Below are 58,853 nucleotides of genomic sequence, written 5' to 3' on the forward strand. Positions count from 1 at the left end.
CATGTCAAAAATGTTATAAATTGATTTGCATTTTAATGAGGGAAATAAGTATTTGACCCCCTCTCAATCAGAAAGATTTCTGGCTCCCAGGTGTCTTTTATACAGGTAACGAGCTGACATTATGAGCACACTCTTAAAGGGAGTGCTCCTAATCTCAGTTTGTTACCTGTATAAAAGACACCTGGCCACAGAAGCAATCAATCAATCAGATTCCAAACTCTCCACCATGGCCAAGACCAAAGAGCTCTCCAAGGATGTCAGGGACAAGATTGTAGACCTACACAAGGCTGGAATGGGCTACAAGACCATCGCCAAGCAGCTTGGTGAGAAGGTGACAACATTTGTTGCGATTATTCGCAAATGGAAGAAACACAAAAGAACTGTCAATCTCCCTTGGCCTGGGGCTCCATGCAAGATCTCACCATGTGGGGTTGCAATGATCATGAGAACGGTGAGGAATCAGCCCAGAACTACACGGGAGGATCTTGTCAATGATCTCAAGGCAGCTGGGACCATAGTCACCAAGAAAACAATTGGTAACACACTACGCCGTGAAGGACTGAAATCCTGCAGCGCCCGCAAGGTCCCCCTGCTCAAGAAAGCACATATACAGGGCCGTCTGAAGTTTGCCAATGAACATCTGAATGATTCAGAGGAGAACTGGGTGAAAGTGTTGTGGTCAGATGAGACCAAAATCGAGCTCTTTGGCATCAACTCAACTCGCCGTGTTTGGAGGAGGAGGAATGCTGCCTATGACCCCAAGAACACCAGCCCCACCATCAAACATGGAGGTGGAAACATTATGCTTTGGGGGTGTTTTCTGCTAAGGGGACAGGACAACTTCACCGCATCAAAGGGACGATGGACGGGGCCATGTACCGTCAAATCTTGGGTGAGAACCTCCTTCCCTCAGCCAGGGCATTAAAAATCGGTCGTGGATGGGTATTCCAGCATGACAATGACCCAAAACACACGGCCAAGGCAACAAAGGAGGGGCACAAGAAGAAGCACATTAAGGTCCTGAAGTGGCCTAGCCAGTCTCCAGACCTTAATCCCATAGAATATCTGCGGAGGGAGCTGAAGGTTCGAGTTGCCAAACATCAGGCTCGAAACCTTAATGATTTGGAGAAGATCTGTAAAGAGGAGTGGGACAAAATCCCTCCTGAGATGTGTGCAAACCTGGTGGCCAACTACAAGAAACGTCTGACTTCTGTGATTGCCAACAAAGGTTTTGCCACCAAGTACTAAGTCATGTTTTGCAGAGGGGTCAAATACTTATTTCCCTCATTAAAATGCAAAACAATTTATAACATTTTTGACATGCGTTTTTCTGGATTTTTTTGTTGTTATTCTGTCTCTCACTGTTCAAATAAACCTACCATTAAAATTATAGACTGATCATGTCTTTGTCAATGGGCAAACGTACAAAATCAGCAGGGGATCAAATACTTTTTTCCCTCACTGTACATGGACACGAAGAGGACTTTGAACTAAGAGACGAGAGATGTCTGAAGTGCAAATGCAATACACTGGGTTGTGATGTACAGTGCATTCAGAAAGTATTCAAACCCCTTGACTTTTTCCACATTTTGTTACATTACAGCCTTATTCTAAAATGGATTAAATTGTTATTTTCCCTTATCAATCTACACACAATACCCCATAATGACAAAGCAAAAACAGTTTATAGAAACGGAAATAAACATTTACATAAGTATTCAGACACTCAGTACTTTGTTGAAGCACCTTTGGCAGCGATTACTGCCTCTGGTCTTCTTGGGTATGACGCTACAAGCTTGGCACACCTGTATTTGGGGAGTTTATCCCATTCTTCACTGCAGATCCGTTTGGATGGGGAGCGTCGCTGCACAGCTATTTTCAGGTCTCTCCAGAGATGTTTGATCAGGTTCAAGTCCGGTCTTTGGCTGGGCCACTCAAGGACATTCAGAGACATGTCCCGAAGTCACTCCAGTGTTGTCTTGACTGTTTGCTTAGGGTCGTTGTCCTGTTGGAAGGTGAAGCATCGCCCCAGTCTGAGGTCCTGAGCGCTCTGGAGCAGGTTTTCATCAAGGATCTCTCTGTACTTTGCTCCTTTCATCTTTCCCTCGATCCTGACTAGTCTCCCAGTCCCTGCCGCTGAAAAACATCCCCACAGCATGATGCTGCCACCACCATGCTTCACCGTAGGGATGGTGCCAGGTTTCCTCCAGACGTGACGCTTGTCATTCAGGCCAAAGGGTTCTATCTTGGTTTCATCAGACCAGATAATCTTGTTTCTCATGGTCTAAGAGTCCTTTAGGTGCCTTTTGGCAAACTCCAAGCGGGCTGTCATGTGCCTTTTACTGAGGAGTGGCTTCCGTCTGGCCACTCTACCATAAAGGCCTGATTGGTGGAGTGCTGCAGAGATGGTTGTCCTTCTGGAAGGTTCTCCCATCTCCACAGAGGAACTCTGGAGCTCTGTCAGAGTGGCCATCGGGTTCTTGGTCACCTTCATGACCAAGGCACTTCTCCCCCGATTGCTCAGTTTGGCCGGGCGGCCAGCTCTAGGAAGTGTCTTGGTGGTTCCAAACTTTTTCCATTTAAGAATGATGGAGGCCACTGTGTTCTTGGGGACCTTCAACGCTGCAGAAAGTTTTGGGTACCCTTCCCCAGATCTGTACCTCGACACAATCCTGTCTCGGAGCTCTACGGACAATTCATTCGACCTCAAGGCTTGGTTTTTGCTCTTGCATGCACTGTCAACTGTGTGACCTTATATAGACAGGTGTGTGCCTTTCCAAATCATGTCCAATCAATTGAATTTACCACAGGTGGACTCCAATCAAGTTGTAGAAACATCTCAAGGATGATCAATGGAAACAGGATGCATCTGAGCTCAATTTCGAGTCTCATAGCAAAGGGTCTGAATACTTACGTAAATAATGTATTTGTGTTTATTTTTTCTGTTTTTGCTAACATTTCTAAAAACCTGTTTTCGCTTAGTCATTATGGGGTATTGTGTGTAGATTGATAAGAATATATATATATATTTTAATCCATTTTAGAATAAGGCTGTAACCTAACAAAATGTGGAAAAAGGGAAGGGGTCTGAATACTTTCCGAATGCACTGTATGTAGTAAGTCTGCAGCACACCTGAATGGAGGCAACTTTTTGGTTCCACTCTTATCAGCTAAAAACAAGAAGAAGCGGCTCCAGTGGGCTTGCAATCACCAACACTGGACAATTGAGGAGTGGAATAACATTGCCTGATCCGACGAATCCTGGTTCCTGTTGCATCATGCTGATAGCAGAGTCAGGATTTGGCATAAGCAGCATGAGTCCATTGACCCATCCTGACTGGAGTCAACAGTACAGGCTTGTGGATGTGGTTTACTGGTGTGGGGAATGTTTTCCTGGCACACGTTATGTCCTTTGATACCAATTGAGCAACGATTGAACGCCATGCCCCGAAGAATTCAGGCTGTTCTGTTCTGAGTACACACAACTACTTCTACCAAGTTCAATGCCAGATACTTTTCTCCCAGAAGGTCTGAGTGGCACTTGGAGGTGCCACTGTGATAATGAAGATGGTTTGCCTAAGACTACCACAACAATTACATTGTCTATGCTAAATGTGTTTAAATTGTAAAAGAAAGGAAGAAATACATGTTTTTCAATGGGGCAAGGCAAACCAGAGATGACACACAAAATACTTTTAATTTGACCCATAAAACAATATAACCTATTATTAAAGTACAATATGTTTACAATATCATGAACAATAGTCTTTTACAGGCTGTTCCAAATTACATTTTATACAGTTGAAGTCAGAATTTTACATACACCTTAGCCAAATACATTTAAACTACGTTTTTCACAATTCCTAACATTTAATAACTAGTAAAAATTCCCTGTCTTAGGTCAGTTAGGATCACCACTTTATTTTAAGAATGTGAAATGTCAGAATAATAGCAGAGAGAATGATTTATTTCAGCTTTTATTTCTTTCATCACATTCCCAGTGGGTCAGAAGTTTACATACACTCAATTAGTATTTGGTAGCATTGCCTTTAAATTGTTTAACTTGGGTCAAATGTTTCGGGTAGCCTTCCACAAGATTCCCACAATAAGTTGGGTGAATTTTGGCCCATTCCTCCTGACAGAGCTGATGTAACTGAGTCAGGTTTGTAGGCCTCCTTGCTTGCACACGCTTTTTCAGTTCTGCCCACAAATGTTCTATAGGATTGAGGTCAGAGCTTTGTGATGGCCACTCCAATACCTTGACTTTGTTGTCCTTAAGCCATTTTGCCACAACTTTGGAAGTATACTTGGGGTCATTGTCCATTTGGAAGACCCATTTGCGACCAAGCTTTAACTTCCTGACTGATGTCTTGAGATGTTGCTTCAATATATCCACATAATTTTCCTTCCTCATGATGCCATCTATTTTGTGAAGTGCACCAGTCCCTCCTGCAGCAAAGCACCCCCACAGCATGATGCTGCCACCCCCGTGCTTCACGGTTGGGATGGTGTTATTCGGCTTCCAAGCATCCCCTTTTTCCTATAAAACCTAACGATGGTCATTATGGGCAAACAGTTCTATTTTTGTTTCATCAGACCAGAGGACATTTCTCCTAAAAGTACGATCATTGTCCCCATGAGCAGTTGCAAACCGTAGTCTGGCTTTGTTATGGCGGTTTTCGAGTAGTGGCTTCTTCCTTGCTGAGCGACCTTTCAGGTTATGTCGATATAGGACTCATTTTACTGTGGATATAGATACTTTTGTACCTGTTTGCTCCAGCATCTTCACAAGGTCCTTTGCTGTTGTTCTGGGATTGATTTGCACTTTTCGCACCAAAGTACGTTCATCTCTAGGAGACAGAACGCGTCTCCTTCCTGAGAGGTATGATGGCTGCGTGGTCCCATGGTGTTTATACTTGCGTACTATTGTTTGTACAGATGAACGTGGTACCTTCAGGCATTTGGAAATTGCTCCCAAGGATGAACCAGACTTGTGGAGGTCTACACATTTTTTTCTGAGGTCTTGGCTGATTTCTTTTGATTTTCCCATGATGTCAAGCAAAGAGGCACTGAGTTTGAAGATAGGCCTTGAAATACATCCACAGGTACACCTCCAATTGACTCAAATTATGTCAATTAGCCTATCAGAAGCTTCTAAAGCCATGACATCTTTTTCTGGAATTTTCCAAGCTGTTTAAAGGCACAGTCAACTTAGTGTATGTAAACGTCTGACCCACTGGAATTGTAATACAGTGAATTATAAGTGAAATAATCTGTCTGTAAACAATTGTTGGAAAAATTATTTGTGTCATGCACAAAGTAGATGTCCTAACCGACTTGCCAAAACTATAGTTTGTTAACAAGAAAGTTGTGGAGTGGTTGAAAAACAAGTTTTAATGACTCAAACCTAAGTGTCTGTAAACTTCCGACTTCAACTGTATATTCATACGGTTTAAGGGGGCACTTTTGTCATGACGACAAGGTGAAGGTGCTCTCTACTCAAATAGCACAACAGAATCATTCAGATTGACCAAAGCACAGCATATGACAACCATCTTGTGTAACTGAGGGATGTCTCCTTTCATATCTGGAAAAGGACAAACAATGTAGTAGAAGTAGAAACTGATGCTGCTGCAGCATTGCTCATCTTCACAGTGGGAATCCAGTCAACATGGAGGTCTTGATAGAGGTCAGCTGGTGAACCTACAGTACATAAACAAATGAAAAACACACCTGATGTTATAATATCACTTCAGGTCACCTATGCCATCAGGGCTCTTGATTGTTTGGTTGTGTTTAATTCATGCAGGTGTTTTAGTGTCATATAAAGATTAAAGATATTGTTGGGCTGGAACAACTAATTTTCATACAGCAGGTTGTTCTATCCCATTGAAGCCTTTGTCCTATGCTGTAATGCCAATACATTTTCCCTCTTATGAATACAGTTCTCAACAAATTATCATTGTGTTCATTTCAGGCATCGCTTATACGGATATTTAAGACCAACCAAAAGCTGTTTTGGTTGGCATGAATTTTGACATCGGAAACGCAGCCTATCCAGCCATGACGCACACAGCCCATATGCGCATTGAACAAGAGTAATGTGCTTTTGGTGCCTGTATACTTGGTATTTAGAAACATAATAAACTCATGTTTTTTCCCATTTCGTTTTATTTGATTAAAAACCAAGCATAGCACCCAGTGGCGGTCAGTGCCGTTTAAGATGAGGGAGGACAATTTTATTTTTCATGAGCATGGCCTTATTTCTATTACAGCATATTGGTTGACTCTCATTCATATTCCATTCACTCAGTTCAATGTAACCGCGATAGGTTTAGGCTACTACTCGAATTTTCCCTATACCCATCATGAGGTTGCTACAACCTAGTCTATGAATGAAAGTTTACAATGTAGGTGCACACAGGTCGAGAGACAAATTTCAGGTGACAGACAGTGACACGTTGACAGACAGTGACATTCAGTACCGCATCTAGCTGATATAGGGTGTAATCATTAGTCCAACAGTTACAAACGAGAGTTTCTATTGGAATAATGTAGGTATGTTTATCCCCATTTGTTCCGTTTGCTTCCGCTTAAGACACTTTTTCAACAGAATCGGTGGAATGAATACAACCCTGATCACGCGTAAACACTTTCATAGCAGCCACGTTGTAGTCCTTCTCGCATCCATGCGCTCTCCTCCTCTCACCTTTTCCCTTCTCTTGTGGACTTCAATGCACAACACATCAGCTGTATGTGACCAGGCGAAAAAACCTTTCCAAACCAAACCGCTACACACAGCCTACATCGTTGTCACCATATTAGCTAAAGTAACGTCATAGTCAGCATAGCTAATAGAACTAACGCGTTGGTAAACCCGCTACAATCATGCAGTAACGTTAGTGTACAGTCAGTAAGCAGTTACACCGGCGGGCCCCGGTGGCAATAAATGAGTAATACCAAAAGCTTACCTTGACTTGGAATAGTTCCAGTGTTGTGTTGGAAAGTCATAGCCAGCTAGCTAACATAACGTCGCTCTGTTTGAGCAAGGTGTTTCAGTAGGCTAAACTAGCTAGCTACATTTGCTAGCTATGTAAGTGAAACTGAAAGTGAAAAAATAGGAAATCTCTCTCTCTCTATTTCTCTCTTGCTTCTCCTTCATTTAGGAAGAAATTAATTTGTTCAAAACTGTTCAACTATTGTCTTTCTCTCTCTTTGAGTCAACTACTCACCACATGTTATACACTGCAGTGCTAGCTAGCTGTAGCTTATGCTTTCAGTAGCAGATTCATTCTCTGATCCTTTGATTGGGTGGACAACATGTCAGTTCATGCTGCAAGAGCTCTGATGGGCTGGAGGACGTAATCTGGAAGTTGTCATAGTTACTGTGCAAGTCTATGGAAAGAGGTGAGCACCATGAGCCTCCTAGGCTTTGTATTGAAGTCAATGTACCCAGAGGAGGACGGAAGCTAGCTATCCTCCGGATACACCATGGTGCTACCCTACAGAGTGCTGTTGAGGCTAATGTAGACCTTCTTTGCATAATAGTGTTAATCAGTTATTTGGTGACGTGATTATATTTAGTATAGTTTTATCTAAAAAGGATAACTTTCTAAATGTTTTCCAATTTACATTTTTATGAAATTCACTGAGGAGGATGGTCCTCCCCTTCCTCCTCTGAGGAGCCTCCACTGATAGCCTCCCCTCCTCTCAATGAAGGCTGTTTTTTATTTTGACCTGCTCATTGCAATCAAGTAGGCAAGTCAAAACTGTCGATAAGGGCTGGTGAGGCACCTTGGAAATGAATCTTAATCACCAAAGCTTTATTAAAATATCAAGTTTAGAGTAGCAAAACAGTGAGCTGACATTCCCTTTTTATCTAGGCAGGCCTACATTATTATGCGTTGGAGGTGCATAAAACCCCCTCCATGATGTAGGCTAGATGTGTCCATGCCCATCACGAAAGGAGAGATGAGAACCTCAGTGAACCGGTTTAGACGTTTTTTTCCTGTAAGAATTGCTTGTTTCCCGTTTCACATTTTTAAAAACCCAAATCCCTCCGTAGGCTACCCTTACCGTAGGCCTACTATAATGAAGGCTGGCTCAACAGCAATGCGTCATGTCTTTTTATCCAGACAATCTTTTTATATCATTACATTTTACATGCATTTCCATATTTTTTACTGATTGCTTCTTTTTTGTTGAATTTTATTCAAATCAAACTTATTAGAATGATTCACACTGTCCTGGTTTTATGGTGAGAACGTCCATGGTGCCATTGCAATGCAATTTCTGGAGAAGTGTGAATGTGATCTGTAAGATGGTTCCAATATGTACATGAAACATTATATTTGAGAGCAGTATAATGATGAGTGGACATTATCCCTTTCTCTTTATATTGAATATTTGCCCAGCTACTGTGACAAGTTTGGATGTGCGTAAAACTCTCCATAGTCTGTGTTGTTTTAATATTATACAGTGCCTTCGGAAAGTATTCAGACGCCTTGACTTTCTCCACATTTTGTTACGTTACAGCCTTATTCTAAAATGGATTAAAACAATTATAATCCTCAGCAACCTACACACAATACCCCATAATAACGAAGTGAAAACAGGTTTGTAGAAATTGTAGCAAATTTATAAAAAAAATAAAAATATATTAACATAAGTATTCAGACCCTTTGCTATGAGACTCAAAGTGGAGGTCAGATGCATCCTGTTTCCATTGATCATCCTTGAGATGTTTCTACAACTTGATTGGTGTCCACCTATGGTAAATTCAATTGATTGGACATTATTTGGAAAGGCACACACCTGTCTATATAAGGTCCCACAGTTGACAGTGCATGTCAAAGCAAAAACCAAGCCACGAGGTCGAAGGAATTGTCCGTAGAGCTCCGAGACAGGATTGTGTCGAGGCACAGATCTGGGGAAGGGTACCAAAAAATGTCTGCAGCATTGAAGGTCCCCAAGAACACAGTGGCCTCCATCATTCTTAAATGGAAGAAGTTTAGAACCACCAAGACTCTTCCTAGAGCTGGCCGACCGGCCAAACTGAGCAATCGGGGGAGAAGGGCCTTGTTCAGGGAGGTGACCAAGAACCCGATGGTCACTCTGACAGAGCTCCAGAGTTTGTCTGTGGAGATGTGGGAACCTTCCAGAAGAACAACCACCAATCAGGCCTTTATGGTAGAGTGGCCAGACGGAAGCCACTCCTCAGTAAAAGGCACATGACAGCCCGCTTGGAGTTCGCCAAAAGGCACCTAAAGGACTCTCAGACAATGGGAAACAAGATTCTCTGGTCTGATGAAACCAAGATAGAACTCTTTGGCCTGAATGCCAAACGTCATGTCTGGAGGAAACCTGGCACCATCCCTACGGTGAAGCATGGTGGTGGCAGCATCATGCTGTGGGGATGTTTTTCAGTGGCAGGGACTGGGACACTAGTCAGGATCGAGGGAAAGATGAAAGGAGCAAAGTACAGAGAGATCCTTGATGAAAACCTGCTCCAGAGCACTTAGGACCTCAGACTGGGGCGAAGGTTTACCTTCCAACAGTACAAACGACCCTAAGCACACAACCAAGACAGTGCGGGAGTGGCTTCGGGACATTTCTCTGAATGTCCTTGAGTGACCCAACCAGAACCCAGACTTGAACCTGATCGAACATCTCTGGAGAGACCTGGGAATAGCTGTGCAGCGACGCTCCACATCCAATCTTACAGAGCTTGAGAGGATCTGCAGAGAAGAATGGGAGAAACTCCCCAAATACAGGTGTGCCAAGCTTGTAGCGTCATTCCCAAGAAGACTCAAGGCTGTAATCGCTGCCAAAGGTGCTTCAACAAAGTGCTGTGTAAAGGGTCTGAATACTTATGAAAATGTGATATTTCCGATTTATATAAATTTGCCAACATTTCTAAAAACCTGTTTTTGCTTTGTCATTATTGGGTATTGTGTGTAGATTGATGATGAAAAAAAACAATTTAGAATAAGGCTGTAACAACAAAATGTGGAACAAGTTAAGGAGTCTGATTACTTTCCGAATGCACTGTATATAGCACTTTTCTGCTAACTGAGGTACTCAAAGCGCATTAAAAAGTAGGGGGAAACTCACCTCATCCACCATCAATGTGTAGCACCCACCTCAGTGATGCACGGCGACCATTTTTGTGCCAGAACGCTCACCACACATCAGCTATCAGGTGGAGAGGTGAGGAGTGATATATGCCAATTAGGAATGAGGGGGATGATTAGGTGGCCATGATGGAATGTGGCCAGGTTGGGAATTTAGCCATGACACCGGGGTGAACACCCCTACTCTTACAACAAGTGCCATGGGAATTTCAATGACCACAGAGAGTCAGGACACCTGTTTTAACGTCCCATTCGAAGGACAGCACCATACGCAGGGCAATGTCCCCAAATGTAATCAAGGTTTGAAATGATTATGTTTTTTTAATGTTCTGTCCACACAACCATCCGCTCAAGAAAAAATTAGCCCCCTGTTGAATCTAGTTGATGATCCCTGCTCTATAAGAAGAAAAAGTACATATGTAGGATCTTAATTTGATCACTCTTTTGTTTCTGAGAAACTTCCTGCATGCAGAAAACGCAAATTTGTAGTGTATTCAAGGTTTAAAAAAGGCTTCTAAAGTTTGTTATTTCTACTTTAAAAAGTCAGACTTGATTTGGCCTAACGAAAAATGTATCAACCCCTACAAAAAAAGTCCATTGATTATAATCCACATAATAATTCACATTTCCTGTTACTGCAGGATTATTTTCCTGCTGTGGCAAACTGGCTCAAATTAAGATCCTACATCTGTATGACAAAGATTTAGAGTGGGAAGTCTGCTGTCATGCAACTCCTACTAATAATCCCACCCCATCGAATTTCATCCAATATGGTTTTGGCACATCACCAAATCCCTGCATCTTTCTAACAAATTAAATACAATGGATTATCTGTTGTTTAAAAAATCAAATTAATTCATTATGATCTGAATACAGCCAATTGTCACGATCGTTGAACGGAGTAGACCAAGGCGCAGCGTGATGAGCGAACATACTTTATTATCAAAAGTGATAACCGGGACCGAGGAGAGGCACTGGAGACCACGAGCGCTGAGCCGGCACACTCCGTCCTGGCTGCATGCCCACCTTCGCACGACACGTGCGGGGTGCTCGCACAGGACGTACCGGACTATGCCGGACCACTCGTGGCACAGTACGCAGCTCCGCATACCCCGGAACCTGCCCAGTCTCATGCTGCCATGCCTGAGTACAGGGAGTTGGCTCTGCTCTCCATCCAGGCTCCGCCAACCTGCCTTCTGGCCCCCCAAACCCGGTGGCCTCCTCGCCTAATCTCCCATTTCGCCCTGTGGCAGCCTCCTGCTGCCCAGTCGCCCATGCCGTGTGCCCCCCCCTAAAAAATTCTTGGGGGTGCCTCTCGCCTGTCCGACCACGGCCCGGTTGACGCCGCTTCTCCTAATCTCCCATCTCGCCCTGTGGCAGCCTCCTGCTGCCCAGTCGCCCATGCCGTGTGCCCCCCCTAAAAATTTTCTGGGGTTGCCTCTCGTCCGTCCGACGACGACACTGTTGACGCCGTTGCTCCTCTCTCGCCAGGGCCTTAACCTTAGCCCATGGCCCTTTTCCCCCGAGCATGTCCTCCCAGGACCACAATTGGCCCACCTGGGCCATCGCCAACCTCTCCAGCTCCTTTCCCGCCGCCTGCTCCTGGACACGCTGCTTGGTCCTGATATGGTGGGATCTTCTGTCACGATCGTCGAAGGAGGAGGACCAAGGCGCAGCGTGATGAGCGAACATACTTTATTATCAAAAGTGATAACACGAACAAAACAATAAACGATAACGTGACGTCCTGGGTTAAACACAACCAACACGGAACAAACCAAAAGGAACAAGATCCCACAACTATTGTGGGAAAACAGCCTGTTTAAATGTGGTTCCCAATCAGAGACAACCAGCCACAGCTGACACTCGTTGCCTCTGATTGAGAACCACACTGGCCAACATAGAAATAGAACACATAGAATCTACACACCCTGGCTCAACATATAGAGTCCCCAGAGCCAGGGTGTGACACCAATAATCAATAGATACTGAATATGTTCTGTATAATATCTTCTTCTTTTTTTACTCTCCCCTTTTTTACCCCCAACCCCAGGCAATTTCATCCCCTGTCATCCATCTGTGCTTTCTGGGGACAGAATTATTTAAATGAAGCTAGAAATATAAATATGAATAAATGATTATGCAGAGCAGAGCAATATCATGGCTGGGTGTGTCATGAATACATTGGATGTACATGTCCAACATAGAGCAGCTAGAGTGTACACAATGGATGGATGATCCTTTTGAAAGCTTGTGAACAAGCTTCCAAAGAGCAGTCAAGCAGTTTGTTGACCGGCAGACTGATTAGGCTACTGTGGCTGTCTGAGGAACAATTCATTTCAGACTAGGGAGAATGTGTTGTTGTAATAGAACTGATTTGAGTAGCAACACCTCAATGATCAAAACAAAGGCTCCACGGCAGTCTCAGTGAAAATGTGTAAATTACTGAGGTATGATTATAGTGAGTGTCGTGATATAATCTGGCTGGGCTGAGCTATTCAAACAGTCACCAGACAGGTCGGAGATGACAGGGAAGTCAGTGAGTGACTGTTCAGAGCCTTTACCTGTGTCTCTACCACCCATAGTTGGCAGGTTTGATGCCGGCAGGGGAACACAGAGCAGACTTGTCTTTTTTTCATATTTTTTGAGGAATTTGGGAACGGTGTGTGTACGTGCGTGCCTCCCTGTATGTGCGTGCCTACCTGTGTCTGCGTGTGTGGCACGTGCCTGTGTGTGTTTTACAGTAGTGTTCTCTCCAGCTCTCCCCACTTAATTAGACTAGGCCAGGCTGTGGGTAGAGGAGAGCCCTGGAATACCCTGTGCAAGCCTGCCTGCTGGGCTCTCTCACTCCCTGGCTGCCTGCCTCACTTCCTGCCTTTCCCTTCCGGCCTCTCCATGCCTCTCTCTTCCTGCTTGGTTGCTTGCTTGCCTGTCTCTCCCTCCCTCCCTCCCTCCCTCCCTCCCTCCCTCCCTCCCTCCCTCCCTCCCTCCCTCCCTCCCTCCCTCCCTCCCTCCCTCCCTGACTGCCTTCCTGCCAACTGCCTCCCCTCTCCCTGCCTGCCTGCCTCGCTCTCCCTCCCTCCCTCCCTCCCTCCCTCCTCCCTCCCTCCCTATCTCGCTCTCTCTCTCTCTCTCCCTCCCTCCCTCCCTCCCATATTTTCAGATATGACTGTGTCATAACAAATGACGTGCAACAATCATGACGAGGGATACCTACCTTGTCCCTATTTATATATTTCACTCAGCGTTTGCTACTTGTCTTCCAGTGAGTTGACAGGCCATGGGGTAAACCTACAATAAGAGCTGTGTTTGAGGGAAACAAGATGTATTGGGCTGACAAATTCAAACAAACGTCAGATTGCGTTGACCCACTAGAGCCATAAAACTAAGAGGGGAATGATTGGTTGAGGTTGACAGATAAGTTAATTTAGCTAGCTGTGACGGAGATGGTTCAGAGGTGGTGATGAGTAACCTAGCCTGAAAGACATGGCTGAAGACTTGCGCTAGCTCCCCAAGCTAATGCCTAGCCCTAGGCTTTAGTTCACTGGGCTAACACAGTCTTGTAGCAGAGACAGGCAGTAGACATGGATTTGAACCCCCGGTCGGTCACATCTAGCCACTAAGGAGGAGGGTTATATGAATTGACTTTTGTCTTTTAATGTCCAGTTTGTTGTGTTAAGACCACTTTACATACAGTAACCTTGAGGTGTGAAATGTAACGTCTGTCTCTCTGGATGATTAGAGGTGTAACTTCTGACTCGACTCCTGGCGGCATCTGGTCCCCTGCAGGGGGTCTTGGCTCCGTCCTAAAGCCTCTCTCACTGTCTCACTATTTCTCTAATATTTTCTCTGCTCATCCACTCTAATAGCATGGAATACACTTCTGTGACCATCTCACTATCTCTCTATTGCCCATTTCTGCCAGAAGATGTTGTATGTTCCCTGTAAAAAAATATATGGCAATGTTTATATGACCCCCTTTCAAACAGACCCTTATTTATCTCACTATCTCAAATAATTTACATCTGCTGATCGGCTCAAACAGCACGGAATACACTACCAACATCCTGAATACAGACATGGGTCATTGCTCCTATAGCCTCTCTCACTATATCTCAACGATCTGCTGAGACATTCAAACAGCATGGGATACACCTCTGTGTACCAAACCAACATTCTGAATACAGACAATTGTCCTTTGCTAATCATGAATCAATTGATAGGTGAAATCAATACTTTTTCATCTATGTATTTGTAAGATTAAACTGGGACATTCTAAGGGCCGGTTTCCCATGGGTATGGGTAATTGAGATAAAGCTATGAGGTTTTGAGGTGTTGAGCTCAATTAGATCTGACTTGTGAAATTCAACATGATTTGCAGGCAATAGACAAACAATACTTTTGGATCACAACACCCCATGATATACATCCCCGAGATCATAGGGCTTCAATGCAAATTGGGAAGAGTCAATGCAAATTGCATCTATTCAATCAAATCAAATCAAATTTTGTTGGTCGCATACACAGATTTGCAGATGTTATCGAAGGTGCCACGAAATGCTTTTCTTTCTAGTTTCAACATTGCAGGAATACCTAGTAATAATTGTAAAAACTATACACACATAAACAAGAAAAACAAATAAAAATAAGAAAATATCAGAGACCAGAATAAATATACACTGCTCAAAAAAATAAAGGGAACACAAAAATAACACATCCTAGATCTGAATGAATGAAATAATCTTATAAAATACTTTTTTCTTTACATAGTTGAATGTGCTGACAACAAAATCACACAAAAATTATCAATGGAAATCAAATTTATCAACCCATGGAGGTCTGGATTTGGAGTCACACTCAAAATTAAAGTGGAAAACCACACTACAGGCTGATCCAACTTTGATGTAATGTCCTTAAAACAAGTCAAAATGAGGCTCAGTAGTGTGTGTGGCCTCCACGTGCCTGTATGACCTCCCTACAACGCCTGGGCATGCTCCTGATGAGGTGGCGGATGGTCTCCTGAGGGATCTCCTCCCAGACCTGGACTAAAGCATCCGCCAACTCCTGGACAGTCTGTGGTGCAACGTGGCGTTGGTGGATGGAGCGAGACATGATGTCCCAGATGTGCTCAATTGGATTCAGGTCTGGGGAACGGGCGGGCCAGTCCATAGCATCAATGCCTTCCTCTTGCAGGAACTGCTGACACACTCCAGCCACATGAGGTCTAGCATTGTCTTGCATTGCAGGAACTGCTGCTGGGTTGTTGCCCTCCTACGGCCTCCTCCACGTCTCCTGATGTACTGGCCTGTCTCCTGGTAGCGCCTCCATGCTCTGGACACTACGCTGACAGACACAGCAAACCTTCTAGCCACAGCTCGCATTGATGTGCCATCCTGGATGAGCTGCACAACCTGAGCCACTTGTGTGGGTTGTAGACTCCGTCTCATGCTACCACTAGAGTGAAAGCACCGCCAGCATTAAAAAGTGACCAAAACATCAGCCAGGAAGCATAGGAACTGAGAAGTGGTCTGTGGTCACCACCTGTAGAATCACTCCTTTATTGGGGGTGTCTTGCTAATTGCCTATAATTTCCACCTGTTGTCTATTCCATTTGCACAACAGCATGTGAAATGTATTGTCAATCAGTGTTGCTTCCTAAGTGGACAGTTTGATTTCACAGAAGTGTGATTGACTTGGAGTTACATTGTGCTGTTTAAGTGTTCCCTTAATTTTTTTGAGCAGTGTATATACATATAAAGTTGTGTTTTGTATGTAAACATCATTAAAGGGACCAGTGTTCAATGACTAGAATACAGTATATACGTACATATAAAGTGGGTAAAACAGTATGTAAACATTATTAATGTGACCAGTGTTCAATGACTCTATGTACACAGGGCAGCAGGCTTTAAGGTGCAGGGTAGAGTATGGGGTGGTAGCCGGCCAAAACAGTGACTAAGGCTAGTGGTGACTGCTTAACAGTCTCTTGGTCCTGGCTTTGATGCACCTATACTGTCTAGACCTTCTAGATGGTGGCGGGGTGAACAGGCCTTGGCTCGGGTGGCTGAGGTCCTTGATGATCTTCTTGGCCTTCCTGTGACACCGGGTGCTGTAGATGTCCTGGTGGGCATCACCCAGAGATGCGGTGGGCTGACCATACCACCCTCTGGAGAGCCCTGCAGTTGCAGACGGTGCAATTGCTGTACCAGGCGGTGATACAGCCCGACAGGATGCTCTCAATTGTGCAGCTGTAGAAGGTTGTGAGGTTCTTAAGGGCCAAGCCAAATTTATTCAGCCTCCTGAGGTTGAAGAGGTGCTGTTGCGCCTTCTTCACCACGCTGTCTGTGTGAAGGGACCATTTCAGGTTGTCAGTGATGTGCACGCCGAGGAACTTGAAGCTTTTGACCCGCTCCACTGCGTCCTCGTCGATGTGGATGGGGGCGTGCTCTCTCTGCTGTTTCCTAAATTCCCAGATCAGCTCTTTCGCTTGGTTGACGTTGAGGGAGAGGTTATTTTCCTGGCACCACTCCGCCAGGGCTCTAACCTCCTCCCTGTAGGCTGTGTTATTGTTGTTGGTAATCAGGCCTACCACTGTTGTGTCGTCAGAAAACTTGATGATTGAGTTGGAGATGTGCGTGGCCACGCAGTCATGGGTGAACAGGGAGTACAGGAGGGGGCTGAGCACGGACCCCTGTCCCCTGTGTTGAGGATCAGCGTGACGGAGGTGTTGTTGCCTACCTTCACCACTTGGGGTCGGTCCGTCAGGAATTCCAGGACCCAGTTATACAGGGAGAGGTTCAGACCCAGGGCTCTGAGCTTAGTGATGAGCTTGGAGGGCACAATGGTGTTGAAGGCTGAGCTGTAGTCGATGAACAACATTCTTACATAGGTATTTCTCTTGTCCAGGTGGGATAAGGCAGTGTGCAGTGCAATGGTGATTGCGTCCTCTGGTGGGACTGTGAGACATGCTGTGACTCTCTGTGGAAGTCAATCATTGGGGCGATATAGGGTGTCGGGTAAGGTGGAGGTGATATGGTCCTTAACTAGCCTCTCAAAGCACTTCATGATGACAAAAGGGAGCACTACGGGTCGATAGTATTGGGAAGAGTCAACAGATCATCGTGACTAACCTAACAGTTTTTTCTTATTAGCTATTTCCTTTGTGAAGTTGACCACTACAGTTAAATAGATGGATGAGAAATCAAGAATCGGAGCTCAAACTACTTTTTGAAAAAATATCTATAAAAAGATGATGATGGTTTGTTAATTACATTACTGCTTAGAATACTTTGAAAATGTAATTACTGTCATATTTCTCCAGACAAATTAGATTGAGCTTGGCCTGAGACAGACTCTACCCAGTAATTCGAGCCTGTGGTGCTGATGAAAGCAGACTAATTATCTAACAGTGGAAAGGGTCTGCTGACTCTATTGTGGTGCCTATTGATCTGTTGATCTAGCAGAGTTAAGTCCATCTAATGATTTAATTTGTGGCAGCAAAGTCCTAGAGCAACAGACCACACTACAGTATGTCCTGAGGAATAACAGACCAACTTGATTTAACGAGTGACCAACATACTAATACTGTCGCTTTTTGAGTGTATTGAAAGGCAAATCGAAAAATATGTTAAAAGAACTGCCATTGGAAATAATGAGGTTAATGGTTAGTTACAAAGGTAATCTTTATTGTTTGTTACATATTTGTGTTTGACTTGGATCTCTACACCACAGGCATTGCCTCATTGACTCTAGTCTAGGCCCTAGAGAAAAGACTACAATTAAGTTGTACTGTCTTGTGCATAACCAAAGTAATAATAATTTTATGTAGATTATTCTATTGGTTTTAGGTACCTTTTCTATAACAATCCATCATAGGATTGTTTATAAGGATAAAGAACCAATTTAATTTGAGTCATCGGGGAGAATAGAACCTTGGGGCAGTGAAAGTAATGCTAGAAATTCAGGAAAACCACGCGCGCACACATTGGCTGTGAGCTCAGTATAAAGAGCCGCAGTGTTGCCTCTTTTTCTCACATCAACTGCAGGCATCCGATTAGTAGTAATCAACAGTGCTACAGTGCTCTTAAGTGACGGAGGACCGTTTTTCTTCGGGGTTTCGCGTTTTACCCATTTTCTTTTAAGTCTTTTGTTTTTTACTGTTACAAATATGAAGGAAAGGAGAAATACGCAGCCGTTGGTGGTGAGATGTAAACTGGTTCTGGTTGGCGATGTTCAATGCGGAAAAACGGCGATTTTGCAAGTCCTCGCGAAGGATTGTTATCCAGAGGTATGCGAATATTTGTTCTCACGTTGCAATACTGACATTTTAAGATACAAATCATATATGTTCTGCAGAGCATCCATATTGAGTTAGTACATGCCTCTGTGGATTTGATTAGCCTAATAAATGTTTTTGGAAAGTTAGGAATATATGCTAACTGATGATGGGATTCATTTCTAATAGTGCACCATCCGCTTCAGCTAGAGGCTGCCTATAGCTGCTACATGATGCGCATTTCCAAGAATTCAGTTTTCACATTGGATTATATCAACTTTTCTACTGTAGGCTTCTGATCATCACATCACATTGAATTTTCTTTTATAAACCATATATAATAATGCAAAACATTTTTTCATTCATTTTAATTTTTCATTAGTTCACCTTTTCCACTTTTCTATATTCCATGCACATAGGGACATAAAGCATTTACTGCATAATTGCTAATTTGTACTATTTTCACATTAGAAAGCTTCCTTTCATGTAGGTCCTAATTATGAAATGATAAATTCCATCAGTAGTAGCAGGGATATTGACAGACGGGTTATGTTGCTTCTCTGCTTAGACCTATGTGCCCACGGTGTTTGAGAACTACACAGCGTGTCTGGAACTGGAGGAACAGCGTGTGGAGCTCAGTCTGTGGGACACATCAGGTAACAACATCCTTCATCCTATATCATCCCTCCTCTGTGCCAGTAACCGAAAGTTCGCTGGTTCTAATCCCCGAGCCGACTAGGTGAAACATCTTTCGATGTGCCCTTGAGCAAGGCACGTAACCATAATTGCTCATGTAAGTCGCTCTGGATAAGAGCGTCTGCTAAATGACTAAAATGTAAATGTATATCCTCTATCTCATCCGCTATATGACCTGCGTCACAGTGGTCTAAAGTATTCACGCTCAGACCGGCCTTAGCTCTTTCGTTTGACTGTGTTGAACATTGATGCATTACTGACATGACTTACTATATCATAGCAACGCCTGAAAGCACAGCACATCCAGTCTTATAATGTGGCTGCACAATATTGATGTATGTGTAGTGTGTACGACGTCATAGAATCCTGGTCGTGTAGCCTACTGACACTAGCCTACAGCATGGGTTTTCAAAACTTCTCCCCTGGGGACCCCCATCCTTTCCATGTAATTGAACTATTCCAGAGCCAGCAAACCTGATTTAACTTCTCAACTAATCATACATTGATTAGGTGAATCAAGTGAGCGAGTTCAGGGTTACAACTAAATATTTAAACGTCTGGGGTTCCCGAGGAGAGGTTTGAAAACCACTGGCCTACTGAATGTTGTGCTAGCTTACTGACACTATAGCCTGCCCCACTATATGTTGTGCTAACTGAGTAGTGTACCCTGTAGCCTACAGTATGTTATTATAACCCCCCCCCAAAAAAAAAGAAGAAAAAAAGAAAAGAAAAATAAGAAATGTAAAGTGGTTATCCCACTGGCTATAGGGTGAATGCACCAATTTGTGAGTCGCTCTGGATAAGAGCGTCTGCTAAATGACGTAAATGTAAATGTAAATGTAGAACCTCCCCAGGGCCCTCCACTGTAAAACCACTGACCTGAAAACAACCGACTAACTGATAACCTGGATCTGCCCTGCCAAGCTGCACCTGTTCATATCCCATCACATCTAGCCTAGATACAGTACCTAGATCTCATTCTATACACAGATCTCATTCTATATTCCCCCACACTAAATATACAGATACCACTGTAGGCTGCGCTAGATATACAGATACCACTGTAGGCTACGCTAAATATACAGATACCACTGTAGGCTACGCTAAATATACAGATACCACTGTAGGCTACGCTAGATATACAGATACCACTGTAGGCTACGCTAGATATACAAATGCCACTGTAGGCTACGCTAGATATACAGATACCACTGTAGGCTGCGCTAGATATACAGATACCACTGTAGGCTACGCTAGATATACAGATACCACTGTAGGCTACTCTAGATATGTGTTAGCTACAGTGGGTCAGGATGGGTTATTATTAGTAGAATCAGTATGATTTGGCCGTCAGCATACTGTAACACCTTCATGTTACCTTGATATTATTTACATACATCATGATGATCAACCTATAGCCTATATCTCATTCCATACTCAGATACCCTACTCTAGATATGTGTCTGTCGGCTACAGTATGTCAGTATGGCTGAGCCTGTGATTATTAATATGTATTGGTACCCTTTGGCTGCATTCATAGTGGATATTGTCAATCCTTTATATAAGAGACCCACTTGGAGCCTATATAAAGTAATGTTTACCACCGCCATCGTCGTCCACTGCATGACCCCCATGAGCAGAATGAAACGTAAAAATAGTAAATGTAATTTGTTTCAGTGCAAATCTCTGGCTCTTTTTTAATCCGAGCCCTGGCCTCTGATCTGATTGGTCGGACTGTGGCACAGTGCCCGTTGATGGGCAGAGGGCAGAAGGAGGGAGGTGTTAGTGGGAAGAGCCAGTGGATTTGGCAGAGGGAGGTATCAGAGGGTTTTTGGAGCAGATGAGAAACTCAATGAGATACGGTAGTTATGTAGTAGCCTATGATCTACATTTCAATCACCCAAACACTGAAATCATGGCTAAAGTGACTTTCAAAACTATTCTAAGGTGCTACTGCACATCAAGTCCCCCTTTTAAAATGCCTGCCAAAATCCTAATTAATCCTTAAGAGTCTATTGACGCACCCGTGCATAATAAACATAATAAAAAAATCCCCATCAAAATCCGTCAGTTTAAGCTAGAGATATCTGCATGGGCTGCGTCTCAATCCACCGCATCCTCCTATGTCACCTTTCCGCATCTGCGGTGGAAAGTGGCAGAGGGACAGCACTGTTTGTCAGACCAGGAGACAAACCAAAAATCGGTGTCCGAATGGTTTGTCCTACTTATTAATATGACCACTCTATGGATAGATGAGACTTTCACGAACATGATGGTGTCCTCCGGGTCGGCTGAAGGCAATTCAAACAAATCAATGGAAGTATGGAGGTAGTTTTGTGGCAACAAAAATAAGGGGTTAAATATGTGTCCCTATCTCCTAGATATAGGACAGACACTTCATAACCTTATTCCTTATGATTTATTTTTTGACTGTCTTTTTTGCCCTTTATGAATGTGTTATTCAATGCGTTTCTATGGGCTATAGTAGTAAATAATTATTTAACATATTTTTTTATACCTACAAAAATGTAATAGCTAAATGATCCATGGTATGAACATGTTAAAACAATTCCATATGTTAGCTTAGTAGAACCCCCCAACGGCTTACACTAAGAAAATGACCTACCCTCTCCCTCTGTTCTCTCTCTCTCTCTCTCTCTCTCTCTCTCTCTCTCTCGCTCTCGCTCTCGCTCTCGCTCTCGCTCTCGCTCTCTCTCTCTCTCGCTCTCTCACCCTTGCTCTCCCCCTCTTTCTCTCTCTATCCCCCTCTTCTTTGTCCAGTGTCTATATTGAAAACATAACGTCCACCAGATATCTAACATACTGTATGGTCATGGTCGTGACAGGCAGTTCTGCCTAACTGATGTTCATCATGCCTCATGCATGCCACAGAGTGTCCCCATAACTGTAATATGTTCTAATTGTATGAGCTCTACTGCTGCTGCTGTGGCCATAGAATAATAATTACTAGAAAGGACAACCATTCAATTGACTTGAATAGGAATGCCTGTTCTAATAATGATGTTTCTATGCTAGCCTGATTCTCGGAGTCTCTCCTCATTAGTGAAGCTCCTCTCCATTGATTGGACTGATCTCATCATTGGGTTTCGTGGCAGCTCTCTCCGATGGTTCTCTGGGATTTACTGGCTAAAATCAATCCACTGGTTTTAATCAGTACGCTGGCCCGTTCAACATGCAAGAGAGAGAGAGGGGTGTAGGAGGGACTGGGTCTGCCTGACATTTAGCACCACACATACACACACACACACACACACACAGTGGCTGTAACTCATGAAGAGTAAATTAGGATCTACGGTGTTAGATTGTTTCAGAGTGATTGAGGGTCTTTTAAATGCACTTTCTGATACCAGGCTTTGTATTGTCAAGATATATTATAAGATGATTAGGCTAGCCTGTATGAAACATACATTACATTGACATATGCATCTATATTACAGTACACAGACATTTAGCTGATGAGACGATCTGCATTATGCTAGTAAAACATTCCAACATCATTAAGAAATTATAGAAAATATTCCATTGCTGTATTATAACACATTCATAGGGAAGCAGAGGATATGGGGAATGAGTCAGGGTTTGGGTGAATTCCATTGCAATTTTCCTCATTGAAAATGAATTGGAATTTCAGTTTAGATGGGGAATTGACTGAATTGAAACGGAATTGAACCTGACTCTGAAATGTGTGAAGACTTGATCCTATGGTGTCAGGGTGGATACTAATATTTTCCCCCTTCTGTCCATCTCTTTAGTAACCTCTGACCTCTAACCTCACTGTCCTCTTGGTTAATTTTTAGACCAGCAGTAGTGGTAACATCCTAATGGATGGGCATGTGTTGTTTTGTTGCTGTGAGATAGTTATCAGCCCAGCAGACTGCAGCCCTAAGGGGTGGATATGACAGGATAGTTACATCCCAAAACCCAGTGAGTCATGCCAGCTCTCCGTCTGCATCATTAATCTGACTGACTTTAGGAATACCCTCCTTTCCTCTTTCTAAATGAATTGTAGGTTAATGATGTGGATTATTAGGCATAACCATGAAGGCACTCACTCCTTGATTAATATAATACACCCCAAAGTAGACTGCGTCTCTGCCCCTCCCCCACCTGTATGTGCTATTCAACATCCAAATATTCACACTAGTGTACCTTTTAGAATGGATGCCCAATGCATTGCTTCATAGAAGGCTAGTGTGGATATTGGAACAGTCCTGTCCTCCTCTCCTCTTCTTATCTCCAATTCCAGTATCCCTCCATCCCACTTCCACACTACTGGCCCACTTTCCACCTCGACACACCGCTGCAGGCGTTAGTAATGATTGAGTTCAGGCCTAGCCATGATAGGAATGTTGATGCCGTTTTAGTTTTTCAATTTTTTTCTTTCTACTGAATCCTCCCCATCTATGATTCATGCAACAGAACGTCTCCATTTGTAGCAAGGAAAGAGGGAGGAGCAGAGTGGAGGAGAGGAAAGTGAGGTTGAGAGAGAGAACATGTGGCTCATAGTTAGCCTGCTGTCAGTGGTGGGTCAGCTCTCTCACAACGCCTGGAGAAAAGTTGACCATCTCAGAAACAACATACATATATTGCAATCTTCTGAGATGTGCAAAAATAAGACAACCTGAGAGCTCCACTGTACAGTGTGTTGTATGGCTGTGGCGTTGTGAGCCTGAGTGGATAGCTCCACTGTGTAGTGTGTTGTATGGCTGTGGTAAGAGAGGGGAGGAAAAGTGCCTCTTCTGTGAAGGATTAATGGTAGTGGAGGCCTCACTGTGATCTGACACCCTCCCTCCCTCTCCTCCTTCCTCTCCCTCCCTCCCTTCCTTTACTCCCTCCCTCCCTCCCTCCCTCCCTCCCTCCCTCCCTCCCTCCCTCCCTCCCTCCCTCCCTCCCTCCCTCTCCTCCTTCCTCTCTCTCCTTCTCTCCCTCCCTCCCTCCCTCCCTCTCTCCCTCCCTCCTCCAGCTACTGGGGAACAGGATACCTAGGCTATAGCTCAGCGGCTAACACAGTCTTGCTACATACAAGAGACCTGGGTTCAAACCCCAGTTGGTCATAACAGCAGGTCCTTCCTCCCCCTCCCTTTCCCCCCCTCGCTCATCCCTCTTCTCCTGAGTAATGTGTCCATATTTAATTGAAATGGCTCCCCAGCCCCCTGTTTGCATCATGTCCATCGATCTCTGCATTTAAATCAGTGGCCATTTAATGCAGAGTCACACCCTGGGCTCCCCGGTCCGTGACTGCCCTTCTCTTCCCCGACCATTTGGGAGACACACACCCACGCCTCGCACACACACGCACACGCACACACACACTCACCTCTTAATCTTCCCTGGGAGGCAGAGGGATGCTAGCCACCTCCATGCAGAAGCTGACACACTGATCATGATAATGATAGTCGGCCTTCTTCCCTGCCTTTGAACTGCCTTAATTAATTGGTCCGATATTATTAGTGTGTCTGACTGTTTCTTAATGCCATAATGTAAGTTATAATATAGTAATGATAATGTAATATCTATATTTATGACACACACACACACACATTCATACTACATGCACACACACACACACACACACACACACACACACACACACACACACACACACACACACACACATACATTCATACTACACACATCACAACTACTGCTACCAGACTCTTATTATGATTGCTAAATACTGCAAAATTTAAACACTTGCCCCCCTTCCCCAAAACATGTGTAAATATTGCACTATAAATTGTGCTTCCTGTATTATACTGATGCTAAAATGTTTATTCTATTCTACTGATCTATTTACTTTATGTTCGTATTCTTATCTTTTATTATTTATTATTGTTGTTGCATTGTCGAGAAGGAACCTGCAAGTAAGCATTTTGTTGGACAGTACTGTATACCATGTTTCTCCTGTACATACGACTTGAAACTTGAACTAAACAAAGAGGGTTGATGGACTGTGTTACCTCCTGTGTAAAAACAGCAGAAGTTGATGAGTATGATCTGTTTGATATTGTTCAGGTAGTTCAAAGTACATGCTCTCCATCACTCAATGGTCAGGAGTGAGCTGAGAAAACATCCTTAAGATGAAAGCTGTAGTCATTTTTTTACATTTTTAGTCATTTAGCAGACGCTCTTATCCAGAGCGACTTACAGGAGCAATTAGGGTTAAGTGCCTTGCTCAAGGGCACATCGACAGATTTTTCACCTAGTCGGCTCGGGGATTAGAACCAGCGACCTTTCGGTTACTGGCACAACACTCTTAGATACAGACTGAAGTGTTTCGTGAAGCAACAAGCTAGTCCTATTGTTCCTCTACAGAAGCTACACCGTTGACGTTCAAAACGTCAAACTACTCAGATATTCTACCACAGCTTGTCATTATTTCAAACCCGTCTCACAGCAGCTGGCTAATTCAATTTTATCCTTTGATAATGTGGAGAATCATTAACTATTTATGGCCTGGTCTATATGAAGACACACCCATGTTCTTTGTGCTCTTTTTGGAGGCGGTGGTACCGTATCCTTTTCTGTGTTGTTCTGTACATCACATTGTAAATAAATTAGCTTGGATATATGTAATATGTAATGAACGGTGACGTCATCGTCTAGTGTGGTATATATAGCCATAAAGGGAAATGTAGATAGATTATACCCATTAGATAGCAATTGGAAGTCCTATGTAATCAGAGTTAACAACATTATCCCTTCGAGCCTCTCATTTTCCCTTTGATTAGACTAAGAAATGAGAATCACCTTTCACTGATGCCAAATATAACCGATAAACAAAGTGAACGAGAGAGAGGAGACTCAAGTAACCAAGGGGTGTGTGTGTGTGTGCGTGGTGTGTGTGTGTGCCCTCATACGTGTGTGCAGACGTTTTCATGCATGTGTGTGTGCCCCAACATTGTTTTAACAGAGGAATGTGTAGAGCAAGAAGCAGGGTAGGTGGGTGGGCAGTAAGACACAGCAGTGTGTTTGCGGGATGTGTAAAATGATTGATTGGCAGTTGCGGCCAGCCTTTAAGGAGGGGTGGGAGGAATGCTTTATGCAGATGGAGAATTCCAAGGCTGTTGCTGTGGTAACGGCAGAGGGACTGGAGGTATTGCTCTGTGTTGAGTGGGGGGAGGACAAGGGGGCGTTTAGAGGGGAGAGAGAGAGAGGGGGGAGTAGTTGCTTAAGGATTCCAAGCACAGGAGTAGGAGCATCTGCCTGCTCTGCTGCCCCCAACCAGCCTCACTGTTCTGTTCCACTTGCCTAATCCACTGCTAAAAAAGATCATTGTGGATTTAGTGCCTTGGTTGTCCTCATCTCCCCCTCTGAAAGACCAATAGGGGAGAGGATGACAGGGAAAAGAGAGAGGAAAGGCAAAGTACGTCTCAGCTCAGTATGAGAAGTGATATCCCTCCGAGATAATCCCTGGTCTCTGTTCTCTCTATGTCTCTCTCTATGTCTCTCTCTCTATGTCTCTCTCTCTCTATGTCTCTCTCTCTATATGTCTCTCTCGCTCTATGTCTCTCTCTCTATGTCTCTCTCTCTGTCTCTCTCTCTCTATGTCTCTCTCTCTATGTCTCTCTCTCTATGTCTCTCTCTCTATGTCTCTCTCTCTCTATGTCTCTCTCTCTATGTCTCTCTCACTCTATGTCTCTCTCTCTATGTCTCTCTCTCTATGTCTCTCTCTCTCTCTGTCTCTCTCTCTATGTCTGTCTCTCTCTCTCTATGTATCTCTCTCTCTATATGTCTCTCTCTCTCTCTATGTCTCTCTCTCTCTATGTCTCTCTCTCTATGTCTCTCTCTCTATGTCTCTCTCTATGTCTCTCTCTCTGTGTCTCTTTCTGTGTCTCTCTCTCTCTCTGTGCCTCTCTCTGTGCCTCTCTCTCTCTGTGCCTCTCTCTCTATGCCTCTCTCTTTGTCTCTCTCTCTCTCTATGTCTCTCTCTCTCTCTGTCTCTATGTCTCTCTCTCTCTATGTCTCTCTCTCTCTGTCTCTCTCTCTCTCTATGTCTCTCTCTCTATGTCTCTCTCTCTCTATGTCTCTCTCTCTCTATGTCTCTCTCTCTATGTCTCTCTCTCTCTATGTCTCTCTCTCTCTATGTCTGTCTCGCTCTGTCTGTTTCTTTCTCTCACACACACTCTCTTTCTATCTTTCTCTCTCTCTCTCTCTCTCTCTACTCACCCAACTACAGGTTGTTTCTTCTATTACTTATGATGTCTCCTTTCTGCATTATATTTCTAAAAGAAAACAGTCTACTTCTTCATGTTGTCTTGGACCCCTGTTAACAAGTGTCTGTCCTCTCCTCTAGGTTCTCCCTACTACGACAACGTTAGGCCTCTCTGTTACAGCGACTCTGACGCGGTGCTCCTCTGTTTCGACATCAGCCGCCCAGATATTTTTGACTGTGGGCTCAAGAAGGTAATGTTCCCCATCTCTCACTTATGTCTGTCTGTCTGTCTCTCTCTTTCTCTCTCGCTCTAAACAGTCTTCATATCTGTCGGCAAGTCCTCAGAGCTTCTATCTATACTGAACAAAAATATAAACGCAACATGCAATGTGTTGGTTCCATGTTTCAAGAGCTGAAATAAAAGATACCAGAAATGTTCCATATGCACAAAAAGCTTGTTTACATCCCTGTTAGTGAGGATTCCTCATTTGCCAAGATAATCCATCCACCTGACAGGTGTGGCGTATCAAGAAGCTGATTAAAAAGCATGATCATTACACAGATGCACCTTGTGCTGGGGAAAATAAAAGGCCAATCTAAAATGTGCAGTTTTGTCACGCAACACAATGCCACAGATGGCTCAAGTTTTGAGGGAGTGTGCAATTGATATGCTGACTCCAGGAATATCCACCAGAGCTGTTGCCAGAGAATGTAATGTTCATTTCTCTACCATAAGCCACCTCCAACATCGTTTTAGAGAATTTGGCAGAACGTCCAACCAGCCTCACAACAGCAGACCACGTGTAACCACGCCAGCACAGGACCTCCACATCCGGCTTCTTCACCTGCGGGATCATCTGAGACCAGCCAGCCAGACAGCTGATGAAACTGAGGAGTATTTCTGTCTGTAATAAAGCCCTTTTGTGGGGAAAAACTCTGTCTTATAGGCTGGGCCTGGCTCTCCAGTGTGTGGGCAAATGCCCTCTCAGGCCCTCCTATGGCTGCGCTCCTGTCCAGTCATGTGAAATCCATAGATTAGGGACTAATTAATTTATTTCAGTTGACTGATTTCCTTATATGAACTATAACTTAGTAAAATCGTTGAAATTGTTGCGTGTTGCTTCATACATCATGTATGTTGACAACCCTTTAAATAAGTGGATTCGGCTATTTCAGCCAAACCCGTTGCTGACAGGTGTATAAAATCGAGCACACAGCCATGCAATCTCCACAGACAAACATTGGCAGGAGAATGGCCTTACTGAAGAGTTCAGTTACTTTAAACGTGGCACTGTCATAGGATGCCACCTTTCCAACCAGTCAGTTCGTCAAATTTCTGCCCTGCTAGATCTTCCCCGGTCAACTGTAAGTGCTGTTATTGTGAAGTGGAAACGTCTAGGAGCAACAACGGCTCAGTCACAAAGTGGTAGGCCACACAAGCTCACAGAACGGGACCGCCGAGTGCTGAAGCCCGTAGCACGTACAAATCATCTGTCCTCAGTTGCTACACTCACTACCGAGTTCCAAACTGCCTCTGGAAGCAACGTCAGCACAATAACTGTTCGTTGGTAGCTTCATGAAATGGGTTTCCATGGCCGAGCAGCCGCACACAAGCCTAAGATCACCATGTGCATTGCCAAGCTTCGGCTGGAGTGGTGTAAAGCTCGCCGCCGTTGGACTCTGGAGCAGTGGGAACGCATTCTCTGCAGTGATGAATCACGCTTCACAATCTGGCAGTCCGACAGACGAATCTGGGTTTGGCAGATGCCAGGAAAACACTACTTGCCCGAATTGGCATAGTGCCAACTGTAAAGTTTGGTGGAGGAGGAATAATGGTCTGAGGCTGTTTGTTATGGTTCTGGCTCCTTAGTTCCAGTGAAGGGAAATCTTAACGTTACAGCATACAATGACATTGTAGACGATTCTGTGCTTCCAACTTTGTGGAAACAGTCTGGGGAAGGCCCTTTCCTGTTTCAGCATGACTGGCCTGCACAGAGCCCTGACCTCAACGCCATCGGACACCTTTGGGACCAATTATAATAATAATAATAATATGCCATTTAGCAGACGCTTTTATCCAAAGCAACTTACAGTCATGCGTGCATACATTTTATTTTTATTTTTTTGTGTATGGGTGGTCCCGGGGATCGAACCCACTACCTTGGCGTTACAAGCGCCGTGCTCTACCAGCTGAGCTACAGAGGACCACGCAGACTTGGAACGCACACTGCGTTGGAACGCAGACTGCGAGCCAGGCCTAATCGCCCAACATCGGCGCCCGACCTCACTAATGCTCTTGCGACTGAATGGAAACAAGTCCCCGTAGCAATGTTCCAACATCTAGTGGAAAGCCTTCCCAGAAGAGTGGAGGCTGTTATAGCAGCAAAGAGTGGGACCAACTCCATATTAATGCCCATGATTTTGGAATGAAATGTTTGACGAGTAGGTGTCCACATACTTTTGGACATGTAGTGTATGTCTCCAGCCATCAGGCTAGAAATAATCTGGCTGTTATTGGGGTTTTCAAAAATTGCTATTCAAAACAGAGGCAATGTATTGTTGCTGTCTAGTTTATAGCTAGTTTATGTGCTTCACCAGGTCCTTAGACTACTTATGTAGGTATTCATAAGGCAAGTACATTAGTCATTTGGGAGACCTATCTATAGAATTACGAATTAGAATACTAGAATGGGCATGAACCATATGATGCTCTAAAAGGTCAGCCATTTTGGTAAGGGAGTTGGTCAACCATGGTTTGTTTGCCAGTGATGTGATAATATATTGTGTAAAACAATGAATTTGAAGATTATCTGCACTGTTTGTTAGCTAGCTGTAGCCAGCCAGTTTTAGAGGAATGATCAGTGTAGCCAACAATGTTTCTGTGAGATCCGCTATTGGCTTCTTGATTTGTCGCTAGAAGTCGCTAGATGACGTTTTGTAGTTTCCGCGACGACGTCACACCACCAATTTGCCCTGCTGCGCGTTTTCGCCCCCCTCTCCCACCGAACACCCCCTCCCCTTGTGCTTCTCTGCCTGTGTGCGTGCTGATGCTGTGACTTCTGTTGCACAGACAGCTTCTCCCACTCTCGTTTGCAGCAGAATTGAGTGGGAAATGTAGCAAAATGCTATCAAAACCATAGAAACCCTCTGTCAAAACTCCCCAAAGCAGCCTGAAAAGTAACTGAATTTGTTGCTAGAATCTTATACCAATAAATGTTACTGGAGGGGTCTGAAAATGCGCTAAATATAGCGACAAAGTCACTAAGTTGGCAACACTGGGAATGATAACATACATTTCTCAAATTAACTGCCAATATGCCAACATTCCATTTAAGCAATGCAGTCAGTCCACAGCCATACACTGGCTGAAATCAGTTGATGATGTGACTTAGACAAGTTGTAAATGAAACAAGTACTGATATTGTATCATATAATAACACTCACAGCTTTCCAAGAAAATACAAATTGAGACATTTATGGTCTGTTTACATATATTTTAGAGGCTATTTATACAGAAGATTGGTATAAAATCCGTATTAACTGTATTTTGGGTTGACAATTTTTATATTTCTGAAATATCACATGCCTTACTTATATTTTCCTGTATAAGTAAAAACAGGAAATGCATCACCTATGCCTCTACAGCCATTCATTCCAATTAGGAATGAATTCAGGATCTCTATCTGGACTTATCCCTAATCATGACTTGTTCATTATCATGACTACATGTGAGTAAATATCTGCTCTGTTGTCTTTCCAGTGGAAGACAGAGATCCTAGATTTCTGCCCCAGCACACGCATTCTTCTAATTGGCTGTAAGACCGACCTGCGCACTGATGTCTGCACCCTGATGGAGCTGTCCAATCAGAAACAGGTCCCCATCACCCATGAGCAGGTGAGACTGAGATTGCGCACACACAAACACACATACACACACACACACACTGGGTCTGTTCAGGAGGGTGCGATGTTCAGATAGAGCTGTTTTATCTGTTGTATGGAACAGAACAAGGTCTCACCCACTCTCTCCTCTGCCCCCCTCTTCCCTCCTATCCCAGGGTTCCTCCATGGCCAAGCAGCTAGGCGCTGAGGCCTACCTGGAGTGTTCAGCGTTCACCTCAGAGAAGAGTATCCACAGTGTGTTCCGGACGGCCGCCCTGGCTTGCATCAACAAGCTCCAGCCGCTCCCCAAGACCAGCCCCACCCGACACCTCTCCAAGAGACTCCTCCACCTCCCCAGCCGCTCCGAGCTGCTCTCCTCTACCTTCAAGAAGGAGAAGACCAAGAGCTGCTCCGTCATGTGAGTGGAGACCCAGGGCGGGGGGTGCCGCTCCCCTCCCACACGCTGCTCCGATTCCCCAGACCCCCTGACTGTTTGGTTCTGGGAAGGTGGGGGTGGGTTTCATCACGATGGCTTAATCAAGAGAAGGCTCTTCTTCCATGTTGAATCCTTCCTCACTCCCCCTCAAAGTGAAATCAATTCAGAACAGGTGGACACCTTGCTGTCCACTTTGTCCTGAAGTACTCTCCAGAGCATATCTCATATTTTTCAGTACTGTATCTTGGCTTTTTGATCATCAGCTAACTATTGTTCTCACCTGTTACAGTAACGGTATGCAACCATGATGGTGACATGACATCCCAATTATTTAGGCACATGGTGATTTGTCCAAATTGGAAAATGTGCAACAAGTGACAAAGTTTTAACCTTGTGAAGAAAAAATGCCTCTCAAGTCAAAAAATATATCAGACATTACTGAACATTGTATCCCTCCTACACTGCAGAGTGGGAACTATAAGGTGTAGCAACGTGAGCAAATGGGTGGTCTCCCAAATGGGTGTTTGTGCTCTTCTTGATTTAGGCCCAACGGGGGCTGATTGAGAGAGGTGTAAAGAGAGGAGTGTTTGATTTGACCACAGCGAGAACAGAGGGCCATTACACGTCTCATTGTCTCGGCCGTGATAAGAGCAGCAGGTCTAGACAGACAGACAGACAGACAGACAGACAGACAGACAGACAGACAGACAGGCAGGCAGGCAGGCAGGCAGGCAGGCAGGCAGGCAGACAGGCAGGCAGACAGGCAGGCAGACAGGCAGAGCCACATACAGGCAGACAGACAGGCAGACACCAGGCTAGACTGTGAAGTGTGAGCCATCCGCGCTCTTCTAGGCTCTCAGTCAGTGGAGTACCAGGCTAAAGAGGCAATGTACAGAACAGATAGATAATGGAGCTTTGGGATAAGCAAAGAAAAGAGGGAAGTAAAAAAAACAAAGTACATGTACTGGAGTGATAGAAATCCAGTTCTCTCCCACCATTTGATAAAGAGGAAATGACTTCTAGGGAGTGGGGTATTGTTCTAACCTGGGCCATAGACACAACATGGTTTAATGTAGATCTGTCAAGAGATCTGTGAAGTTACATATGGTAATAACCAGGTCAGTGTTGAAATTCCCCTGAGGTGATTCTTTAAAGGACTGTCTGTTTGAAACTAGAATATGCTGCTTAAAAACTGTCAGGCTGAATCCACTGGGGAAATGTGATTTCCAGTTTATGAAGTCCTACTACAGGATAAAATGTTGTAGCATCACATTATTAGGATTTTGATCAGTGTTTCCCCTATATTCATTTAGGAGCGTTGGGTCTAAAACCAGATATGAAGCATGCAGAAAAGATAATGGATCTATATATTTTTTAATTAGATCATCTTTGATAACGAACAATCACCAAAATAAAAACTAGACAGTCAGGAAGAATCTAAAATTCCATTCAGGGCATAGGCCCATATTGATCTTGTTATAATGTTTGAGTCACTCAGAGAGCATAAGAACACAGCATAAGCCATGACAAAATGTGTAGAACTGTAGCCAATTAGCTTTAAAACAGCAACATTTTGTCTGCGGCCAAGAGGACGGCCTCTAAAATGTTTGGTCAGAGGCCACGCCATTGGCCACTCGTGTTGGGTTTCATCACGAGGGCTTTATCAAGAGAAAGCTTCCATGTTGAATCCTTCCACCCCCCCCCTCAAAGTGAAATAAATTCAGAACAGGTGGACACCTTGCTGTCCACTTTGTCCTGAAGTACTTTTCAGTGCATATCTCATATTTTTCTGTACTGTATCTTGGCTTTTTAATCATCAGCGAAACCATTGTTCTCATCTGTTACAGTAACGGTATGCAACCATGATAGTGTGACATCCCAATTATTTAGGCACATGGTGATTTGTCCAAATTGGAAAATGTGCAACGTGTGACAAAGTTTTTACCTTGTGAAGAAAAGTTTTAACCCTCCCCACACGCTAACTTTGCCACCGCTGCTGAAGAAAATCCTAGGGGAAACACTGTTGATAACCAACAAAGATCAAACCATGTGCAGTTTATATTATGGCTTTCACATCATATCCCCCAAGTTCATCCTGATTGTTGAAAATATGGCTGTTGATTTATTTCATTTTCAACAATCTTATGTAGCACTCCATTTCCTTTACTCTCTTACTCTTCCTAAATATTTCTTTTCATCCTTCTATATCTCTTTCTCTCGTTCCTCTAGTAAACCTCCAATGAGCAGCACTTAAGTCCCACCAACATGGAGGGCAGTCCAGTCCAATATGTCGCTAAACTATTACCCTTTTTTTGCTTAAATCTTTGGCTTCATGGTTATACATGTGTGTGTACAGTATGGCATTGATCTATCTCTGCTTTAACCATCAAGCAATAATGATTCAAGTGATTGTGATGCAAAGTCAACTGATCGAGTGGCAATAACAATGCAGCTTTGGGATCAATTTGGGAGATATGTCATGCTACAGCTCCATGGACATACAGTAGCCTATGTACAGTATGGCAAAACAAACTGAACCATCATCATTTCTGCTGTAAAAAAAAGCTGCCGTCCCATCTGTGTTTGCCCCTTCCTCTTCTTCTACCTGTCAGTAGCCACTGGTATGTAGGGTAACCAATGACATGGCTTGCTGTGCCACTAAACAAGTTTTGAATTTGAGAGTAAAGGGGGTCAGTGAGTGAGTAAAGGAAATAAGACTAAGAAGAGATTATCTGGTCTAAGACATTAGGCTCCAGCCACTGTTGGCTTGTTGAAGCATTTTGCATTGGGGTACGTTATGTGGAAGCCTCCTAACTTCAAACAACTGACTAACAAAATGCACAGGCTGGCCCTGTCCAAAGAAATATATTTTTTCCATTATTCGTTTTTGGGTTTATTGGGTTTTAATTTTCGTATTAAAGCGTGAATTGAATCCTTGTTTTTGTTTTGTGACTGAGACTGTGTTTGTTAACCTACACTACAGGTCAAAAGTTTTTTATTTTTACTATTTTCTACATTGTAGAATAATAGGGGAGACATCAAAACTATGAAATAACACATATGGAATCATGTAGTAACCAAAAAAGTGTTAAACAAATTAATATTTGAGATTCTTCAACTAGCCACCCTTTGCTTTGATGACAGCTTTGCACACTCTTGGCATTCTCTCAACAAGCTTCATGAGGTAGTTATGGGGAATGCATTTCAATTAATAGGTGTGCCTTCTTAAAAGTTAATTTGTGGAATTTATTTCCTTCTTGATGCATTTGAGCCAATCAGTTGTGTTGTGACAAGGTAGGGGGGGTATACAGAAGATAGCCCTAATTGGTAAAAGACCAAGTCCATATTATGGCAAGAACAGCTCAAATAAGCAAAGCGAAACGACAGTCCATCATTACTTTAAGACAATACGGAAAATGTCAAGAACTTTGAAAGTTTCTTTAAGTGCAGTCGCAAAAACCATCAAGCGCTATGATGAAACTGGCTCTCATGAGGACCACCACAGGAATGGAAGACCCAGAGTTACCTTTGCTGCAGAGGATAAGTTCATTAGAGTTACCAGCCTCAGAAATTGCAGCCCAAATAAATGCTTCACAGAGTTCAAGTAACAGACACATCTCAACATCAACTGTTCAGAGGAGACTGTGTGAATCAGGCCTTCATGGTCTAATTGCTGCAAAGAAACCACTACTAAAGGACACCAATAAGAAGACTTGCTTTGGCCAAGAAACACGAGCAATGGACATTAGACCGGTGGAAATTTGTCCTTTGGTCTGGAGTCCAAATTGTAGATTTTTGGTTCCTACTGCCGTGTCTTTGTGAGACGCGGTGAGGGTGAACGGATGATCTCCGCATGTGTATTTCCCACCGTAAAGCATGGAGGAGGAGGTGTTATTGTGTGGGGTGCTTTGCTGTTGACACGGTCTGTGATTTATTTAGAATTCAAGGCACACTTAACCAGCATGGCTACCACAGCATTCTGCAGCGATATGCCATCCCATCTGGTTTGGGCTTAGTGGGACTATCATTTGTTTTTCAACAGGACAATGACACAACACACCTCCAGGCTGTGTAAGGTCTATTTTACCAAGAAGGAGAGTGATGGAGTGCTGCATCAGATGACATGGCCTCCACAATCCCCCGACCTCAACCAAATTGAGATGGTTTGGGATGAGTCGGACGGCAGAGTGAAGGAAAAGCAGCCAACAAGTGCTCAGCATATGTGGGAACTCCTTCAAGACTGTTGGAAAAGCATTCCAGGTGAAGGTGGTTGAGAGAATGCCAAGAGTGTGCAAAGCTGTCATCAAGGCAAAGGGTGGCTATTTGAAGAATCTCGAATATAAAATATATTTTGATTTGTTTAACACTTTTTTGGTTACTACATTATTCCATATGTGTTATTTCATAGTTTTGATGTCTTCCCTATTATTCTACGATGTAGAAAATAGTAAAAATAAAGAAAAACCCTTAAATGAGTAGATGTTCTAAAAGTTTTGACCGGTAGTGTATGTGGTGAGCTGTGTTAGTCAGTCAGTCAGTCCCAATGACTAGAGGAGTGATTTGACTTGTACAAAGGCTCTAGTTCCTTGTTGGTCACACACTGGAATTCCTCAGCAACGCCTAGCAACAGTTCAACACAGGAAACCAATCGAGACTCACACTGGCTCCTCTGAGTCTCTCGGTTGGTTCGTAGCTCAGATAGGGAGTGAAAGAGGGCGAATCATATAACAGGACATATCCACATACAGTGTAACTCCACATTCCGCTTCTATCTCAAGGGTTGATCGGAATTTGGATTCAGAATCTTTTTTTAATTTTTTTTTTATAGTTCCAAGTTCCAAGCTCATACAGGGGGCTCAGGTATTGGATATAGAAGCATTTCATGGACCATATCAGTTAATAATATGCAGCCAGCCAATGTGTAGTACAGTCAGTGTGTGGTACGTTGATGCAGTCCAACTCCTAGCATGTCCTATAACAGTTGTATGATTGTACATATCTTGTTTTATAATCTTTGTAAAGACATCTTTAAACAATGTCGCAGGAAAATGTTTGATTCAAACGATGAAAGACCAATATGTTGTTGTTGATGTGAATATTTATTTGATAGCTATTATTGCTATTTTCTTAGCTTTTTTTGGTTGACATGTATTTGTTTGAAATGTATTTTGGACATTGGACCTTCTCTCCTTTTCTTTTGCTCTGCTAATAAAGCTTGCCATGACTGGCACCATGAGTTACAGTTTCAGTTGTATTTATTAACTAACGTAACTCTCAGACACCCACAAATGAACCAATTAATTAAAGGAAAATGTTATACATTTTGGTTTAATTTATGATTGTCCTGGCAACATACAGTATCTGTCTAAGAGGCTATTGACACTGTCTCAAAGGACAATGATTGCTCATCTTGTGGCTCAATCACACGTCATTGACACGTCATTGATAATGTCAGCCAATTGACAGCTCTGCCCTATCAATCGTGTGTGTGCATTCGTGCGTGTGTGAGTGTGTCTCATTGACTTCCATATAGAAAGGCCACACCACATATCAAGTAGCTCTCGCTTTAATGATCAGGCACATTAACCCCAGTAGACTGGCCAATCACTCTTGTCTTATCAGTTTAAACCTGCAGTGAGGTCATCAGACAGATAACTCCATGAGAATCATTGCAATTAACTTTGCCTTCTCCATTTAGTTTGGAGAGAGAAGAGAGAGTGGATCAGAATAGCATCTCTCACACAGGGTTTTCAGGCAGGCATTAGAGTGCACTCAGATGAGCACTCAGATCTAGTGCACTCAATCCTAGAACATAATGTCACTAATAAAGGAAAATAAGGAAGCTCCACACTGTAGTTTCCTGATCAACACACACAGTAAAAACCATGAAAGTACAGAACACTTCTGTATCCTCCTAGTATAATTCCCCTCCCAGGGATGTTCTGTACTGTGACAGACAGACAGACAGACAGACAGGCAGGTTGCACTCTTGGCACACCTTCCCCTCATCCCCTTTACAATCTGTTTGAAACCTTCCCTCGTTCCCTCCCTGTCTTCTCCTCAGTGACACAACATCTGTCTCCCAACGTGCCACATCTGGGAGTGTGTGCGTGTGTGTGTTTGTGCGTGCACGCATGTGAGCGTGTGTGCACGTGTGTGTGTGTCTGTGCTCGAGCCCATTTGTGTGCATGTGTGCATGCCTGTGCAGTTTAAACATCACAGCTGCTGGTGGGTGCCTAAGACAGGCCCGTTGCCAGGAGACATGTGGCATAGGTGCCAACCCCAACCCACTGCCTGGTCAATGTGACCTCACACAGCCTGTCTCAACATCTTACTTTGGGTCCCCAGATACCCAGCTCTAATTACTCGGAGGAACCCATGCCTTCAGGTCACATCTGCAAGTCAAATCCACCTCCATGATGTTAAACAATGGTGTGTGTACGGTACAGACGTTTAATCTATCCTTACTTGTTTTATTGTCAGGATCAGGGATGATATGTTTTGTTAGTTGTTTACCAAAGAGTTGTTCTCTCTCTCTCTCTCTCTCTCTCTCTCTCTCTCTCTCTCTCTCTCTCTCTCTCTCTCTCTCTCTCTCTCTCTCTCTCTCTCTCTCTCTCTCTCTCTCTCTCTCTCTCTCTCTCTCTCTCTCTCTCTCTCTCTCTCTCTGCCATCTGTGAAATTGTATTTTTCCACCTAGTGACTGTCACTGTTTAAATCCCTCTCTATGCATTAGAGAGGAACACAGTTCCACAGTGGATTAACTTCCCCAACGGGAAGACAGGTTTCCAAATCCCCCTGTTGCTTTTAGAACACAACAATACGGTTGGTTTCAAACTGAGCATGTGGGTTTCCAAATCTCCCTGTTGCTTTTAGAACACAACAATACAGTTGGTTTCAAACTGAGCATGTCCACAACAGTTCTAGTGAGTTAATGATTCCTCTGAAGGCTGTGAGACTGTGGAGCCGGTGTGAGGCTTTACCTAGGTTGTGTTCAGTAGGGCACAATGTAGCAAAGCGTTTTACAATAGAAAACTCAAATCTTATTGGACAAATTCAGGCAGTCCCTCCCCCATTTCAGAACATGTCTAAACGTTTTCTCCCTACTGACTTTGACCCTAATCTCTCACAAGGCCATGGTACAGTCCTATTAGTCCTTGAACCAGGGACTCCAACAGGCTACATGAGTCAACTGGGTAGTCCCACCACTGTCACCTGGGGTGGATGAATACGATGTAACCAAGCCGGCACTCCACACTGCGCCCGCTCACACTCGGCGTGAGGGCATTTAAATGGGCTACATACGCCGGCAGTCGCAGTAAATTAGGCCAAGATCTGGACAGGCAGAGAAAGCTCCATTGCTCAGTCATCCATGGCCCGTGCACTAACTCCAGGGCATGCTGGTTAAGGGGAATTGGTATCCTGGCATCGTCGTGGCAACGTGGCACAGTCCAATGAGCTTCCAGGATTAGCCCTAATACTGTATTTGGTGGTAAAATTTCCTTATTGCGTTCTTAGCAGCTTTTTTTATCCTACCTAGTGTCAGAGGCGTCATGCCCATAGGAGGCACAGGGGCACGTGCCCCGTCAGATTTGTCCGGTTTAAAAAATATATATGTTTTTTTTTGTTTATTTGTTGCTGTGTAATACTACCAGCCATTTAGCAATTTTATGAAGTTGGCTTTAGCTAGCCAAGATAGGTTCCCAATCTCCCAACCTCATAACTAGCTACCAAGAAGCCATTTCAGGCTATCAATCAAGTTAGAGTAGATAGCTTGTCTAACTATCTTAGCTGGCATTGCTGCTGGTGTCACGCCCTGGCTCTGGGGACTCTTATATGTTGAGCCAGGGTGTTAGTTTCTATGTGTAGTTTCCATGTTTCGTTTTCTATGTTCATGTTCTAGGTTTTGTGTTTCTATGTTGGCCGGGGTGGTTCCCAATTAGAGACAGCTGTGGCTCGTTGTCTCTGATTGGGAACCATACTTAGGCAGCCTGTTGTGCACTTGTCATTTGTGGGATCTTGTTCCGTGTAGGTTTGTGTTTATGACCGAGGACTTCACGTTTCGTTTTGTTGTTTTGTTATTGTTAATAGTACTCAATAAAAGATGTACGCATTTCACGCTGCGCCTTGGTCCACTCATTACGACGATCGTGACAGAAGATCCCACCAAAACAGGACCAAGCAGCGTTTCCAGGAGCAAACGCTGGAGGTAACGTTGGTAGATGTCCTCCTCGGTTGGGGGAGGATAACGGAGGAGGAGGCCGTCCGTTACCGGAGGGCGATGAAGGGGGAGACCCAGGCAGGAGAGGAGAAGTGGCGCCAACCGGGCCGTCGTCGGACAGGCGAGAGGCAACCCCAATACATATTTTGGGGGGGGGGCACACGGCATGGACAACGGGGCTGCTGGAGGCAGCTACAGGGCGAGATTGTGGACTAGGAGAGAAGGCCACCAGGTTACGGGGGCCATTGGTCATTAGAGGGAAGGAGAGTGTAGAGGCACGGCGAGAGGTACTGGGGTGTGTTACCAGTCCGGTCCGGCCCATTCCTGATCCCCGCACAAGGCCAGTGGTGTGTGTTCCCAGTACGGTCCGGCCTGTTCCTGTCCCTCGCACCAAGCCTGTGATGCGCGTCGCCAGCCCGGCCCGGCCTGTTCCTGCCCCTCGCACCAAGCCTGTGGTGCGCGTCGCCAGCCCGGCCCGGCCTGTTCCTGCCCCTCGCACCAAGTCTGTGGTGCGCGTCGCCAGCCCGGCCCGGCCTGTTCCTGGCCCTCGCACCAAGCCTGTGGTGTGCGTCGCCAGCCCGGTCCGGCCTGTTCCTGCTCCCCGCACCAAGCAAGTGGTGCGCGTCGCCAGCCCGGTCCGGCCTGTTCCTGCTCCCCGCACCAAGCCAGTGGTGCGCGTCGTCAGCCCGGTCCGGCCCGTTCCTGCTCCCCGCACCAAGCCAGTGGTGCGCGTCGTCAGCCCGGTCCGGCCCATTCCTGCTCCCCACACCAAGCCTGTGGTGCGCGTCATCAGTCCGGCACAGCCCGTGCCTGTTTCACCGGTGACTGGTCAGGTACCGGTCAGCTGCTCCACACCGGAGCCTAAGCAATCCGCTCCACCGACGTCCAGTCCAGCTCCAGCCAGCGGGGTCAGACCAGGGGCGCTACAGGGGGGTAGTTAGAGGGTGGCGGTCACGCCCGGAGCCAGATCCGCCTCCGAGGCGGAATGCCCACCCGGCCCCTCCCCTGTTGGGTTTAGTTGGCGCGGTCGCAGTCCGCGCCTTTGGGGGGGGGTACTGTCACACCCTGGCTCTGGGGACTCTTATATGTTGAGCCAGGGTGTTAGTGTCTATGTGTAGTTTCTATCTTTCGTTTTCTTTGTTCATGTTCTAGGTTTTGTGTTTCTATGTTGGCCGGGGTGGTTCCCAATTAGAGACAGCTGTGGCTCGTTGTCTCTGATTGGGAACCATACTTAGGCAGCCTGTTGTGCACTTGTCATTTGTGGGATCTTGTTCCGTGTAGGTTTGTGTTTATGACCGAGGACTTCACGTTTCATTTTGTTGTTTTGTTATTGTTAATAGTACTCAATAAAAGATGTACGCATTTCACGCTGCGCCTTGGTCCACTCATTACGACGATCGTGACAGCTGGCAAGGTTGGTAGACTTTAGAAAAGCAAGCAATTACTAATGTCCTGACTAAGACTCAAAATCATTTCAATCTTTTACCCAGATTTTAGCAGAGATAAAATAAAAAACAGACAGAGGTATGCTTAGACATGCAGAAAAATAACCATATATATATTTTTTTACATATAATTAAGCATCATTATTATGGCTCTAGACTGCAAGAAAATCTGTTTCAGGTGTTTGAAAAATGCTAAATTCTAGCACCCATCCGGACCACCCCCAGCCATCCTACGTACTTTGTGCCACCTCAGAATTTTGTGTGGTTCAGTTTTACTATGTGTGTCCATAGCCTTGTTATATGTGTTTTTACATGTGTAGCTAAACTAATAACTAAATCCTGTACTGGGCTAGTGACACATGGTCTCCCCTCCCTGTTGGAGATAGAGAGACAGAGGGTTGGAGCTGAGCAGGCCAGAGGGGACCCCTGCTGTGATCTGACCAAATAGCCCTGAGTTCTGTTGTGCTCTGTTGTGTTCTGTTGTGTAATGTCAAGCCCTTGTTCCTGGCACCAAGATCTGCAAGGACACAGCAGAGGAAATCAGCAGACTGCTGGCCACATCTGTTAATTGATAAGGTAAGTGGTGTGTGTTGGCTACATAATCAGTGTGTGTGTGTGCTTAGGTTTTGTTCATTAGCCGAGGTGCGCTTGCCTGCATGTGTGTGCACTAATTAATGCCTGTAGAGAAAAAGTGAACACCGCTCTCTGATTACTGATGAGCTGTCTGCTTCTGCATGCTCACACACACACACACACACACACGCCGCACACACACACACACACACTGCCGCTTCCTCTGCTTTTGCCTCTGCCGCAGTGCAGAGCCAGGCCAGCACATCCGAAGCCATCAATTTCCGATTCAGACAGTTTGGCTCATAAAGGGAAAGTATGACAGGGCTCAGTAGAGCATGATTCAGCCACTACATCTGTGTCTGGGCCTTAGTCAAAAGTAGTGCAATATATAGAAAATAGGGTGCCATTTGGGACGACACACTATGTCACTACGTATCCTCACTCTCGCTACCCTCTCCTTTGTAGGCTTGTGTGAAGGGCTCTTCTATTCTACCACACATTTCCAGGGATAGATGAGAGCTACATGAATTTGTCTGTGTACTTTGTCTAGCATACTGGTGTGATGTTGTGTTTCCAGGCATTCCTACAGTGAAGACGTGTCAAGGGTGTATGACTTAGCCACCTGAGGGAAAACAGGAAGACATCCTGAGCCCTATCTTTGTTATCTGTATCGAGGTTGATGATACTGTTATTATTTGTATAACATCATCATCACATCCTGTTATAGTGTTACTAACCCATCTCTAAAGACATTTTAATGGTTACTGCAATGATGACAGGGAGGGATCATTAGTCTCAGGGACTAGCCTGCCGTTGTCTCCCCCCTCAACCCCCTCAACCCCCCCATACACCCAAACTCTGCACACCCACCCCTTGCACCACCCCAACCCCCAACCCTGCCCCAAATCGCCTCAAAACCTGGCATCCCCAGCCCCCACCCATAACCCACCCTGAGCCCCATCCCTGGCACCTGCAGCACTACCATGACCCTATATCTCACCCACACCGCTCCTCCACTGAGTCACACAGTCAGACATGATGAGCAATTGTTTAATGTTCCCTGTGGTTCCCCGTGACCCTGTGAGAGCATCAAGTAATTCTTTCAAACTGGTTTGTTTTTACAGACTCAACAGAAATCACCTCCTTGTTTCTAGGACACATCGCGACGTATGAAAGTGGACGAGGCCAACAACATGTCTGGGACGCAGTCAAGCACGTTAGGAACACACACGCCCACGCACACACTCTCACATGCACGCACACACAATCACACACACAGTGTTTACCTGGTTGAGTAATCATTGGTTCAGTCTAATCCGTTTATTTGTGCACATGAGGATGTATATTTACCTGCATGATCCCATTTTCTATGAAAAAGCTATTTCACAAAAGTAATCTCTAGTGAATGACAATACCAGATAAATAATTCACTGCAATCTATTTACTAAAAATACCCCCCCCCCCACACACACACATATACTCATACACACACACACACACACACACAGACACACACACACTCCCCGCCTCTATTTGTGATCACCAGGCAACAGCACACAAAGGCCGAGGCATCTGATGTGTATAATGTGACAGAGTCTGAACACACACACACACACACACACACAGGCTCTCGCCCTGTGGATTTGGCTCCCATCCATGTCATGTGCCTGCACAAGCCAAACAACAAGGAAGCCTCCAGCACAGACCCCTCAGCCGTTAGTGTGTGTGTGTGTGTGTGCGTGGGTGTGTTACACTCTTGCCAAGCCTCCTCTGAACTGCACTAATGGAGAGACTAGCAACTAGCTAGCCGCTGCTCTCTCTGTCCTTCCTACTCCTTGGTGCTGCTGTGCTGATTAATATGCTAAATTAGGTCAGCTGATTACATACTGTAGCGCTGATTATTAGTCTGTATTGTGTGTGTGTGTTGTATTGTGTCTAGCTACTGTCTGTGTCTCGCTGCCCTCCCACCCCTTATTATGTTCATTGGCACATACAGACAGATTGTTATGATTGCTACTCCACTAAAGCATTATCAAAATCTAATGTCACCACTTGAAAAGGCCTAGATGAGGAATATATTTCCACCATTTGTCTATGAACAAGGATTCAGAACACAATTAGCTTTATTATTTTAAAAGCCTCACGTCGAGGCACAGACAACGTTATAAATGTGATCTGGAGAGATCACACGTCACCATTAGTAATCAATCTAATGTATGTGTGTGCCTGTGTGTATAAGGCCCCAAGGGCGGTGCAGAGAGGGGAGGGGAGAAAAAGAGAGAGTGGGAGGGAGACAAAGGGGGAAGCAGGACACTGCAGGCACCTGCCTTTGTTCCCGTCACTCGGCTGACTCCCCTATAGGAAACCATGGCTACAGGCCGGAGCATGTGCCTTAGTTGGATGGGGGAGCGTGAGATGTGTGTTTAGCTTCCTGCCTCTTGAAGTGGAATGCATCTATACACTGCAAAGTGAGCAGTGATCAGGAGGAGGTATCTACCATGGGGGGGTATAACACCAGTCCTCTGGTATAACATCTGGACAGGGAGGGTATGGTCTGAAGTCTGGAGCTTAGTGTTTGGTTTCACTAGAAAGAGGCCTAAAATAGATACTGGTGGATCATGGTTGTCCTGCTATTGAGGAGTGACAAGGGAGCTGTTCAGAGTAGCACTTAGAATACATCCACAGTCTGGAAGGAATGGATGTTCTTAGAATGTACTCAAAAGTGGACAGGAACATACGGTGATGTGGATGTTGTTTGGTTATGTAAAAAGAGAAGAGAGGGGCATTGTGGGATCAGGTCTCACTGGCCACAGCCTAGTTCTAGGTCTTACAGGAAGGAAGGAAGGAAGGAAGGAAGGAAGGAAGGAAGGAAGGAAGGAAGGAAGGAAGGAAGGAAGGAAGGAAGGAAGGAAGGAAGGAAGGAAGGAAGGAAGGAAGGAAGGAAGGAAGGAAGGAAGGAAGGAAGGAAGGAAGGAAGGAAGGAAGGAAGGAAGGAAGGAAGGAAGGAATAGGTTGAGAGCTTTTGTGAAAGAGCACAGTTAGAAAAATATGGCATATAGAAGCAAACCAGATGGACATCATGAAAATGATCGGAGGAAGTTCAGGAGTAAAAACAAACAAAATATAATTATTGTAGAAATTGACTGTGTCCATAAAATGTATATAGTATGTGTATGGGCTGGAAGTAGAGGCCTAAGCGCTGTTGTTCACTAGTTTACTCCAATTGGGGAAGGGGTGGTGGGGTTGGAAAGTAATGAAGGGAAATATAATTTAAAAAATGATTTGTGTGTGTGTATGTATGTATGTGTATATATATGTGTATGTATGTGTATGTATATACAGTGGGGGAAAAAAGTATTTAGTCAGCCACCAATTGTGCAAGTTCTCCCACTTAAAAAGATGAGAGAGGCCTGTAATTTTCATCATAGGTACACGTCAACTATGACAGACAAATTGAGATTTTTTTTCTCCAGAAAATCACATTGTAGGATTTTTAATGAATTTATTTGCAAATTATGATGGAAAATAAGGATTTGGTCACCTACAAACAAGCCAGATTTCTGGCTCTCACAGACCTGTAACTTCTTCTTTAAGAGGCTCCTCTGTCCTCCACTCGTTACCTGTATTAATGGCACCTGTTTGAACTTGTTATCAGTATAAAATACACCTGTCCACAACCTCAAACAGTCACACTCCAAACTCCACTATGGCCAAGACCAAAGAGCTGTCAAACGACACCAGAAACAAAATTGTAGACCTGCACCAGGCTGGGAAGACTGAATCTGCAATAGGTAAGCAGCTTGGTTTGAAGAAATCAACTGTGGGAGCAATTATTAGGAAATGGAAGACATACAAGACCACTGATAATCTCCCTCGATCTGGGGCTCCACGCAAGATCTCACCCCATGGGGTCAAAATGATCACAAGAACGGTGAGCAAAAATCCCAGAACCACACGGGGGACCTAGTGAATGACCTGCAGAGAGCTGGGACCAAAGTAACAAAGCCTACCATCAGTAACACACTACGCGCCAGGGACTCAAATCCTGCAGTGCCAGACGTGTCCCCCGCCAAGCCAGTACATGTCCAGGCCCATCTGAAGTTTGCTAGAGTGCATTTGGATGATCCAGAAGAGGATTGGGAGAATGTCATATGGTCAGATGAAACCAAAATAGAACTTTTTGGTAAAATGTCAACTCGTCGTGTTTGGAGGACAAATAATGCTGAGTTGCATCCAAAGAACACCATACCTACTGTGAAGCATGGGGGTGGAAACATCATGCTTTGGGGCTGTTTTTCTGCAAAGGGACCAGGACGACTGATCTGTGTAAAGGAAAGAATGAATGGGGCCATGTATCATGAGATTTTTAGTGAAAACCTCCTTCCATCAGCAAGGGCATTGAAGATGAAACGTGGCTGGGTTTTTCAGCATGACAATGATCCCAAACACACCGCCCGGGCAACAAAGGAGTGGCTTCGTAAGAAGCATTTCAAGGTCCTGGAGTGGCCTAGCCAGTCTCCAGATCTCAACCCCATAGAAAATCTTTGGAGGGAGTTGAAAGTCCGTGTTGCCCAGCGACAGCCCCAAAACATCACTGCTCTAGAGGAGATCTGCATGGAGGAATGGGCCAAAATACCAGCAACAGTGTGTGAAAACCTTGTGAAGACTTACATAAAACGTTTGACCTGTGTCATTGCCAACAAAGGGTATATAACAAAGTACAAATACTTATTTTCCACCATAATTTGCAAATAAATTCATTAAAAATCCTACAATGTGATTTTCTGGATTTTATTTTCTCATTTTGTCTGTCATAGTTGACGTGTACCTATGATGAAAATTACAGGCCTCTCATCTTTTTAAGTGGGAGAACTTGCACAATTGGTGGCTGACTAAATACTTTTTTTCCCCACTGTATATATTTGCGAGGAAAAAAAAACATATGGGGGATTGGAAGTGATGCAGACAATTGCATTGATGGAAGTTACAATCTATCTGCAATATTAAAGATGATCTACCCCCTAAAAAAAAAAAATGAAAGAAATAAAGAGAGAAAGAAGGATGCTGAAGAAAAACAAGATAAACAAACTGTCTTTAGACTTCTAGATAAATTATATTCGACTCTAGATAACATTTTATCTTTCTTACTTTCGAAGTTCATTCACATTAAGTACAGAAGGACTGTCCCCAATATGAGATAAAGCAGCCAGTGAATGTTGAGCTTGTTGTCATGACAACATCAGGTATGTATCTAAAGCGTGTATTTCCTTGCTGTTTTACATCATAGGGAGACATACCCACTTCACCTGCTCTACCAGATACTTTATCCAAGACTATACAAGCCTAGACGTGACATTCACAATCATGGTGGTAATGGCCTGTAGCCTAATGCCAATGAGGAGTGACAACACAGACCATGCCAACCCATGCCAACACCAAACCCTCCATGTATAGCGACTGGGGACACACTAGGTGACATTTAATTGCCCCTTCCTGGCTTCGTCGGCACAAGTTGAATAGGTCATGGCATTTGAGAAAGGTACTGTACAGTATGTGATGTACAGATGTAGGTTCTTAATTTGATCACTATTTTGTTGTTGAGAATTTGTACTGTATTTGAGTTTTAAAAAGGCTTCTAAAGTTTGTAATTTCTACTTTGAAATTTTAGACTCGATTTGCTCTAACGAAAAATATCAACCCATACAAAAATGTCCATTAATTATAATCAACATAGTAACCCAATTTCCTGTTGCTGCAGGATTATTTTCCTGCTGTAGAAAACTTGCTCAAATTAAGATCCTACATCTGTAGCTATAATCCTTCCACTGATGTCCCTCAACATGTTTGGCCCAATTTTTGACTTACAATGTTGCTCAGAGTTCAGTGGTGAAAGCATCCAGATGAAATGCTAAGGATGTTGTGGATATTGAGAGAGAGTGGTGTATGCTGGCAACAGTTCAAATAACTGTAATCCTCTTTTGATGTTGTTATTCCTATCTCACAGGAAAGTAATACTTCACCAGTTTCTCCACAGTTTTCTCTTTCTCGCTCTCATCCTCCTCTTCCTTCCTCACTCATTAGGCTAAATACCTCTCAGATGTCTAATGGCAGTCATAAATAAAATAGGTTTGTGGAGATGTGCAGGGTGCGTGTGCGTAATTATGTGTGTTTGTGTGCGTGTGCGTGTGTGCACATGTGTGCATCACCACACAACAAAAGGAATGGGGTTGGAAGATAAAGCAGACGTTTTTTAATCAATGCCTGGCTGGGCCCAGGTAAGATACTGAAATACAGCCCTGTTACTATGCAACACTGTCTGCTGCTCTATCTGAAGAAATTCCTACAGTTGAAGTCGGAAGTTTACATACACCTTAGCCAAATACATTTAAACTCAGTTTTTCACAATTCCTGACATTTAACTCTAGTAAAAATGCCCTGTCTTAGGTCAGTTAGGATCACCACTTTATTTTAAGAATGTGAAATGTCAGAATAATAGTAGAGAGAATGATTTATTTCAGCTTTTATTTCTTTCATCACATTCCCAGTGGGTCAGAAGTTTACATACACTCAATTAGTATTTGGTAGCATTGTCTTTAAATTGTTTAACTTGGGTCAAACATTTCGGGTAGCCTTCCACAAGCTTCCCACAATAAGTTGGGTGAATTTTGACCCATTCCTCCTGACAGAGCTGGTGTAACTGAGTCAGGTTTGTAGGCCTCCTTGCTCTCACACGCTTTTTTAGTTCTGCCCACACATTTTCTATAGGATTGAGGTCAGGGCTTTGTGATGGCCACTCCAATACCTTGACTTTGTTGTCCTTAAGCCATTTTGCCACAACTTTGGAAGTATGCTTGGGGTCATTGTCCATTTGGAAGACCCATTTGCGACCAAGCTTTAACTTCCTGACTGATGTCTTGAGATGTTGCTTCAATATATCCACATAATTTTCCTTCCTCATGATGCCATCTATTTTGTGAAGTGCACCAGTCCCTCCTGCAGCAAAGCACCCCCACAGCATGATGCTGCCACCCCCGTGCTTCATGGTTGGGATGGTGTTCTTCAGCTTGCAAGCAACCCCCTTTTTCCTCCAAACATAACGATGGTCATTATGGCCAAACAGTTCTATTTTTGTTTCATCAGACCAGAGGACATTTCTCCAAAAAGTACGATCTTTGTCCCCATGTGCAGTTGCAAACCGTAGTCTGGCTTTTTTATGGTGGTTTTGGAGCAGTATCTTCTTCCTTGCTGAGCGGCCTTTTAGGTTATGTCGATATAGGACTCGTTTTACTGTGGATATAGATACTTTTGTACCTGTTTTCTCCAGCATCTTCACAAGGTCCTTTGCTGTTGTTCTGGGATTGATTTGATGTCAATTAGCCTATCAGAAGCTTCTAAAGCCATGACATCATTTTCTGGAATTTTCCAAGCTGTTTAAAGGCACAGTCAACATAGTGTATGTAAACTTCTGACCCACTGGAATTGTGATACAGTGAATTATAAGTGAAATAATCTGTCTGTAAACAATTGTTGGAAAAATTACTTGTGTCATGCACAAAGTAGATGTCCTAACCGACATGCCAAAACTATAGTTTGTTAACAAGAAAGTTGTGGAGTGGTTGAAAAACAAGTTTTAATGACTCCAACCTAAGTGTATGTAAACTTCCGACTTCAACTGTATGTAAGATTACTTCAGAGCTTCCTTCTCTCTCTCTCTTCGTAAGTCGGGTCTTTGATTGTTTGGAGGAAGCCAGTTGATGAATCTGCATTTATTTTCCTGATCCTGTACTTTTTGTTTTAATATGGAACTGTGACGTCAATAGGAGAGCATTTCTGCCTGAAATCATCTAACAGTTGTGTTCATGGTATTCAAATATCTTCCCTTCCTAATTACGAAAATGTTTGTTTGTTCACAAGAGTGTTCAAGTAGGCAATGATACAAATGCCAGTGATCAGCTAGAAAACAACTTTTTCATTGTAAAAATACACAGGTAGAATTCCAAGCCCATGATTTTCCATGGTGCCCAGTCAAATAACGTACTGTAAGACACCCCTTTGTAAGGCTATGAGTCAGGTTAACTGAGTGTCAGTCACGTGTGCCAGTCCTCCTTTTGTCCTAAGACTTCCAATCAATGCCGTGTTGATCTTTCAAAGAGACATCAGTGGATCAAATCACCATCTAGCCAAACCAAGTGAAATTAAAAACATTACAGTTGAGTTCTAGATGTCATATGTGATATAGAAAACCTGAGGTCAGGTTTGACTGAATGGAGGGAGGGACAGGACACACTGTTATATTCACACAGGACAATACATGCTGCCTTTAACTAGGGTTTTCGGTTGGCTCACGTGTGGCTGAGGTGCCTTTGGATACCGCTCCCCAGTACAACATATCTGATCTCTCTATTGAGCTTTTCTTTTATTATTAGAGTGCATTCGGAAAGTATTCAGACCCCTGGACTTTTTCCACATTTTGTTACGTTACAGCCTTATTCTAAAATGGATTAAATTAATGTGTTTCCTCATCAATCTACACACAATACCCAATAATGACTAAGCGAAAACATGTTTTTTTTACATTTTTGTAAATGTATAAAAAATAAAAAACTGAAATACCTTATTTACATAAGTATTCAGACCCTTTTATATGAGACTCGAAATCGAGCTCAGGTGCATCCTGTTTGCATTGATCATCCTTGAGATGTTTCTACAACTTGATTGGAGTCCACCTGTGGTAAGTTCAATTGATTAGACATGATTTGGAAAGGCACAAACCTGTCTATATAAGGTCCCACAGTTGACAATGCATGTCAGAGCAAAAACCAAGCCATGAATTGTCTGTAGAGCTCCGAGACAGGTTTGTGTCGAGGTGCAGATCTGGGGAAAACATTTCTTCAGCATTGAAGGTCCCCAAGAACACAGTGACCTCCATCACTCTTAAATGGAAGAAGTTTGGAACCACCAAGACTCTTCCTTGTGCTGGCCGCTCGGCCAAACTGAGCAGTTGGGGGAGAAGGGCCTTGGTGAGGGAAGTGACCAAGAACCCGATGGTCACTCTGACAAAGCTCCAGAGTTCCTCTGTGGAGATGGGAGAACCTTCCAGAAGGACAACCATCTCTGCAGCACTCCACCAATCAAGCCTTTATAGTAGAGTGGCCAGACAGAAGCTACTCCTCAGTAAAAGGCACATGACAGCCCGCTTGCACCTAAAGGACTCTCAGACCATGAGAAACAAGATTTTCTGGTTTGATGAAACCAAGACTGAACTCTTTGGCCTGAATGCCAGGCGTCACATCTGGAGGAAACCTGGAACCATCCCTACGGTGAAGCATGGTGGTGGCAGCATCATGCTGTGGGGATGTTTTTCAGCGGCAGGGACTGGGAGACTAGTCAGGATCGAGGGAAAGATGAAAGGAGCTAAGTAAATGTTTTACATTTTAGTCATTTAGCAGACACTCTTATCCAGAGCGACTTACAGTTAGTGAGTACATACATTTTTTATTTTTCATACTGGCCCCCCGTGGGAAACGAACCCACAACCCTGGCATTGCAAGTGCCATGCTCTACTAACTGAGCTACACAGGACTTGAGAGATCCTTGATGAAAACCTGCTCCAGAGCGCTCAGGACCTCAGACTGGGGTGAAGTTCACCTTCCAACAGGACAACGACCCTAAGCACACAGCCAAGACAATGCAGGAGTGGCTGTGAATGTCCTTGAGTGGCCCAGCCAGAGCCCGGACTTGAACCTGATCAAACATCTCTGGAGAGACCTGAAAATAGCTGTGCAGCGACGCTCCCCATCCAACCTGACAGAGCTTGAGAGGATCTGCAGAGAAGAATGGGAGAAACTCCCCAAATACAGGTGTGCCAAGCTTGTAGCGTAATACCCAATAAGTCTCTAGGCTGTAATCGCTGCCAAAGGTGCTTCAACAAGGTACTGGGTAAAGGGTCTGAATACTTATGTAAATGTGATATTTCAGTTTTAAATGTTTTATACATTTGAAAAAAATTCTAAAAAACTGTTTTTGCTTTGTCATTATGGGGTATTGGGTGTAGATTGATGAGGGGAAAAAACTTTAATCCATTTCAGAATAGGGCTGTAACGTAACAAAATGTGGAAAAAGTCAAGAGGTCTGAATACTTTCCGAATGCACTGTAAATTCACCTTTCTTTGCCATATACAATAAATACATTGGATTACCAACCAGAGATCTTGCATTAAAAATAGTAAGAAAGAATTGTTATACTTCGTATGAGAGACTATTCTATGAAAACTGTGTCTGAGGAGTTAAAAACCATGAAAAGTTCCTGCGCCTAATCACATTTGTAATCATGTGTTGCATTTTTCCCGTGGTGTAAATTATAGAAAACCATATTTTGTTTCCATGACAGCAGCAGTGAAAAATTAAATGTCGTGAGAATCGTGAAGCTAAAGTCTCAGCTTCACAGAGGAGAGGGACGGACAGACAGACAGACAGACAGACAAAGGGCTTTTGTATTGAGACGGGGCGGACATTGAGAACACTCACGACGTGGATGAATGGGTAAACCCACAACATGGTACTTTAAAAATCTCCTTTAACTACAGCAATATCCCTGAATAGTTTCTAAAGCATCTGATATTCAGCATCATTATTGTAGGTCTACACTGAACAGTAGTCTCTCTCTCTCTCTCTCCCTCTCTCCCTCTCTCACATGAACACACACACACACACAAACACACACACTCACACGTTTGTTTTACTATCCTTGTGGGAACAAACAATTGATTCCCATTCAAAATCTTATTTTCCCTAACCCCAAACACCTAACCCTAATTCTAATCATAAACCTAACCCCTAAGAGAGAAAGAGCGAGAGAGCGAGAGGAAAGACTGATATAGTGCTGCTATTCTCCCAATGTGGAGATGCTAGCTGTTGTTGTAAAGGAAGAACAGCTTGAGGAGAGCTTCCAATCTGTCTTGTGGAGGTCTGAGCCAAGACCCAATGGTTGCTGCCAGCAGCACTGTAGCTCTGCTCTGTGTGTGTGTGCCCTGTTGGTGAAGTAAGTTGGTACATCTGTCAGTAGCATTACTAAGAAAATAAGACGGTCTGTTCTGCTAAATCAGGCAGACAAAAAGCCATGTAGCGTCGGCTATGAATCACAGCACAGAATGTGAGAAACAGCTTGGACAGATTCACATACACAAACACACACGTGCGCGCGCACACACCCACACTTAAGGCTTGTGTGTATGCACAGGTATGAACACAGACATAGACAAAGACACACAACTTCCTTTTCTGCTCTTAAGTAAGCAGCCTAGTGAATAAATGAGTAAATCAGCTCACATTATGTTACAGAGAGATGAGAGGGAACAGAGGACTGACAGGGCACTGAGCTGCTATAACCTCACCACTAACATGCAAAGAACCCATTACAATAAGTGGACATTTGTTTGAGACCACTTACCTTAGCAGGCTAATATGATCTTATGTAGTTTAAACTCAAATACATGCAATTTCGCAGACACTTTTATCCAAAGCGACTTACAGTCATGAATGCATACATTTCACATATGGGTGGTCCCGGGACCCACTATGCTGGCATCGCAAGCGCCATGCTCTACCAACTGAGCCACAGAGGACCATATTATGCATGACTCCAGAGGACACAGCGAGACAGTGGAAGGACAGGTGGCTGTAAATAATCAGGAGGCTTAAAGTGACACTTCCCAACATGGCCGACACAAAGGGAGATGAATTGTGACTGTTGGGAGGGCAGAGAGATGACACCTTGTAACCCCAGAGACTCTGAACAGTGTTGCTGCAGTATTTGCAACCTAAACTCAGCAGCCTTCAAAGGTACCTAAACCTTTTAACATTTTAACGTTTTAACTTTTTATTGCAATGGGCTAAATCAGGGTCACACGGAGTGATTCTTGGTAGTCTTAAACAAATCTACTTTGAAACAAAAGTATACACCTCACACACGGTTGTGGGCTTAAAAAAAAGAAAACACTTGTACCATGTCAGATATAGAGTTGAAATGTATTACATTTTTTGTTTGCATCCCAATATTACACTTTATATTCATCACAGAAGACTAAAATATAACAAAACTGTTTGACATAGAAACACAGAATTTTCATCACAAAAAAAAGTATTTATTAATTATGGAATTATGAAAAATATTAATAACATTCCACCCATGAGGCCAAAGAGGGCGCTTTTGGTCATTGACTGCAGGAAAAGGATACACACCCTCAGAAGGTTTTGATCATCTGAGGGACCCACATGAAAGTTGTATGATAGATCTAGAGTCCTCCTGCAGATATGAAATTCATTAAATTCAAGAAATTCACAGTGATTGATGTTTTCGACACAAATATGCAACTAAGTGACCATCTTCATATTCATAAAGTAGCCTATGCATGAGGAAATCTGAGTCTATTCAGGAAGAGTATTGAAGTATTCTTCTTCTATTCTTCTAAGTGGTTTGCCTGCCTGTCCCAGTGAGTGATGAGTGAGTGAAGGAGTGTACTGATGTTCAATAACTCTGTCAGAGAGAGATGGTGCCATGATGCCCAAGGAAGAAAAACGACGACAGATGGTAGAAATAGAGAAAGTAGAAATGAGCCTTTCGATAAGGGAGGGCGGGAGAGCTCCACCAGTTTCAGACAGAAGATGTGGTATATTACCTGTAAATATTTATATGACCCTTCAAATAGCCCCTTATTTACTGGTTATGTGCAGGTATACATACCCCTTTTACACATATCAGGGGATAACTGGCAAATTGGAAGGGTGGGGGGTGTTGTTAAACAATGGGGGCTGTTTGCATTAAACATTTGGGAGGTGTTAAACAATGGAAGTGTTAATGAATTTACCTGCAAAAAAGCAGAGAATCATTCACACAGACTCGATTCCTGTATTTTGGTTACAGGGTCTGTGTAGTGAGTAGGTCTTTAGATGGCTTTTAATTTGCCATGTTTTTCACCCACTACCCCTTTCAGATATACAAAAAGGCTGGTATAAAAAAAGCAGGTATGGTAAATTAGTGGGATTTTGGTCTGTGTATGAAAGGGATCTCTCTCTCTCTCTCTCTCTCTCTCTCTCTAAGTACTGTATGTTCCAGTCCCAAATTGCCACCTATTCCCTATACAGTGCACAACATTTGATCAGGGTGAAAAGCAATGCAATATGTAGAGGATAGGGTGCCATTTGGGACGCAACTGTAATCTATCCCAGTCCCACTGCCAGCAGGTCACATAACCACTGCCACTGACAACCCTTACTAAGCCAAAGACACTGAATTAACGTACATTTCTAAATCTCTCTGACGTCACATAGCCCTGTTATTGAGGGCCAGCTGGACCTCCCTGACCAAACCCTTTACCCTGCTGGCTGGCATACAGGATACAGACGGAGAGACAGGGAGAGAACGTGGCCACAGTATCAGATGGAGAGAGAGACAAGAGAGAGAGATGGACCTCCCTGACCAAAGCCTGGCACACAGCACAGCACAGCACAGCACAAGACAGGGAGAGACATGCATAGAGATACATTCATCTCTATGGATACATGTACCACAGCATCAAATCATATCAAATCAAATTTTATTGGTCGCATACACATATTTAGCAGATGTTATTGCGTATGTAGCAAAATGCTTGTGTTCCTAGCTCCAACAGTGCAGTAATATCTAACAATACATAACAATACACACAAATCTAAAAGTAAAATAATGTATTTTTTACATTGTAGAATAATAGTGAAGACATCAAAACTGTGAAATAACACATATGGAATCATGTAGTAAACAAAAAAGTGTTAAACAAATCAAAATATGTTATATTTGAGATTCTTCAAATAGCCACCCATTGCCTTGATGACAGCTTTACACACTTGGCATTCTCTCAACCAGCTTAACCTGGAATGCTTTTCCAGCAGTCTTGAAGGAGTTCCCACATATGCAGAGCACTTGTTGGCTGCTTTTCCTTCACTCTGCTGTTCGACTCATCCCAAACCATCTCAATTGGGTTGAGGTCAGGGGATTGTGGAGGCCAGGTCATCTGATGCAGCACTTCATCCCTCTCCTTCTTGGTCAAATAGCCCTTACACAGCCTGGAGGTGTGTTGGGTCATTGTCCTGTTGAAAAACAAATTATAGTCCCACTAAGCCCAAACCAGATGGGATGGCGTATCGCTGTAGAATACTGTGGTAGCCATGCTGGTTAAGTGTGCCTTGAATTCTAAAGAAATCAGACAGTGTCACCAGCAAAGCACCCTCACACCATAACACCTCCTCCTCCATGCTTTACGGTGGGAACTACACATGCGGAGATAATCCGTTCACTCACACAGCGTTTTACAAAGACACGGCGGTTGGAACCGGATATCTCCAGACCAAAGGACACATTTCCACCGGTTTAATGTCTAAGGCCTGATTCACACAGTCCCCTCTGAACAGTTGATGTTGAGATGTGTCTGTTACTTGAACTCTGTGAAGCATTTATTTGGGCTGCAATTTCTGAGGCTGGTAACTCTAATGAACTTATCCTCTGCAGCAGAGGTAACTCTGGGTCTTCCATTCCTGTTGTGGTCCTCATGAGAGCCAGTTTCATCATAGCGCTTGATGGTTTTTGCGACTGCACTTGAAGAAACTTTCAAAGTTCTTGAAATGTTCCGTATTGACTGACCTTCATGTCTTAAAGTAATGATGGACTGTTGTTTCTCTTTGCTTATTTGAGCTGTTATTGCCATAATATGGACTTGGTCTTTTACCAAATAGGGCTATATTCTGTATACCCCCCCTACCTTGTCACAACACAACTGATTGGCACAAACACATTAAGAAGGAAAGAAATTCCACAAATTAACTTTTAAGAAGGCACACCTTTTAATTGAAATACATTCCAGGTGACTAGCTCATGAAGCTGGTTGAGAGAATGCCAAGAGTGTGCAAAGCTGTCATCAAGGCAAAGGGTGGCTATTTGAAGAATCTCACATATAAAATATATTTTGATTTGTTTAACACTTTTTTGGTTACTACATGATTCCATATGTGTTATTTCATCGTTTTGATGTCTTCACTATTATTCTACAATGTAGAAAATACTAAAAATAAAGAAAAGCCTTGAAAGAGTAGGTGTGTCCACATTTGTGATTAATAGACATTATGGACAGTATGTGGATAGTATATCTGAAGAATACGTGGATAGAATAGTATATGTACAGCAATAGCTGAATAGCATGGCCTTGACTGCAATACAGTATATACATATGAAATGGGTAAAACAGTATGTAAACATTATTAAAGTGACAAGTGTTCCATTATTAAAGTGACCAGTGTTCTTTGTCTATTATTCACCTTAGGGCAGCAGCCTCTAAGGTGCAGGGTTGAGTAACCAGGTGGTAGCCGGCTAGTGACAGTGACTAAGTTCAGGTCAGGGTACCGAACTTGTGGTCCTCTGTAGCTCAATTGGTAGAGCATGGCGCTTGTAACGCCAGGGTAGTGGGTTCGATCCCCGGGACCACCCATACGTAAAAATGTATGCACACACGACTGTAAGTCGCTTTGGATAAAAGTGTCTGCTAAATGGCATATTATTGGTTGGAGGCCAGCTAGCGATGGTTATTTAACAGTCTGATGGCCTTGAGATATCTGTTTTTCAGTCTCTCGGTCCCAGCTTGGATGCACCTGTACTGACCTCACCTTCTGGATGATAGCGGGGTGAACAGGCCGTGGCTGAGGTCCTTGATGATCTTCTTGGCCTTCCTGTGACACCGGGTGCTGTAGATGTCCTGGAGGGCAGGCACTGGTGTGCCCCCGGTGATGCGTTGGGCAGATCTCACCACCCTCTGGAGAGCCCTGCGGTTGCGGACGGTGCTGTTGCCGTACCATCAGGCATACAACTAGAGAGAGGATGGCAGAGAGGGGAGAGAGAGAGAGAGAGCGAGCGAGAGAGTGAGAGAAAGAGAGAGAGCAAGAAATCTGCTGCAGCTACAGAATGTTACATTCAATCCTAGCCAAATGTATTAGCCTAGTCATACTTACTAGGTCAACACCGCCACCTGCTGGTAGCACACGGTTGTTGTTTGCAACTACTGTTCAATACTTGTTCTTTTCAGAAATAAAATAACCAGACCAATTGTAAACATCAATAAATATTTATTTAGTTTCTTATTTTTTATAATGTGCTATTGCAAACAGATGCATTCAGTACATAATAAGGTACAGAGGTAGGACATTTCATTTGTTGACTTTTCTGAAGACATGACTTCATACTCAGTGTTGGAGGTGGTGGGTACAGCAGAGTTACATTTAGTGCATTTATTGCATTATAAATATAAAGCAGACATGAATATAGTGCAATTTGTACCCCGTCTTAAACCGAAGAGGAGTCTTGATAGTCTCAGCTACTGTCTTGTCAATGCAAGTAGACTTTGTATTGCATACAGAATTTAGGTATTTCTAAAAAGTAAAACAACAGAAAATGATAATTGTGAGAGAAAAAATATGCTTTGGATATCCATCAATTTCACTTGTATTTTATTATATAAATTACCTGCAAGAAAAATGTAATATCTCCAAGTGGGATTGATTCTGATTGTTGTGTTTCAGTGATGAAATTGTGCTTGGTTGGTGTGTATGTTTTGTAGTTCTCAAGTCTCAGGGTTGCTTTACAGTAGGTCTAACGACTGACTGTCTGAGGTTGCCATCTAGTGGTCTACAGACATATCCATAGACCAAGTATAATCCAGCCTTCAACAATCTCTCAAAATTGCAACATGTTAGGTTAGGGGCCAATCAATAGAAGCAACTCAAAATGTTTCCAAATAATTACTGTGATTGCATCCGAAACGGCATCTTATTCCCTATATACTGTACTACATTTGACCAGGGCCAAAAGTAGTGCACTATATAGGGAAAAGGGTGCCATTTTGGACACATTCCACGTTTCATACTAATAAGGGAGAAAATACACAATTTATGTATAAATACATGCTTATGAGACTTTGAAGACATGATCAAGTAGAC

The 58,853-nt window shown here is 43.8% G+C and overlaps 1 protein-coding gene across 1 annotated transcript; it reads left to right on the forward strand.

Moving 5' to 3' along the window:
- The first annotated feature begins 18,158 nt into the window (after positions 1–18,158).
- Positions 18,159–32,272, forward strand: LOC121545891 (rho-related GTP-binding protein Rho6). The gene is made up of 5 exons (XM_041856787.2): positions 18,159–18,420; positions 18,977–19,064; positions 27,422–27,531; positions 31,041–31,175; positions 31,339–32,272. Exons 1-5 carry the CDS (start codon positions 18,301–18,303, stop codon positions 31,582–31,584), a joined length of 699 nt encoding a protein of 232 aa, XP_041712721.1. The 5' UTR covers positions 18,159–18,300; the 3' UTR covers positions 31,585–32,272.
- The last annotated feature ends 26,581 nt before the right edge of the window (positions 32,273–58,853 follow it).

Source organism: Coregonus clupeaformis, chromosome 30 (assembly GCF_020615455.1).
Source record: "Coregonus clupeaformis isolate EN_2021a chromosome 30, ASM2061545v1, whole genome shotgun sequence".
Taxonomy (NCBI): domain Eukaryota; kingdom Metazoa; phylum Chordata; class Actinopteri; order Salmoniformes; family Salmonidae; genus Coregonus; species Coregonus clupeaformis.

What these genes read in the sequence shown, in the direction of transcription:
- LOC121545891 (XM_041856787.2), top strand. Translation starts at nt 18,301, where the DNA reads ATGAAGGAAAGGAGAAATACGCAGCCGTTGGTGGTGAGATGTAAACTG. An exon ending in CGAAGGATTGTTATCCAGAG is followed by an intron (nt 18,421 to 18,976) that starts GTATGCGAATAT and finishes TTCTCTGCTTAG; the next exon opens with ACCTATGTGCCCACGGTGTT. An exon ending in TCCCCATCACCCATGAGCAG is followed by an intron (nt 31,176 to 31,338) that starts GTGAGACTGAGA and finishes CTCCTATCCCAG; the next exon opens with GGTTCCTCCATGGCCAAGCA.